This window comes from Eutrema salsugineum, unplaced genomic scaffold (assembly GCF_000478725.1).
Source record: "Eutrema salsugineum unplaced genomic scaffold, Eutsalg1_0 scaffold_2, whole genome shotgun sequence".
NCBI lineage: Eukaryota > Viridiplantae > Streptophyta > Magnoliopsida > Brassicales > Brassicaceae > Eutrema > Eutrema salsugineum.
Genome location: NW_006256829.1, coordinates 5221652 through 5286343, shown reverse-complemented (window position 1 = coordinate 5286343; position 64692 = coordinate 5221652). Strand labels below are relative to the sequence as shown.

General features: G+C 35.2%; 17 protein-coding genes and 2 non-coding genes across 23 annotated transcripts in view; 9 read left to right on the top strand and 10 right to left on the bottom strand.

Annotated features, from left to right (window-relative positions):
• The window catches only part of LOC18018866 (probable endo-1,3(4)-beta-glucanase ARB_01444), a 2778-nt gene extending 1788 nt beyond the window's left edge, over positions 1 to 990 (top strand). Inside the window, exons 1-2 of the mRNA XM_006400050.2 lie at positions 1 to 167; positions 356 to 990. The exon at positions 1 to 167 is cut by the window's left edge and continues 1788 nt beyond it. Of these exons, the coding sequence (XP_006400113.1) occupies positions 1 to 167; positions 356 to 832 (644 nt within the window). The 3' untranslated portion in view covers positions 833 to 990. The remainder of the gene's footprint in view (positions 168 to 355) is intronic.
• A 2122-nt stretch (positions 991 to 3112) lies between these two features.
• Positions 3113 to 6116, top strand: LOC18018865 (isoprenylcysteine alpha-carbonyl methylesterase ICME). Its single transcript, XM_006400049.2, has 11 exons — positions 3113 to 3535; positions 3923 to 3999; positions 4137 to 4206; positions 4344 to 4424; positions 4725 to 4799; positions 4979 to 5080; positions 5168 to 5305; positions 5393 to 5458; positions 5527 to 5670; positions 5747 to 5837; positions 5938 to 6116. The coding sequence occupies exons 1-11, from the start codon at positions 3243 to 3245 to the stop codon at positions 6097 to 6099; spliced, it is 1299 nt and encodes a 432-aa protein (XP_006400112.1). The 5' UTR covers positions 3113 to 3242; the 3' UTR covers positions 6100 to 6116.
• Positions 6117 to 6616: 500 nt separating this feature from the next.
• On the bottom strand, positions 6617 to 7118 carry LOC112086776 (the record flags this gene model as incomplete). The annotated part of the gene is given in 3 exon segments (XM_024156524.1): positions 6617 to 6662; positions 6664 to 6749; positions 7029 to 7118. Coding segments are annotated over 3 exon segments (222 nt in total), but the record flags the coding sequence as incomplete, so codon positions are not given.
• Positions 7119 to 7424: 306 nt separating this feature from the next.
• LOC18018864 (zinc finger protein CONSTANS-LIKE 1) lies at positions 7425 to 8711 on the top strand. Its single transcript, XM_006400048.2, has one exon. It carries the CDS (start codon positions 7485 to 7487, stop codon positions 8580 to 8582), a length of 1098 nt encoding a protein of 365 aa, XP_006400111.1. The 5' UTR covers positions 7425 to 7484; the 3' UTR covers positions 8583 to 8711.
• A 2572-nt stretch (positions 8712 to 11283) lies between these two features.
• Positions 11284 to 12500, top strand: LOC18018863 (zinc finger protein CONSTANS). Its single transcript, XM_006400047.1, has 2 exons — positions 11284 to 12015; positions 12168 to 12500. The coding sequence occupies exons 1-2, from the start codon at positions 11284 to 11286 to the stop codon at positions 12498 to 12500; spliced, it is 1065 nt and encodes a 354-aa protein (XP_006400110.1).
• Positions 12501 to 13466: 966 nt separating this feature from the next.
• Positions 13467 to 14473, bottom strand: LOC18018862 (basic leucine zipper 43). Its single transcript, XM_006400046.2, has one exon. The coding sequence runs from the start codon at positions 14353 to 14355 to the stop codon at positions 13783 to 13785; it is 573 nt and encodes a 190-aa protein (XP_006400109.1). The 5' UTR covers positions 14356 to 14473; the 3' UTR covers positions 13467 to 13782.
• A 5560-nt stretch (positions 14474 to 20033) lies between these two features.
• LOC18018861 (E3 ubiquitin-protein ligase Praja-2) lies at positions 20034 to 21598 on the bottom strand. Its single transcript, XM_006400045.2, has one exon. The coding sequence runs from the start codon at positions 21520 to 21522 to the stop codon at positions 20290 to 20292; it is 1233 nt and encodes a 410-aa protein (XP_006400108.1). The 5' UTR covers positions 21523 to 21598; the 3' UTR covers positions 20034 to 20289.
• Positions 21599 to 21740: 142 nt separating this feature from the next.
• On the bottom strand, positions 21741 to 21812 carry TRNAD-GUC. Its single transcript has one exon. It is a non-coding gene; the product is annotated as a tRNA-Asp (tRNA).
• Positions 21813 to 22040: 228 nt separating this feature from the next.
• On the bottom strand, positions 22041 to 25647 carry LOC18018262 (probable tRNA (guanine(26)-N(2))-dimethyltransferase 1). The gene is made up of 12 exons (XM_006400044.2): positions 25302 to 25647; positions 24666 to 24947; positions 24467 to 24554; positions 24237 to 24358; positions 23994 to 24133; positions 23831 to 23903; positions 23601 to 23689; positions 23421 to 23526; positions 23123 to 23335; positions 22807 to 23001; positions 22604 to 22681; positions 22041 to 22483 (listed from the first exon to the last, which is right to left on the bottom strand). Exons 1-12 carry the CDS (start codon positions 25395 to 25397, stop codon positions 22178 to 22180), a joined length of 1788 nt encoding a protein of 595 aa, XP_006400107.1. The 5' UTR covers positions 25398 to 25647; the 3' UTR covers positions 22041 to 22177.
• A 144-nt stretch (positions 25648 to 25791) lies between these two features.
• On the bottom strand, positions 25792 to 25865 carry TRNAI-AAU. The gene has a single exon. It is a non-coding gene; the product is annotated as a tRNA-Ile (tRNA).
• Positions 25866 to 25966: 101 nt separating this feature from the next.
• On the top strand, positions 25967 to 27217 carry LOC18018261. Its single transcript, XM_006400043.2, has 2 exons — positions 25967 to 26098; positions 26890 to 27217. The coding sequence occupies exons 1-2, from the start codon at positions 25986 to 25988 to the stop codon at positions 27077 to 27079; spliced, it is 303 nt and encodes a 100-aa protein (XP_006400106.1). The 5' UTR covers positions 25967 to 25985; the 3' UTR covers positions 27080 to 27217.
• A 7293-nt stretch (positions 27218 to 34510) lies between these two features.
• LOC18018260 (developmental protein SEPALLATA 1) lies at positions 34511 to 37281 on the top strand. The gene is made up of 7 exons (XM_006400041.2): positions 34511 to 35085; positions 36103 to 36184; positions 36281 to 36342; positions 36446 to 36545; positions 36660 to 36743; positions 36884 to 37029; positions 37151 to 37281. The coding sequence occupies exons 1-7, from the start codon at positions 34901 to 34903 to the stop codon at positions 37242 to 37244; spliced, it is 753 nt and encodes a 250-aa protein (XP_006400104.1). The 5' UTR covers positions 34511 to 34900; the 3' UTR covers positions 37245 to 37281.
• Positions 37282 to 37432: 151 nt separating this feature from the next.
• On the bottom strand, positions 37433 to 39900 carry LOC18018259 (E3 ubiquitin-protein ligase At3g02290). 2 transcript variants are annotated; one of them, XM_024156917.1, is made up of 5 exons: positions 39583 to 39900; positions 38843 to 39213; positions 38305 to 38746; positions 38099 to 38208; positions 37433 to 37891 (listed from the first exon to the last, which is right to left on the bottom strand). In XM_024156917.1, the coding sequence occupies exons 2-5, from the start codon at positions 38960 to 38962 to the stop codon at positions 37865 to 37867; spliced, it is 699 nt and encodes a 232-aa protein (XP_024012685.1). In that variant the 5' UTR covers positions 38963 to 39213; positions 39583 to 39900; the 3' UTR covers positions 37433 to 37864. The 2 variants fall into 2 exon arrangements, with proteins under 2 accessions (XP_024012685.1, XP_006400103.1); XM_006400040.2 differs by having other exon boundaries at positions 38843 to 39152.
• A 2621-nt stretch (positions 39901 to 42521) lies between these two features.
• On the top strand, positions 42522 to 44065 carry LOC18018258 (extensin). Its single transcript, XM_006400039.2, has 2 exons — positions 42522 to 42777; positions 42930 to 44065. Exons 1-2 carry the CDS (start codon positions 42582 to 42584, stop codon positions 43901 to 43903), a joined length of 1170 nt encoding a protein of 389 aa, XP_006400102.1. The 5' UTR covers positions 42522 to 42581; the 3' UTR covers positions 43904 to 44065.
• A 179-nt stretch (positions 44066 to 44244) lies between these two features.
• LOC18018257 (glucosamine 6-phosphate N-acetyltransferase) lies at positions 44245 to 44897 on the top strand. Its single transcript, XM_006400038.2, has one exon. The coding sequence runs from the start codon at positions 44305 to 44307 to the stop codon at positions 44785 to 44787; it is 483 nt and encodes a 160-aa protein (XP_006400101.1). The 5' UTR covers positions 44245 to 44304; the 3' UTR covers positions 44788 to 44897.
• A 47-nt stretch (positions 44898 to 44944) lies between these two features.
• On the bottom strand, positions 44945 to 46222 carry LOC18018256 (30S ribosomal protein 3-2, chloroplastic). The gene is made up of 2 exons (XM_006400037.2): positions 45877 to 46222; positions 44945 to 45342 (listed from the first exon to the last, which is right to left on the bottom strand). Exons 1-2 carry the CDS (start codon positions 46147 to 46149, stop codon positions 45058 to 45060), a joined length of 558 nt encoding a protein of 185 aa, XP_006400100.1. The 5' UTR covers positions 46150 to 46222; the 3' UTR covers positions 44945 to 45057.
• A 227-nt stretch (positions 46223 to 46449) lies between these two features.
• LOC18018255 (U3 small nucleolar ribonucleoprotein protein IMP3) lies at positions 46450 to 48181 on the bottom strand. 2 transcript variants are annotated; one of them, XM_006400035.2, is made up of 5 exons: positions 48044 to 48181; positions 47774 to 47918; positions 47541 to 47648; positions 46917 to 46991; positions 46450 to 46816 (listed from the first exon to the last, which is right to left on the bottom strand). In XM_006400035.2, exons 2-5 carry the CDS (start codon positions 47905 to 47907, stop codon positions 46585 to 46587), a joined length of 549 nt encoding a protein of 182 aa, XP_006400098.1. In that variant the 5' UTR covers positions 47908 to 47918; positions 48044 to 48181; the 3' UTR covers positions 46450 to 46584. The 2 variants fall into 2 exon arrangements, with proteins under 2 accessions (XP_006400098.1, XP_006400097.1); XM_006400034.2 differs by having other exon boundaries at positions 47774 to 47933; positions 48044 to 48168.
• A 3337-nt stretch (positions 48182 to 51518) lies between these two features.
• Positions 51519 to 56114, top strand: LOC18018254 (O-fucosyltransferase 34). 2 transcript variants are annotated; one of them, XM_006400032.2, is made up of 9 exons: positions 51519 to 51715; positions 53292 to 54210; positions 54300 to 54367; positions 54459 to 54547; positions 54642 to 54807; positions 54914 to 55203; positions 55289 to 55493; positions 55573 to 55730; positions 55808 to 56114. In XM_006400032.2, the coding sequence occupies exons 2-9, from the start codon at positions 53895 to 53897 to the stop codon at positions 56052 to 56054; spliced, it is 1539 nt and encodes a 512-aa protein (XP_006400095.1). In that variant the 5' UTR covers positions 51519 to 51715; positions 53292 to 53894; the 3' UTR covers positions 56055 to 56114. The 2 variants fall into 2 exon arrangements, with proteins under 2 accessions (XP_006400095.1, XP_024011974.1); XM_024156206.1 differs by having other exon boundaries at positions 51530 to 51715; positions 53936 to 54210.
• Positions 56115 to 58310: 2196 nt separating this feature from the next.
• On the bottom strand, positions 58311 to 62149 carry LOC18018253 (calcium/calmodulin-regulated receptor-like kinase 2). 2 transcript variants are annotated; one of them, XM_024156859.1, is made up of 8 exons: positions 61961 to 62121; positions 61775 to 61814; positions 60857 to 61236; positions 60624 to 60777; positions 60414 to 60543; positions 60160 to 60317; positions 59874 to 60077; positions 58311 to 58851 (listed from the first exon to the last, which is right to left on the bottom strand). In XM_024156859.1, exons 3-8 carry the CDS (start codon positions 61174 to 61176, stop codon positions 58504 to 58506), a joined length of 1314 nt encoding a protein of 437 aa, XP_024012627.1. In that variant the 5' UTR covers positions 61177 to 61236; positions 61775 to 61814; positions 61961 to 62121; the 3' UTR covers positions 58311 to 58503. The 2 variants fall into 2 exon arrangements, with proteins under 2 accessions (XP_024012627.1, XP_006400094.1); XM_006400031.2 differs by lacking the exon at positions 61775 to 61814 and having other exon boundaries at positions 61961 to 62149.
• Positions 62150 to 64692: the final 2543 nt, after the last annotated feature.

Sequence of the window (64692 nt, the reverse complement as noted above, 5' to 3'; positions counted from 1 at the left end):
GGTTAACGGAGTTCGCCGACGGGAGGAATCAGGAGAGCACAAGCGAGGCCGTAAACGCGTATTACTCCGCCGCCTTGTTAGGGTTAGCTTACGGCGATTCACATCTGGTGGCGGTGGCTTCAACGGTCTTGACGCTCGAGATCCACGCCGCGAAGATGTGGTGGCAGGTAAACCGCCTAAAGTAACAGATTTTAATTGGTTAACTTTGGTTCGATTCGGTATAGTTATAGTTATGTTTTTTTTGGATATATAACCAAATTCAAACCAAACACAAAAATCTCATTAAACCAGAACGGTTCGCGCTACATTTAATGTAGTTTTAAATTGATTTTTTTTTTATTCTTGGTGGTGGCAGGTGAAAGAAGACGACGCAATTTACCCGAAAGACTTCACGGCAGAGAATCGAGTGGTGGGGGTATTATGGTCAACGAAGAGAGACAGTGGATTATGGTTCGCGCCAAAGGAATGGAAAGAGTGTCGCCTTGGGATACAGTTATTACCGTTACTTCCGGTGTCGGAAATTCTCTTCTCCGATGTGAATTTCGTGAAGCAGCTCGTGAGTTGGACTTTGCCGGCGTTGGCGAGAGAAGGCGGCGTCGGAGAAGGCTGGAAAGGATTTGTGTATGCTTTGGAAAGCATTTACGACAAAGAAGGAGCGATGGAGAAGGTTAAGGGCTTAAATGGGTTTGATGACGGAAACTCTCTGAGTAATCTGTTGTGGTGGATTCACAGCAGAAACAGTGATGATAATGATGATGAAGACGATGAAGGTGGATACGGTGGTCATTGCGGTGGCGGGAAGTATTGCTCGTTTGGTCATTATTGTAATTAAGCTTTGCGTTTTGGTTTGTTGAAAATGAAGTTTATTACTATATAACTTTATGTATGAAATAAAACTTGGTTCGCCTCATTGATCTTCCATATCGAGATTTCGATAGTGAACCTTCAAAATTTGAAAAATAAAACAGATGCTGTCAATTTTACAGAGAATATACAAGTGTTTTAAGTTACACATGAAAGAAACAATCAATCATATATGCATGTGTCTAAGAAGATTAACACATAAAAAGTCATGTCTCTCAAGGCTTTGGAGACTAGATAGTGTTATAAGTGAAGAATTCTGTCATTTGTATAAATGTTTTATGTGCCAAATGAATTCCATCTGGGCTTATGCGTCTATCTTGAAACTCTTTCTTGAGAGAAGCTATGACCGCTTCAAAATGGTTGTTGACGTGTTCCTTTGCAAATTCTTTCAGATATTTTAGACATCCCTTGTCGTTATAAGGACATATGATTGATTCTTCTTCTGGTCGTTGAGCTAATGCGAGTGAGATACATAACGATAAGACAAGTGCCACCAAAAGAACGTAAAGAGAAGTACAAGGAAGCACAAATGTAGACACCATGATTCTTTTTAAGCTTTTGAAAAATGCAAAAACAAAATCTGAAGAAAAAAGAAAATGTAGATGTTGACTATTTCTATATATACTGTCGATGACGACAACAAAGTATTTCTTATTTTAAGAGCTTTCTTTGGTTTCTTGTGGATAAGTTAGTGATCTCTTCATGCTTATCAAGTAATTAGTTTTTTCTTCGTTTCAAGTTATCCGAGGTTAACTTCTTCTCCATCTTTTTTTTTTTCTTTCTCTGCGGTGGAGTATTTATAGGAAAAGATAATCAAAATCAAAAACAAGATAAAAAAAAAAGTAGGGCAAACAAAATTTGGATAGAAATAGTAAATAGTATTCAAAACATTTATCTATAAACTCTTTGAAAAAACATTTATCTAAATTCTACTGTATGTCGAAATACATTCGTAACCTATAGTAGTGATTTTACCCAAAGTCTCCATCTCGAATGTTCGAGTTCGTATTGTAATTATTATTTTCTTTCAAAAATTTCTGACGTATTGTAATTATAAAAAGCACACTGGTCTTGTAGATATTTTAGCCCATTTCTTGCGTTGCATGCACTCGATCGACCGAGCTCTAGGGTTCTCAATTTCCATTGTGCGTATGTCTAACTAAGATTTGCAGTTTGAACACTTGGTCATATATATATATATAATATGGAGTTTTAATTTATCTAAGAAAACAAGGTTTTACTCGTTGGTTACATTGTCCATCAATTGCAGCGAGTAAAGGAAGTATTCTGAAAAGAAAAAGAAAAAAAGATAGAGAGTTAGATTTTTGAAAAATTTTGGTTGATGGTTTATTTTTGTAGTGGAAGAAACTGAGTGAGTTGTTTCTTTTTTTTTGTGTCGGTTTTTGTTAAAAACAAATTCATTATCTTTTAAATTTTAAAATGATGGACGTGGAAAAAAAGTTTGGATTAGGTGGCTCCAATTTGTCTTTTTGTTGGTCCAAAAGAAAAAATAGATTAGTTTAATGCAATGATAAAATGGTTAGTTTTCTATTAAAAAAAAAAACGTTTATGATGATGCTTGTTTAGAATTTGCTGTCAATTACCACAAGCTAGAGCTATAACTACTATAAGCTAATGTTATAAAACACGAATTATTTCTTAAAAAATAGAAGATTAACGTGGCATGTTCTAGTGGTTGGAGGGTGTGCCACTGCTACATGATCTTGAGCTTGTGAAAGTGATGGATTTTCTATAACATTCTGAAATATTCGTCAGACTTGGACCCACGAAATTTAGTCGTTTGCGAATGTGAGAAAGAAGATATTTAAGCCCCATGACTTACTACTAGTAATAGCTAGGATGTCGTCAGTATTCTCCAATGCAATCAAAATTAACTAACAAATATGTATTAAAAATAACAAAGAAAATTAACATTTCCGGTGTGTAATCATTTAAGTTTTGAAATTATTAGCATTAATTTAAACATCTTAAAGACACTGAAATTTTGTATCTGGCATTTGACAAAGTTTTATGGGGGTAATAGGATTTTCTCTCTCTTTTCTCCACCTTATTTATACACTCTTTAACTCTAATCACTTTATTATTACATGATTGCCGTTTTTTAAAAAATCTATAATTACATGAAATATAAGGTTTATTAATTAGAGGGGGATGAAACGCCGTCGTTTGAAAGAGCTTCTTTTTATATCTACAGTATTTCCTCCTAGTGAAGGGAACGAAAGGAAAGCGCACAAAAACTGAAAGATACAGAAAGTTTGAATTTCGAGAGAGAGAACTCATACATCACAGCATCACCGAGAAGAACACGAGGAGAGGAAGAATCTCTGAGTCGAGATTCGCTAATTTCACGGCGAAGGATGCATTCGTCTCTGGAGATTCAGCACCCAGAACGGTGCCGTCCCACCACCTCGACGGTATCGGAGATCGAGGAGGTTATACCCGACGACTCCGATAGAACGACTCTTCTTAACGGCTCTTACGGTTTGTCTTCACCCGAACCGGTTCGCCGTCGAGTGCCCGGGAAGCTGCCGGCGGACGGAGGACCTCGTCGGGTTTCCCGGCAGCAGTCGTTCGGCCGCGAGATCGGCCACGCGGCGGCTGAGACGTACCTAATTACTGGACTTAGCTTCAAACTTCTTCGATACCTCGGGTACTAAATCTCTCTAATTTTCCCGGTTTGGGATAGGTTTATTGATGATTACGCTTGATTGGTTGTAGATATTAGCTGGCTTTGAGCATTGTGTGCACGGTATTGTTAAAAATACAATTTTTTTTTATATATCGTAGCTGTTGCTTGTTCTGCAAAGAATCATTGGAACTAATCTGTTTTTTTATTGTGCTAGTTGATTGAGATTTGGGAACTTAGCTCTAATTAGGGAAAGTTACTTCACGTGCTGTTGATTCACTCTTGATCTATTATTGAACATGTGATAGTTTCGTTGCAGAGACGAGCCTGTATCTTGAAATATGGTTTTATAACTTTTGTATGTTTATCCATATCAGCAAGGATTTATTTTAATTGTTTAGTTTTGTTCAGGGTAGGCTATCGGTGGATCACAAAATTACTTGCCCTTACATGTTATGCTATGCTGCTTATGCCTGGCTTTCTTCAAGGTTTGATTTTTTTTTTTTGTTTTCGTCTTTGCTGATGAATAAATACATAGAAAGGACTTCTTCTTTACATCAAGATTCTGTCTTCTGGAAATTTAGTCTTTTGATTTCTCATCCCAAGTTTGTTTCTACGTCTGCAGTTGCATATAGTTATTTTTTCTCATCACAAGTCCGGAGGAGTGTAGTGTATGGAGATCAACCAAGGAACAGGTTTGTGTGTGAACTAAATAGAATCTTACCTTCTCCTTTCACCTCGGCATAAAACCGTATGTTTAATGCCTGCTCTTATCACATCACCTATGTCTGAGACTGTTGATGTGTTTCATGTACGAACGACGATTCGGTAGGCTGGATCTGTACTTGCCAAGCAACAACGATGGCATGAAGCCGGTTGTGGTTTTCGTGACTGGGGGAGCTTGGATTATTGGGTGAGTAGCACATTGGAGTTACGACATTCATAAGATTGAAATTCGTTCGTTTTACAGTATCTGTGCATGTAGTTTAGTGTAGGGTTGATAAGTTATATCTCGTGTCCCAGTTCCCCTGCACAGTGATAGAAGTATTCCTTCCACCTTATCCTTTGTTGGTATTTGGGTTAGAAAGAAACATTAAAGATCCCGATGGGTTCTGTATTCTTATTTCACCCAAGTTTCATCTTCTTTAATCTTGCACTTAATGAAGTCACGTGTTAATAAGTTCATGTTTGCTACTGTTGTGCTGATATTTAGGTACAAAGCTTGGGGCTCGCTCTTGGGAATGCAGCTAGCAGAAAGGGATATCATTGTAGCATGTGTTGACTACAGGTACTAGTGTTCTTTTGAATGTATTACTTACTCTGGATTATACTTAGTTGGTATAACTATAATCCAGACAAAATCGAAAATACTTTAGCTCTGTTTGGAGCTTTTTGGGATTTGAAGATATTTGAAAATCTATATTTTTCTTCATGCATTTACCAAGCAATCCCTTCCTTTTGGTCCAGAAACTTTCCTCAGGGAACAATTAGTGATATGGTGACGGATGTTTCTCAAGGAATCTCATTTGTGTGCAATAACATCTCTGCATTTGGAGGTGACCCCAACAGGTTTCAACTCATTCGCTTTGGTTTTGTTCACCATTTGATCTTCCAAATTTTTCTCGAGTATTGAACTGCGTGTGCTTGTTTCTGTAGGATCTACCTGATGGGGCAATCAGCTGGTGCCCATATAGCCGCTTGTGCTCTGTTGGAACAAGCTACTAAAGAATCAAAAGGAGAGAGCATCTCTTGGAGGGTTAACCAAATAAAAGCTTATTTTGGATTATCTGGAGGGTACAATTTTCTTAACTTTGCTTCTGGATGTCCCGTTTGTTTCTGTGTTAAATCAATTGGTCTGTTCATCGTTTTGAACTTGAACAGGTACAATCTATACAATTTGGTTGATCACTTCCATAATCGGGGCCTGTATCGCTCGATTTTCCTAAGGTAAATTCTCAGTTAATCAAATCCTAAACACAGTCTGATTACTAATGTTCAACTCCGTCTTGTTGTAGCATAATGGAAGGAGAAGAGTCCTTTGAAAAATTCTCTCCGGAAGTAAGATTAAAAGACCCAATTGTCCGAAAAGCGGCGTCTCTATTGCCTCCTATTATGCTTTTCCATGGATCCTCAGACTATTCCATACCAGCCGATGCAAGGTATATATCATCATCCTCTTGAAGTCATACATTGCTAACTAATCCTCTGCTTCTCTAAAACTTCCTTTTTATGCAGTAAAACTTTTACAGAGGCTCTCCAAGCTGCTGGAGCCAAAGCGGAGCTTATTTTATATACCGGTAAAACACATACGGATTTGTTTCTTCAGGTAAGCCACAGAAATACGCTACCTTACATTTGTGTCACACTCACATAGACTTAATTAGCACAGTGTGGGTATAATAAAGGCATGAGATTATTTGTTTTAGGATCCCTTAAGAGGAGGTAAAGACGAACTCTTTGATGACATAGTCTCTGTGATACATGGCGAGGACAATGACGCGCTGACTAAAGACTCATTGGCTCCTCCCAGAAAGCGTCTTGTCCCAGAGTTGTTGTTGAAACTAGCTCGTGAGGTTAGCCCCTTCTGACCGCCAAAACAAAAAAAAACAAAAAGAATCGTGTTTAGTATGTTGATCCTCAGTAATTATCTTTGTTACTTGCTCTGTATTTTTCATTCTCAATTTGTTTCTTAAATATAAATAGAAACTTTCTCACTCACCTGTTATGTTGCTGAAGCTACAAAATATTCACTTTTAACTCAAAGACTCTTTTTAATCAACGAAGTGTCAGCCCGATTAGAATCATTAGAATACGTTGGGGCTTCAAAATCTAAAACTTCATGAATCCCACCAATTTTATTTGACACATGTTGATTTAAATACATACCAGTAAATGATCACTTCCACAAGTTTGAAATCTACTAAAGCTAAAATTGATAAGATCGAGTTTTATCGTATGCTCAAAAGATGATAGAGATCAGATGTGACAACACTTATGGACTCGTGCATGCTTTGTTTCTATTGAAAATGATGGTGATCATATGCAAATTGGATTCGTATAAAACAGACCATAAGAAAATGTTAATCTAACAAACCTTAGGGGACCCACCATTTGCTTCAACTTGTGGCTTATGTTCTTCCTAATCTTTAAGCTCGAAGCGACTTGGCAGATTCCAATTGGCTCCTGGGATCTCCACTGTTTGCTACGTTCACATGACCGACTTGATGTGATAACCATTTTGTTCAAGTTATCTCCTAAAATATCACTAAACCAGACAGCATCATACGAAAGATCACAAATGGTTATCACTTTCTTAACAATGCTAAACACTTTCCATCAGAAGAATTACCATTTAGAATTTTTATTTAAAAATCATTCTAAAAAAGTGCAGCTGCAACCACCTCTGGAACATTGATTGTTAAGTGATGGCTCTGAGACTCTGGAGAGAAACCTGAACCGTTAAAACATTACAAAAGTTAAGAATCCAAAGGCTGATGGTCAAAGCCAAAGAGCTAACCAAGTTTCCAGCTTTACCAAAATAGTAGTGTATCTGTAACATCACGATATTCACGGGGCAGAACCTAGGCAACATGTTGTTGGGTCCCATAGAAGATTACTTAGGAAAAAGAGATTACAATAGAGAGAGAGAGAGAGAGATAGAGTAGAAACTCTTGGTGTGGCTTTCTTCTCCAATGTCAAGATATAAGAAGAAGACTAGCTTAGTAGTAGTTTTCACTTTTTTCATCAGAGTTTGATGATTCCAAAAGCCAAACGTAAGCATCTATGGACTGGACCCCATACACAACCTTTCGCAGAAACTCAGCCAGCCACAAGATGATCAACCAACTTTTCAAGGCCACTAACTTCTCGCCACGTGTCAGCATTCTATCCTTCCTCTGTCTTATTAGCCCCCCCTGCTTTCATATACAATCTCCCTCACCAGCACAAAACCAGTAACTACATCTGAGCTATTATGTTGAAAGAAGAGAGCAATTGGGCACAAGCCTGTGATACATGCAGGTCAGCCGCCTGCACTGTGTACTGCCGAGCTGACTCTGCCTACTTGTGCACGAGCTGTGATGCTCAAGTCCATGCTGCAAATCGTGTTGCTTCCCGCCACGAACGTGTTCGAGTCTGTGAATCATGTGAGCGAGCCCCTGCTGCCTTCTTCTGCAAGGCAGATGCTGCTTCTCTATGCACAGCATGTGACTCACAGATCCATTCCGCAAACCCACTTGCTAGACGACATCAACGAGTTCCGATTCTGCCAGTCTCTGGCGACTCTTACAGTTCCATGGCCACTAACCATTCCAGTGAGACAACACTGACGACAGATCCAGAGAATAGACAGGTGGTGGGTCAAGAAGAGGAGGATGAAGATGAAGCAGAGGCGGCTTCTTGGTTGTTGCCTAATTCAGGGAGAAACAGTGGTAACAACAACAACAACAACAACAACAGCCAGAACAATGGTTTGTCGATTGGTGACGAGTATCTTGACCTTGTCGATTACAACTCCGGTCTGGATAAGCAATTCACAGATGAATCCAATCAGTATCATCAAGAAGACTGCAACGTACCTCAGAGGAGCTATGGGGGAGATGGAGTTGTTCCACTACGAGTGGAAGAATCAAAAGGTCATCACATGCACCAAGAGCAATACAACTTTGAGTTTGGATTCACAAATGTCTCCTCAGGAGCTCATCGAAGCTCCAATGGTTCCCCAAGTCATATGGTGAGTCATATCGGAGCTGTGCCAGAGTCTGCAACTAGTGACACAACAGTATCACACCCAAGATCGCCCAAAGCGGTAGCAGAGCAGCTACCAGACCCTCCAACTCAGATGCTGAGTCCAATGGACAGAGAGGCTAGGGTCATGAGATACAGAGAGAAGAAGAAGATGAGGAAATTTGAGAAGACCATAAGATATGCTTCGAGGAAAGCGTATGCAGAGACAAGACCACGGATCAAAGGCCGGTTTGCAAAGAGGAAAGAAGTCGATGCAGAGGCAGACAAAGCTTTCTCCACAATGATAATGTTCGACACAGGATATGGAATTGTTCCTTCATTCTAAGGATTACACATGCTTAGTTACTACCACTGTAATGCATTATAGGTCTGTAGTTTTTGTCTAACTACTACGAATTAATTAGATATATGTATTCATATATTTTGCTGCTATAGTCAAAACAAATTTTTCCCACCTGTTAGAAATCCTCTTAAAGAGATATGCATTACTTTATCTAGCTAGACCAAGAGCAGTTAACACGGAACTAGTGATTTCTTTCTTGGTGACACTTTCCACATCACTTGAACACGTCGAAGATAATTGATTCCATTTGTGCCGCCCTGAGGAAAGAAGATTTTACACTCTATGATTTTTCCCGATCAAAGTAGATTACAGAGTCTAATTTTTGTAAAAAGAAACATGTAAAAAATCCAGTAAAAAACAAACATCACACATTGTAAAGTCATTTTCAGTAACATACTCAGATAAGTGGAAGTTAGATAGCAAAAACAGAGCACCCTGAGTGAACAATACTTGCTACGTATAATCACATCAAAGCATATTCTTGTTCTTGTTTAGCATTGGAGCATATGGCTGCGGTATCAAACCCATTCCTACGTGGCTTTCTCAGATAACAATATTCGAACACATTTTGTCCCTCACAACCAAGTACTAGCAGAATATATCAAATGCCTATATGGACCATCCAAGTAAGCAAATAAAAACTCAGTATCGAGAAACCTATTTATTGCTCTATCTTTTAGAATATAGGCCTATAATAGGTCACTTTTCCAGGGTATATGCTGGCATTAAAGAATAACGAGGCACCGTAACTAGGCCTTTAGCTTTTTGCCACTTGGAAAGGGCTTTATAGGTCAACTTATTCATTTCCAAGGTTAAGCTGATGAACTTCTAACCAATCAAAAGATTCGTTTTAGACATAACTGAGTAAGTGTTTATTATTCATATGACTCTAGGCAGCTAGCCACCACCATAGTGTCGTAAAACATAGGTGAAGCCAGAAATGTTCACTGCAGCAAAGTTCTCAGACCACCAGAAGAATCTAGTCAGTGATCTGGTTTGATCACAAATCAAAGATATCCCCTGTTGCATACAATACTAGCATATCATCAACAAGGAAGCTTGAAGTAGCAGAGTTTGTACTAGAAGAATTAAGTAGTAAAGAATTAAAGAAGCAAATGAATGTTAATAGTTTAGTGATGGATTCGAGATACCACGTGAAAATGCATAAAAGTGATTAACTTTTGCCGAAGGTCACTGCATTTTGGCACTTTTCTTCAGATAGTTTCTCACAGCCATGGAAAGTGGAGAATCCGCAGTACAGTTACAAGCTTTTATATGGTCCCTGGACTCTTGTTCTCCTCTCAGTCTTTTCAAGAAAAGAAGCTTTCCCTTAAATCTGAAAGAAGGAAAGTATTCGCAACAAGAGAAACTGAGAAACACTGGAAACAAATACGCGATATAGCTTTATTCCCTATATCTCTGAAATTGAGTCAGTCACGGTAGATAAAAAAAAAAAATGCATTTTCCTCCACATAGCAAATTTCATGTAGGCTGGAGGTCCGGTCTACAAAACTGAGAGAAGTTCAAAACATAAATTTGGCAAAGAGCAATAATATGGGAAACACTTCTCCATATGCCTTTACAATCCTCCTAAAACCAATAATGACAAGAATTTTACAAGTTTAAAAATTTTCCCTTATTGGAAAGAAAAGCGTGGTGCAAGCAGATATGAAAGAGGAAGAGATGCGAATAGTGTATCCTAGGACCAGCCCTTTTATACAAGCAAACTCATTTTCCAGCTATAGAGCTCAAGGACCACAAAATGAGTATCATACATCCACTGAACCCAAAAGCATATCATATCTCTAGCTTCCACATAATAAATATCATTAGCATATCACCAACAAGGCCACTAGTTCAAGTACGTACTGGTGGTTACTAGTCCAAGCAAACCCCAAGTTGCTGCATAGACGAATGGGTCACCAATAGCTTGCCAATATCTGCTAACAAAGAAACTAGTAAACAAATGTGCTCTTCTATACCAAAACTTTACAATTCCTTCTGCAATCCTAAAGACAAGTTCTGAAACTTTTTTCATCTCTTACGCGAGACACAGTATACAATATGGAAATAGAAATGGGCGCGTAACAGCTCTCATAAATGACATGCCACGCTTTAGTATGTATTCCACAGGTTGAAATCTATAAAACTACAATAAACAATATAGAGGAAGACCATATTCTCAAAATGTTAGAGAGACTCAAGAGCCATATATAGTGCTTTGTTAACATGATGGTGATCAAGCGATATATAACTAACCTTGCTCCTTTGGAATCCAAAATACCTATCAACTTGTGGCTCAGCAGGCAAAATGCTAATCTTTAGTCTCAAGACTTCCGATTGAGTCCCTAGAAAATCCATATGAAAATAGTAAAAGGTGATACACAAAATAGTAAGAATCAGCAAGTGGCAAAACCGAAGCAACTTGTGAACGGGTCCCATCGAAGAAGAGGACAAAAGAGGAGATGTTTACACTCTACTCTTTACACATAAGCCTTCCAAAAAGCTCAGCCAGCCGCATGATGATCCAATAACATTTCAAGGGGCCACGTGTAGGCACTCAGGATTCGATCTCTCCTCTGCTTATTCTCTGACAACAGATATACCTTTATTAGCACCTTCTTTCAGACACAATCTCACACACCAATCAAAGCAAAAGCTACGACATACTGAGTTACTCACTATGTTGAAAGAAGAGAGTAAAGACATTGGTATTGGAGAGTACAACATGGCACGAGCCTGTGACACATGCCGGTCAACACCCTGCACCGTGTACTGCCGTGCTGACTCTGCCTACTTGTGCACGAGCTGTGATGCTCAAGTTCACTCTGCCAATCGTGTTGCTTCCCGCCACAAACGAGTCCAGGTGTGCGAGTCATGTGAGCGTGCCCCGGCTGCTTTCCTGTGTGAGGCAGATGATGCGTCTCTATGCATAGCCTGTGATTCAGAGGTTCATTCCGCAAACCCACTTGCTAGACGCCATCACCGAGTTCCAATTCTCCCAATATCTGGAATCTCGTACACCTCCATGGCCACTGATCCAGAGAAGACAGTGATGGTGGTGGATCCAAAGGGAGGTGAAGAGGATGCCAAAGAGGACGCTTCGTGGTTGTTCCCACATTCAGATATATATAATGACAGTCACAAGAACCATGACCAGAACAATGGTTTCTTGTTTAGTGATGAGTATCTAGAACTTACGGATTACAACTCGAGGATGGACTACAAATTCACAGGTCAATACACACAGCATCAACAAGACTGCAGTGTACCACAGACAAGCCACGGGGGAGATAGAGTTGTTCCGCTTCAGCTTGACGAATCAAGGAGCCATTTGCAACACAATCAACACAATTTTCAGTTCGATATCTCCTCAGGAAGTCACTACAGCTACAATGGTTCCATAAACCATAACGTAAGGCTTCTTTTTTTTTTTTTTTTTGTACATATTCTTGGCCCTTCATCTTTAAGAAAAAAGAAACAGAGTGCTTTCTTTCGTCATACACAAAGATTGACTGCCAACACTTAGTCTATATATAACAAGAATGTCTTTGTTTTTGTGATTAGGCATGTACGGAAACAGACTTTGTCCCGGAGTCAATAGCAAGTGACGCAAGAACGCCCAAAGTGACGATGGACCAACCACTACCTGACCCTCCAACCCAACTTAGTCCAATGGACAGAGAAGCCAGAGTCCTGAGATACAGAGAGAAGAAGAAGACTAGGAGATTTGAGAAGATAATAAGGTATGCTTCAAGGAAGGCATATGCAGAGAGAAGACCAAGGATCAATGGCCGTTTTGTAAAGAGCAGAGAAATCGAAATCGAAGCTGAGGAGGACCAATGCTTCAACACAATGCTAATGTACGACACTGGATATGGCATTGTTCCTTCCTTCTGATACTCGAATGTTGCTAAAGAACAAAATAATTATAATAAAATAAAGACTAGATTGCAAGCTGTAAATCATATTTTGGTCTGTATTTTTTTGGCTAACTAGTACAAATTAGCATTCCTCTTTCTCAGCATTAGTTAAATTGAAAACCTGTCTACTTGGTACAAATCATCATTTGTGAAATTATAATACTTTTCCAAGGTATATGCTAACTTATAGGAGCAAAAAGAAAAAGAAGTGACACTGTTGTAATAACTTAGGATTCCGTTCTTCACAGTATTCCGTTTCAAGCCAATTTCAATTGGCTGGCTACTTAGAAAGAAGACAGCGACAAAAAAATTTCAATCTAAAAAAAATTTAAAATTCCAAATAGGCCTACTAATTCCATATTCAATCGAGTGGTCAATAACCATCATCAACTTCGCATCCTTTTTCTTCTGCTCAATGTTCCGAAAAGAGAACGAACCATCAATAGAGTTGCACAAAAAAAAGAAAAGAAAAAAAAGAACGAACGAATCATGACGTGTCAACATAAATGGGCCTGCTAAGCCGAAGTAAAAAAGCTTAATAAAGCCCATAAGATATTGACTAAAGCCCAATTATTAGTCTTTTTTTAAAAAAATTTCTCATCAAACATGCTTTCCAATGGATAAATTTTAGGGATTTTTCCTTGTCTCGATCCATGCATCCATATTTACATTTTTAAACGTTTCATTTTTTTCTAACAAGCTTAATATAAAAGGATTAGAGAGGGGCTAGAGTTTTCATAAAAAAACAAAATAGCTGTCATAATCGATAAAAAATGAGTGATGATAAACAATAACCAAAGGAGTGAACGAATTGTCCGAAATAGCGCTGAATATATCGCAGATATCCTCATGGATCAATGAATTGTCTTTTAGCTCCTTGTTTTTACAGCTTTAAATTTATATCATCATCTCCAAGCAGCAAATAAAAGAAGAAATATTCATCATCTCCCAAATTATCTTCTTTTCTGTTTATACAAATCAAAACAGAGAAGAAAACTTCCAATATCCATCACAAACAGCTGAGAAGGGAAAACTCAAAATTTGGTACGTAGTGAAACTGTTAAATAGTAATGTTTTTCAGCAGTGCTAGATCCAAGTCTAGCTCAGAGAAAAAAATACATAAAAATCCGCTTTTGTACCCGCCCCAAAAACATATATAAGGGGCGGAATTTCGCGGACACCAAAAAAAAAAAGAAAAGAAAAGAAAGTAGATAGATTAGAGGCCGAAACTTAGAGTTCGATCAGAACAAATTAACAAGTCATGATGGATGATGAGTTCTTGGATCATCTGAAATAGAAGAAATTAAGTCTTGATCCAAGTCATGATCCAAGGAAGAAGAACAAGATCTTCCATGGATGTTTGTGCTTCCTCCTCCTGCTCCTCTAAGCTTCTTCATAGATGTGATAACTTGACGAAGCTCCAAGTTTTCCTCTTTAAGAATCAAGTTCTCTCGAAGAACGAGATCGTTGCTGTCCGAGGCTTGGTTAAGCTTATCTAAAAGCTGGTGGTTCTCGCTTCGAAGCCAAGCAACCTGTGAGAGAAGCTCATCTAAGTGTCTTTGCTTTCTCATTCTTGACCTTCTTGCTGACTCTCTGTTAGATACCATACGTCTTTGCTTTCTCTCGTTTATGATGAAGATTTCTTCAGTTGCTTCATCAGAAGTCGTAGAGTTGTTGCTTGCCGGAGATTGTAGATTCAGTTCTTGAATCTGAGGGTAATGGATAAGATTGACACCGGTTGTAGGGTTTAAGTTGTTGTAGTAGTGGTTTAACTGGAAGTAGTCTTGTTGCTGCATGTTGCTAAGACTTGAGCTATTATTAATTGGCTGCATGGTCAATTTCTCTCTCCCTCTATGTCTCGCTCTCTCTCTCTCTTTAGAGCTCAAAGAGGGTGAGTTAATGGTGGAGATTGGATGAGAAGGTGTGTTTATACAGCAGAAAACGGCATAAAAGTGGACCACACCTTTAATTTTTGCAAATTGGTGGCTTTCGTGACACTTAAGGGTTTTGCTTTTGAAAAACAATTTAGATTATGTCTTCTACATGACCCATTGGCATGTTTGTTTTTTCCTTTAATTTAAATTATTGGGAAGAAGATTTTTTTAAAAAGAAATTCCAGGTGGGCATATAAAGGTACACATAAATTAGATTTTGGGGGGGGGGGGGGGTGGGGGCAATAGATACATATAATTTTTTTGTAAAAAATATTAATGATATCGATAAACAGGTTGAATCAGAATAAGTTTGGTCCCATTGACATTTGTATGTTTATTCACCGATCGGTTGATGCATGAGGATATATTGATACTAGGGAAAGTATGCCTTATACGTCGATCATGATGGTAACCAAGTGGCAAGTAATGTAATGTAGGTATAGGAGAGAGTGCCATGGCCATCATGATGATGTTCATGCATGACTGAACTGAAAAGGTTTATGCATCATGGCCCATGCATTGATGATAATGATCCACGAGGACTTGGATACAATATATATAACCTGTGGATAAAATAAAGTTTGGGATCAGTGTTAATGTGCTTACATCAGAGAGAAAATTTGTAGTTTCTATTTTTTGGGTTTCAAAATAAATAGGTTTAGAAACAATGCTTTTATTAGCCAACATATAAAGTGGTGATGATGCCAAATAAGTCAATTTATAAAGCTTCTATAATCCTAACATCTACACAATTCACCAATTTCTCTTATTTTTTTTTCTATAGAAAAATAAGCAGATTATATCTTGTACCTTTGAGATTTGCCTCTCTTCTTTCATTAGCATCGATTATTATATGGTTTTCTGCGTAGAATTTTAGAGGAGTAAAATATAAAAGAATGTGGTGTTTTCTACTCAATAAATATATATAGTAGACCACACTATCAACAAAACCCAAACCAAATAAATTCCTTCGCTGCACTAGAAAAGCAAGATGTGTTAGGCAGGCTTGGCTTGTCGTTTTATGATTTCGTTACGTACAAAGGCTAAGGCAAAGTCTATAACACAATTGAGGAGCTGATGACACAACAACCACTTAAAACCACTCACTTGCAAAATGATTACAATTCAAGACAAATATTTTTCCTTAATTTAACTAAGTTATGCTAATTAGATATGAGTGTTATCCCTTTTGCTGGTCAAAATTAAATATGAAGATCGACTATTTCGTTGTAGAACTGTTTGACTTAATATACAACGTCATTAAACTCTAGGAAATCGTTTGGGTTGACCAATAGTTTCCAGCCTTAGATTCATTAAACTGGAAAAAAAAAATAAAAACAATAGACGCAATAGATAATCATTGGCAAAACTGTTTAATAATTGTAGAAGTTGAACAAATCGTCTTTGGTTCCTTATTTTCTTTCTTGTCACTATTATAATTTTAGAACGTATCTTTCTTTAAATAATCAAAAACTTAGGCATGCATGGGTTTATTATAATCCAATTTGAAAAAAGGCAGTTAACTACAATATGTGCAAATTGATATTGGTCCTCTTGGTAGACTTTTTGGGTGTTCACAGAAAGTTATATAACACAGTAAAAATTAAAGCTTTATTTTCAAAAGTTTATTGCAGGTTACTGTTGTGGTAATGCCATACCTTACCATTTGAGGAAATCCCATTTTCAAGAGACCACTAGCTTCTTTTGAACAGATGTAGGGTAGTTCTTGGATTTTGGATCAAATATTCATATGAGATTAATAAGTTCTGATGTTATATATTTTCATCTCAAACCGACTGATAATGAATTAAAAATTAATTAGTTTATAATCCTTCTATACTCTTTTTAATGCGATATTCACAACACCTTAAACTTTTTGACTGACTAAAACCATCAAATTGCATAATTTGGCAAATTTAATGACTATTGAATGAAAGAGAGTGTGACTGTGTTGGTCAAACAAAAGGCAAATACACACCATCAAGTCATATCATTCAGACAAAGTCTATTTCTTCTTTATTTCAGTCTCATGTCCTTTGCACGGTTTGTTCTTCTTCCACAGCCTTAAACTTTTTTTTTGTATTTCATATCTTCTTTATTTTTTATAACTTTTTCAATTTGCTTTTTCTTAGTGTTTCCTTTATCTCATATTATTTTAATAATATTTTTATCGAACCATAAACTGTAAAAGTATTTTTAATGTTTCATTGCTTTGCTCATAATAGTAACACTACCACCTGATACTGGCCTACCTTGATTTTTAATGTTTTTACGAAAAGTTTTCCTTAAGATCTTGTAGTTTGTATAGAAAATCAAAATTTTCAAACTGAAATCTAATGTAATTAGTAATTAACATGTGAATTTTGTGGTATCGAAAAATGCTCATATAGCTAAAAACAAAACTGTAGAACTACTACGTTTTTTCCAACTAAAACTGGATTTTTTTTACTCAGAGATTCATTAACCCCTTAAATACCATATGAGAGTTGGAAATCCCATTGATCTTCTTCGTTAAGCAATCATCACCATATTAATTTATTGAAACAGTTAAAAGGGATGATTCCATGATGGTCCAACTGATTGGAGGATTAAGGATAAGCCAATCACCAAAGCGAAGTCTATTGGTATCATTTACACCTTTTACGATAATTTTTATAGTTCCACAGATATTCTTTTATTTTTATGAAATTTTTATTAGTATATTATATATATACCCATTTTATACTTTTTATTTTTCGTTCGTATACCTTTAAATCATTCTATCCAATTTGCCAAATGGATAATACTAACAAATATATTTTAAGCATCTATGGCTAATTTTTTTATTAATCTCTGCATGCGTACGTTCAGTTGCTCTGTAAAAGTAATCTCATGTTTAAATAAGAGAACTAATATCTTAACATATAGTGGAAAACAGAAAACTATACATAAAATAGAACACGGATACGTAGTCCACTTTCCTTCTAGTTAAATTTTAATGGTATATGGATGGAGGCCAACATAATGTGCTGAGGTACTTAGCTTGTAGATTTTATTAAGGGTTTGCCCCACTATCACTGCCAAATTGTATCATTATCGTCAATCATAATCATAAAAGTTATGATTGTGTTATTAATTTTACCATGACCAGCAAAAAAGTTTGAAATTTTAAAAATAACCCAACTTGTCATTGCCTAATTATTTTGTCCTAAGATATTTCTTGTTTTTGTCAAAATTAGTCTATTATTCTAAGTTATTATAGGTTTTGGACGAAACCAGATAAATTAATATTTGAGTATGAAGGAAAACTAAGGTAACAACTTTTCCCCCATGAAAATTTAATACCTAACACAGTCGCAAGAACTTGGTATCCGATAAGCAAGTGCATGCATATATACATGCAGTTCACAACTTCACATACACATCATACAGACATGATGACACTGATACATGTATGCATATGCATATATGTTATCTATTATTATTGGTGATGAATACTTTTCAACTTGATGCTACATCTTGGTTATTACGTATTCTCAGTCTGCTGGATTTTAGTGTAAGTTGTATCCTTCACAATATTGAAGTCTTTGTTTTGCTCTTACATGTATCAATTAGTACGAGTTTCAGTCTAAGTAGGTTGTATTTCTTGACTGTTATTACACTCATATGATCCTTTTTCTCTTAGTAGTGATTAGCTTGTATGAACTTCATTTAGGTTATGTTTTTTTTTTTATTGGAATACTGTTTACATATGTGTTCCAGTCTAGCATTCACTTTAAGTTTTATTTACCCTATTATTATACTCTTAATTGTCTGGTTATTGCTTGAGAGTAGTTGATGTGCATTTTGGTCTAGAAAGCTTAATGTCCCTTAAGGAGAAGGTATAGAGAATCCTAAGAGACAAGAAGACAAAGTGGGAGAACGTCACGGAAAAACTTGAGCTCAAATTTCAATCCCAAAATGATTGAGGTAATAATTACCAAATGAAACATTTTCAAATGGTGTGATGAAAATTATTTTTGATGTGATGTTATTCATCCATCCCAACTACATACGTTTTATACTCCCTCCGTTTCACAAAGAGTGTCATTTTAAAATTTTATTTTTGTTTCACAAAAAATATTGTTTTATATTTTTAATGTAAAATTTTAAACAATATTCCAGTTTTAACCATATTAATTTAATGTATTTATTAGATAAAAACAAATTATTTAATGTATTAATAAGGAACAAAATTGTATTTTTAATAATTTTTTTAATATATGTGAAAAATGTCAGAATGATACTTTTTATGAAACGGAGGAAATATTAATTTTCTTCATCTTCGTGCAATTACTTATTTAATGCACCTCTTTAGATCGTTTTTAATAAATCGAAAAAGATCCACACAAATGTAGTTTCAAATGTCAATATAGAAACGGATAATCTCATTAGCGAAGTTAGAAATCGGTTCGAAACAGAGAAGTGTCGTTTCAGTACCAAGATTCTCACCGGCATCTACATAGATAATTGTTTTTTTGTCTTTTAATGTATTTAAAGTTTTCTTTATGATTTCTTCTCATGTCTTTTACTTGGTTTTACGTCTAGTTTTTGTTCTTCGTACATAACTATTTTCTTTGTTAAACAGTAAATTTATATAGAAGAAAAATAAATAAACACGGTTAAAACTTTAGATTTCGTAGAGGAGCTTATATTTTTTCAAATATGTGGAGTATTCGTTACATGGAACGAAAGAAGAGACATAATTATTGCATATGAGGATAGCAAATAGTGTTGAGCTAATTGGGTATCCAAGAGCCATCAAATGGATTTTTCCATGATCATAAAAAAGAAAATCGACACTCAATGTTTTAAGTTTGGCTCTTTAGATATGTAGAGTCACTATAGAGGAAAGGAACCAGCCACTCCCATGTGAAAATGACTATTAACTTTTGTTTTTTTTTTAACAATCTTATCCGTAGTGGCCGGCTTCGGTTTATATTGAAGTAGTTAACTGAAAGAAACATGGAAATATTTTTAATACGCAACTAAAAGTCTAGATTAATCTAATGTCATTATGAAAAAACCGTCTTCTAGTTACCGTAGAATTTCTAGGCATTTTATAGCTTCCGCATGAATCTAGTTTTCAGCCAACACAAATTAGGCATGGACAGGGCTAAAAGCCCGCATGTTGAACCCGAATTAAGACAAAGTTAAACCCGATAAAATCCATCATTTTTAATTTTGTATTTGGTTAACCACAAGCTGGCCACAGAGTCGCATGACCGGACCAGGACCTACATTCTTTCCACATCTGACACTTAGAGACATGGATCGGGTTAGCCCATCGCAACACCTCTAATGAAAGTAGGATGGACAATTCCACTAAAAAGAACTGTGATTGCGATTCTCAATAAAGTTAATGAACCTAAACAACTTACACAAGATATAGCTCCAAAAGTCTTTTTCTTTTTCCCTATGACATTCCTAAATTTGGACTCGCCTAAAGTTTTAACGTTTACAATATAATCTTGCAGAGGTAATCTTGATCGAGAAATTCTAAAAAGACTATTGAAGAAGCATCAAATCACATCGCAAAAATCATATTTAGATCTAATGAAAGTAGGATAAACAATTCCACCATAAAGAAACTGGGGCTGCAACTGTCATCAAAGCCTAAAAGATTAATGAACCTAAATAACTAGCACAAGATAAAGCTCCAAAAGTATATTTTTTTTTCTTTTTTTAATCTGCCTAAAACCAAGATAATATGTACACCATATCAATCAGGAACAGATCGTTACTGATAAGAGAGAGAGAGAGAGAGAGAGAGAGAGAGAGATTACACCGAAGATAAAGCACAATTACTTCAATCTACTCGGACATCAAATCCCTTGCCAAAACGCTGCTACCATGCCTTTGTGATCTCCTATTCCTTTCATACTCAACATCATCAGTTGGTAGCTCATACCTACAAACAGGGCATGTATTCCTTATCCCTAGCCAAGGTATGATACACTCTCCATGATAGTAATGCTTACAAGGAAGCCTCTTTACTTTCTCCTCCACCACAACTTCATCTTTGCAGATTGCGCAAACAATGTCCCCTTTGCTCAATTCTTCAGTGGTAATTTCCACAACTGGGAGATCATCTACAACCCTTTTGGATGCCGGTGGACTCCCGTTTATTCCAGCCTCTTGATCGAATGATTGTGCGAATATGGCATCGTAATCTCCATGATCATCATCATATTCATCTATACTAGCTAGAAAAACGCCGTAATGAAAATCCATAAGAGCAGAGTCGTCTACCATATCCATAACATCTTCAGCTTCTTCCAAAAAACCAACATTGTTAACAGGTAACGAAACCTCCCAATGTACATCATGATGATCTTGATCCTCATCCCTCGATGCTACAAGCAACTCTTCTTCTCCTTCTACTACTTCTTCTGCTTCTTCCAGACTGAAAATACTAACTTGGACGGGTTCTTCAACCCAGGTGATCGCGTTCTGCAAATCCTCCCATTCAAGTTCCTCACCACCCACCATGGTTGTATCGCCAAAGAATTCATCCCAAACAGGAGTAACATCCATAGCAGCTTCCTCCAGAAAGAGATCATCCCCAACAGAAGTTAGAGCCGTACAGACTTCGACCCGACCCGAATCAATTTCCCTATTCCGGGTAGCTTGAAGCCCTAACCCACCTGAATCACCGCGCAGCTGGCTTGACCCTGACCCTGAACCTGACCCGATTCCGAGTCCTAAATCTATCTTCTCCTCCGTGTCGAGAAATCCCCAATCGCGGACGGTCTCGACCTCGTACGACTCTCGATCAAAGAAATCGATGAAACAGCTATGCAGATCGGATTCTGAATCCATAGAAGCCGATCCAGAATCTGAATTCGAATCTAAGAAACGGAAATATGGATTAATTCCCCTCTGATTGGGCGGAGGGAAACAGGCGGACAAAATCGCAGCTTCGCCATCCGGTTGGACACCAGATCGAGGAATTTCCCCGGCGATTGAGCTACCACTACCACCACCACCTTCTTCTTCCTCTGGTTCAACGTTAATTGCACAACCGAAAAGTTTCGCCGACGCCATTGCTGAGTTTCTGAGAGAAGATGTCAAAAAACTGGGAGAAAATTTATAACAAAAAAATTGTCGAGGAAAATAAAAAAGATTCGTATTTATACACATAAGATATAATATTATGGCGGTGTATCTATCTACTTACACTCGTGGGCCAAGATTGTGCCACGTAATAGCTAAAACCTTTTATAAAAAATGGAAAATAATCTGTATGATATTAAAAAATTAATCGCCGTTGCCGGGGATCGAACCCGGGTCACCCGCGTGACAGGCGGGAATACTTACCACTATACTACAACGACTTTTTTAATAGTCCAAAGTCTGTGTTAAAATTAATACTTAACATTAGTTTACTCAATTTCCAAGAATAGTCCACACTAGGTTGTCCCAAGTCTGCCGAAAATGTAGTGTGTGCTTCTTTAGTTCTTCGACAAATGCCGTTGAGAGACTTTGTGTCTGCTTCTGATTCGATACTTAAAAGTTGTATGAAACTAATAAAGAGAACCAATACACGAGAATACGAGATATAGTTGAAAACTAAAAAATTTCACTCTGCTTGGATCAAAAACACAAAATTCTGATGACGAGAGTTGAAAACAAAGAAAAGGTGACACAATCTTTCGCAAACAAAATATAAATATTTTTTTTTGTGTAAACATTAGCCCCCTTATGATGTGGAGGCAATATCATCTGTTGTCTTCTGGCGTTTCAGGTCTGGCTCATCCTTAATGATATCTTCTTGCTGCTCTTCTTTTTCTTCCTCTTCTTCTTCTTCTTCTTCTGCTCCTGCTTCCTTGTGGCCATTGAGATGACCGTTAACTGCTTCATGACCAATAAGCGAGACGTGTTTGCTCGTGATTTGACGACCAGCCCTTATCTTTGGACCCCAATGCTTCTCTGGGTTTGGCAGAAACCGGGCTACTTTCTTCACCTGTGCTTTGCTAAGTGAACCAACGTGGCGCGAAAAGTCAGCCTGTCCGAGAGAAAAAAAAAAAACAGTAATTCAAGGTTAAAGCTTGGAACTTTATTCAGCTTCCACCAAATCAAATCAACGAATAAAGCATAGAAACAATGGCAAGCTAGAATTAGGGACCTGATGAGATGGTTCTTTAGATAGAATCACACTTCCAGGATGTTCAGGTGGTTGCGCTTTCACTGGATGATTTTTCACCTACAACCAAAATAGTTCATTCATTAGCACCAAGAGGAGAAAAAGAAAAGAAAAGATGAACACAGTTAAAGCTTCTGCCTTTAGGCTTAGTTGAGGGAAATGAAGGAAAAAAGCAGATGGTTTACCCAGCAACGCATGATGTCCCAGATAATCTCCATTGGAGCATCAGTTTTAATCCCAAGCGGGTTCACATGGGACCCCGAGACACGGTACTTTGCATTGATTACCGCTGATCGGAACAAAGCAGCTGACGGTGAAGTACATTTTAGCGTTGCAGAGAGACTATGAAGGCTCAAAAAGAGCGGAACATCTGGCAATTCCTGGAGACAAGGCAAACAAATAGGGGTTTTAGAGAAATTGATCCTTTGACGAAAAAAACAAAAAGAGAAATTGATCCAAACCAAAAACTGAAACTTTCAAAGTTTGGGAGAAGAGTTTTGCCTCTGAGATCGTGGTGAGAATAGCGCAGATTTTGTCGTAAGCAGGGTATCTGTCTTTCATGGATTTAACACCATTTAGTATCGAAGTCACCCATTCTTGATCGTGCATTGGAGCAGACCATATCGGTCCACCCATGTTGTATTTCTTTCCACAATGAGTGCATTCCTGAGGAACAACGGGACCAACTCCTGCCTGATACCTCACACTGTTATTCTGCCAAAAACAAATATTTAAGAAGAAGATTTTCAAAAAGGCGGTTTCCAGAAACTAACTATGCAAAGAGACAGAGAAAAGATACCTTAGGGAGAGATCTTCCAACAGACTGAAGATGAAAGGAATCACAACCAATACATTGATAAACATATGAGAGCTTTAGCGGAGTGTTCTTCATTGCACTCGCCGAACTGCATTTCCATAAAGCTTCAATCTTTACTTGTCTCTAGCTGAGGGAAGTGTTTGAAAAGAAAGGAAAACTTACGTGTAAACGCGGACAAAAACACGGACGTAGAAATCCATTTGGACTGATAGAACAGGAACAATATACCGCTTGTAGCGATTTGCATGGCTCTGCAAATCAACAATATGACCAAAGTCAATTGATTAAGGAAAAATAAGATTTTAGAGAATAATAGAGCATCTTAACAAACAATCAAAGCCTGGAAGATTTAGCGGAAGTGAATTAATTCCACGCAGTAGCAAAAAATTTACCTCGATGCTGGCGAGGAGGATCCTCAAAGCCATCTCATGACAATATTTCCCTTTCAGTGGATAGGAGCCATATCTAACAATAGACGGATTTAAGACATTCAGACAAAAATCATAGATATTTGTTTTCAGAATAAGGTAATGGAGGGGTAAAAAAAAATCTCACTTGGAATAGCAAACCTCGCCGTTAGCACCACATAACACTGCCATGTCAGTTGCTGTACACATCAGCAACCCACCATCGGCAACTGATTGAACAGCTGAATCAAGGAAAATAGACGGCGAACCATATGGATCAAGATCAACCTAAGACATCAATCAACCAAATTAGTTAACAGACTAAGAAAGTCGATAAAATGAAATTTTCTGACTAAATGAGCATAAGATTTTGGGAATATTGGACACATACCACATTAAATTCTTTTGGGTGGGTGAGCATATGGACACGAGCATCAGTAAGATGTGACTCCACTTTTGAAGTAGACATCAAGCCATTGAACTTTATGTTTCTCTGGCAAGCTTCAACAGATGCTTTAACAGGAAAAAGGAAAATATTATATTATTCTGGGAACTTAGGATAGAAGAAAAGTCGAATTCTGATATCTTTTCACAAGCACAAATGTTGGGAAAAACAAATACCTGGGTCATTATCTAAAGCCACAACCTGACCAATTCCTTCAACTTCACGAGCATATCTCAAAGCCCGTAACCCAGAAGCTGACAGGGCCTACAATTAATAACACAAGAAAGAGTTATCTAACAGAAAAGCACACTAGACAACAAAATAAGATAACAACGAATAGTTACTACAGTCATAAAGGAAAGAAGATAGGTAGACCTCAAGAACTCTTGGTGGCTTGAGTTCCCTTCGTGCAGGCTCATAAGCGGTCTTGGTAGCTTCCTTTGGCCCATCCTGAGATGTTACTTCATGTTCTCCGTTGGTTTTACCATTATCCTCACCGTTTTCAGTGGGAGTTTCTTCCTTGAAATTCTTAGAGGCATCCTTCTCAGTCACTTTCCCAGATGATCTAGCTCTTTTGGATAACATTGCCTCATGCTCTTGCTTGCATTTGGATATGTATGCCCTTAGGACAGCAATGGACATGTCCCTATTGTTGACCTAACCATAAAACAATAAGCAGTTCGTTTAGCTCACAAAAGAAAATATTATCATAAAAACATAAGTGTGTGTTAGAATTCCTAAAAAGGATTTGTCTTCAAATTTCTACTAATTTCTCACAAAACACCAAATGAGACTCTGCCATAACAACTAACGAGTAATCATTAGAAGCAAAATCATTTGTGTGTTAATGGCTGAAAAGCACTGAACTTGATATCTGAAACGAAAATTAAAATGCCCCAAACTAATACTTGATCAGTCCTAAGATTGCCCTTGATGAAATTAAATCAATTCTTAGCTAAAAGGAAGAACCTTTGCAGCAAAACAAATCAAATAGCAACAAAAGAAGGAAACCTGAGCTTTGTTGAAGAAGACTTGATTCTTCTTGTGCATTAGGATCTCAGCTTCACCTTCCTTAATAATGGTGTAATCAGTTAGATCTGTCTCCATTGCTGATCTGAGATTCTTCTCTTTAGGGGCAGAAGATTCACAAATTGAATTAACAACACGAATCTGTAACCAGAACGGCAAAACACAAAGCTTGAAGCTACAAAGGTGTCGACGACACTTAACCACTTGCTTGAGTGAAGACAGAAGAAACCCTATCGCTTATCCTTTGGTTGCAGTTTCAGAGAGAAGGTAAGGTGTAAGAGGCCGTACGTTGGAACTTGGAAGCGAATAGACAGACCCAGAAAAGGAGTACTCAGTTAAACCCTACAAATTACAAACAATACGAGAAATTTAACAAAATTTTATTGGTCTGAAATTGGTTATTATCAAAACATACAGGGTCGAACTATAAATATTCCAAAAAGGAGGGAAAACAAAACAAATGAAAAAAAAATGGCCTATACAGGTTTCGAACCTGTGACCTTCGCGTTATTAGCACGACGCTCTAACCAACTGAGCTAATAGGCCAATTTGTTGATATGAAGATGCTAATACTATTTATATCAAGTCAAGTCCGTATCTGAGTGCAGGATATCATTTATCAAGCTAAAGAGGAGCCAGAGAAGTACTGAGAAAGGGAAGAAGACGATGCAGAGCTTAACATCAAACGAAGTAGCGGGTTTCGCAGTTGGGGCTCTGCTTCTCGGTGCCACCATCGCTGCTCCAAAAGTTGACGCTTTCATTGCCGCTGCTCAGAGAAGGTAAACAACCTTAGAAGCCATTTCATCATCTCACCACACAGATTTCTGAAAAAAAAAAACACAAAACCAAACTTTTTGCCCCATTTTTCATGTCCTGATTAAAAATCCAGGTCATATGATATCCGATTTTGGATGAACATGCTTGGATTTTGGATGAACCCATGAGAATTGTTTTGTTGATTATGTGTTAATGGCGTATGAGATGATGATGATTGTAGTAGCTGCGTAGAATTGTGATAAGCTATTCGATTCCTGAGTAAAAATGAATTTTTGAATCGGAAAATCTGAAAATGATAAGACTTTAGGAGTTTATGTGTGATATACTGATATGTTGTATGAAGTCTTAACCAAAGAATAGATTCTGAATTCAAGAATCAGTGTTGGGTTATGTCTTTAGCCTCTCACTCTCCAATGGAAACATGGTTTTCTCTTAGTTCTCGCCATGTGAACTAATGGTTCCAGAAAATCTGCAGCTCACTGCAAAGTCTTTTGATTCTCGCATTTACGAATTGAAATATTCAGGTGTTGAATCATTTGCTCGTGTTCAAAGAATTGTAATGTTTTAAAAGTCTTTCACAATGTTGAAATTCTTGATTATGATTATGAGTTCTGAATATCTTACCTTTTTGTAATGAGAGACACTGTGTAGGCATGGTTTTAAGACAGTTTACTGAACCGCTGATATCTCCAAGAACTGTTCTAAGAGTGTTTCTGTCTATGTCCTAATGAAATTAGACTTGTTCTTGAATCTATATTTTACCATCGTGTGTTTCTAATCACAACTTTTGCAGATCTCTTGGGATGTGCAGGAAATGTGGAGATCTAAAGAGTATAGCATGTGGCCGCTGCAAAGGGACGGGATCGATCAAATCAGGAGAGGGGATCTTTGGATTCGGTGACTCGTCAAACGCAAGATCAGTCACCTGTGATAATTGCCAAGCCAAAGGTTGTTTCCCTTGTCCCGAGTGCTCAAAATCTTGAGCCTGTTTCGGTATTTTATAGATGATGCCTCAAGACTAAAAACTATTTGTTTCATCTTCCTGACCTTATGATATACGTAATCAGTCCAATTTGTAATGTTACAGTTGAAGCATGTCTAGTCTAATTTGTTTGATAAGACTTATTCCAATTCTTGATCAGGTGCTAGTTTAACCAGATTGGCAATTTGATTAGCTAAACCGGATGTTGGTGATTGAGTTGATTTGTGTTAACTGAGTATTGTCGTCTTTTAACCGGAAAAATCTACTTAGTAACCAAAAGCTCTTCTTGTCCATTCTTTCTGTATAATAGGCGGGTTTTGGCACTTACATAATCAGACCTTTAATTATCACAGGTTTTAAAAGGATTTTGCTAATATAAATCAAGTGAGTTCATTTTATTGTTGTTTGCATTTGATATAAAGAAAATCAACCATTATTGATGGTAAGTGGATGTGTTTTTTTTTTTGGAAAGAAGTGGATGTGTTTTATTTTGAACAAAGAAAGTTAATTGGCAGAAAATAATTGTCTATACTATATTTACTGTGTCATTTCCCACTAAAAAACTAGAGATATTTAACAATTAATAAACTCGAATTTTAACCAAAATAAATAGATAAACGTGTGAAATGAAACAATGATTTTTGTCAAAAATAAGTGTATTTAAAAAGAAATCAAAGGGTAGAAATGTAAATAAATAACGTAGAAAAGTCACTGTTAAAAAGGAGGCTTTGGCTGAGCGAACACGCTTCCGACAGAAGTCTAATTCAATCATAACTCGACACGTGTCCGTCAGACCACATCACCCATCATGTTGTGTAATTTCACTGGGGAGGAAAGATTTTTTTACTTTTCAACATCGTTACTTTACCTTCTGTAAATCCGTACGGACATCCCACGTCACCTGAAGGTTTTTTGGCTTGGTAGATTCTCTGCCCAAAAAGCTCTTTACACATTTCAGTTGCTTAATGTTGTAGACTTATTTCTTTATTGAACAAAACCATGAGTCCGTTTATATTTTATGCAAGTCGCATTTGCAACCCAAATATATATATTCCACTCTTTGGAATAAATTTTTAACTAAAAAGGCTTCAATTTATGTAATCGATTTTTTTCGCACTCGAATAGCGATTATATCATTTAAGAAATATCATCTATGTTTTTGTCCTCTTCTTAGAAATGTCGCAATATATATATATATAGTTTAAGAAATATCATCTATGTTTTTGTCCTCTTCTAGAGATTTAATTCTTTAACCCAGATTATTATTACAGAAAACATTAATTTATAGGATGAATTGATGAGAGGTTCAAACCTTATAACTAGACTAAGAATTTATCAGGGAATTACATCAAAATCTAAGAATTTTCAGCTATATATACAAACCACATATAAAGGATAACCGGACTTGAATCTAACTAAAGTGGAGACTAGTTTCCGGAACCAACTGATTTACAAAAGTTTTATGATAAATGTGCATTAGCTTAGCATAAGCGGTGGTGTATATATAACAGATTTCGTAATATGAAGTAAGATAAGTAATATTTTTACGTGGACACATAATTTTCACACAAAAATTTGATATGCATAAGTTATTTGTTGCAAGATGGGATAAATAATAGTATTCTATATTATAGTTTATTTCCAAAGCCCACATTTCCAAAAAGCTTCCAATATATGGCCAAAATTATATAGATTCTAAAATAAAAAGAACAAAAATCATATTTCAAGCTCAACAGTTAAATCTTAGTTCGTTTTAGTGAAAATTGTGTCGTTGATCAATCGATTGATTACTATGAATATCGCTGGCGGGATCTAGGCGATGCTATCGTATAGTAACAATATTCAGGCCAAACGCCTTATTTCGTATAATGGTGGCACATTAATTTGATTGGTGGATGTTGTAAGAAAAATTAGAATATGCATTAGGGCGTTTGTTATAGGAGTCAATTAATTGAATATACATAAAGACAGCTGAATTTGCAGATCTAACGTTGATGTGACATAACTGATAATTTACTATTTATATGGTTATTACAAATGACCAATATATCATTCTTTATATCTGTCATTTCTTGAGAATAGAAGACACCACTTATGCAAGTTGCATCGAACATCTGATATATATATTATTCTCTCTCTTTTAATCTCTGTTCGAGTTGTGCAACAATTGATACTACTGAGAAATTATTTGTTATCAACTATTAAACATGTTAGCATTTTCTATGTTAAATTTAAAAAAACTGCATCAGATTCAAATAAGTTAGTGATTAACAATTATTGTATTATATATGAACAAGTAGGTTAACGTCTAACATTATTATTTTCACGATAAAAAATATGTTAGTTTGATAACAATAATGAGTCGTATGGATTGTTAAAGGTGTTGATTTGTTTAGCGTGTTACATATAAGTTTACTTATAATTGTTTTGTTGTACCTAGTAAAATACATGTTAGACTGATAACAATACTGAGTTATATAGATTGTTGGAAGGTGGTACATTTTGCTTAGAACGATATAGATAAATATAACACATTATTTGAATATGTTAGCGGTTTAACAATGAATTGAAAGACTAATTCAGTTTCACAGAAACAAAAAAACTTATTTCCTTAACCAGATTTTCAAAGAGAAATGCTTGTCTTCGGATGAGGGAAAGATGGGAGAAAGAAAGAGACAAGGGAGAGAAAGATATAAAAATAAAAAAATGAGATCTATGCATGTGTTAGTATATCTAGGTATAGTTATGAGATGAACCAGACAATAGACTTTGCATTTTCGCATACAAGATAAGATAACAATATAGTTGTATCTCTAACAATTTTTCTACTCAGTCAAATAAACCATTAACATGTTAATATAAAGTATTATAAGTGATTCTAATTGTTACTTCTCTAATAATATTATTGATCAGTCAACTAAATCTGAACCGTGGTAATAAACCACTGCGGCTGCTACAGTAACTCGAGCTTTGCAGCTACGTCGTCTCTCAACCAACATCGACTGTCACCTGGAGGAGAGATTCATCGGAATCTGCCTCTCTTGTCTCTGTGGATGTCGTTTCTCCATGTCGTCTTGTTCTTCGTCGTGGAAATCTCGGACCATTCTCAATGCAGTTTCCAAAGCTTTTTTCAAGTTTTTCGAAAAATTAATTTTATTCTGGAGCTGTGTTAATAAATTGGGTTGAAGATTAATTGACTGTTTCTTTTAATAAATTAGATCTCTTTAGAAAACAATAAGAGATTGAATTTGATTGAGAAGAAAAAGTTCTGAGAGAAACAAGTAAAAGAAACGAAAGAAGGATGAAGAGAGATAAGGGAGAGAGAAAGAGAACAATGATATGGAAGGAGAGAAAGGAAAGAGAAGGAGAAAAAAGGCATAATGAGATTTTAAAAAAATAAACAGTAACCAAATTTTCTATTTATTAATTTTGCAAATACGAGATTAATTTGCGTTAAAGGATGCAAATACTCTTGTTATAGTCCGGGCTAGATCACCATAAACAAAATTCATATAACGAATTACAAAGTCGTGACCTGGAAGTTGCATCTTACAAAATCGTTTGCTCTAAAAAAAATTACAAAGTCGTGTGTCATCTTCTATGGCATCAAACACCCGAGAACATGGATAACTCGATCCATACATATAAATTTGGGTAATTGATTTGGGTAATGCAAAAAAAAAAGCATATAAATAATTTGGGTAATTGATTTAATATGACTTATTATGCCTAATTGACTATTACACAGTTTTAGTGTTTTATGGTATAATTGAACCGAGTAGCTTTTTTGCCTCTACTGTACACCGTTTTTAAAATAAAAAATGTCTTCCAATAATATATCGACACGTGCTAACCCATTTTAAGGTAGGAGATGCTTTTCTGCGGCTTCTGAAAACAACTAGGAAATGGTATGATAAGTTGCTTTCGTTTATTGTATTTACTAAATTTTAATGTTTATTTACAATATCACGCGCTTCATATCTACAACAACTTGCCCACTTCTGTTTACTTTTGTTTCCAAATTATGATTATCAAGTTTCGAGACTCACGTAAAACAACAAATAATCAGTTACCGGACAGAAACTTCGGACTATATGTAAAGCAAAGTTAAAACTTTAAAATCTTCGTAGGTATCCACATGTATTATCATGATATATTCTCATTTATTAAAATATTTTGACATAACATATATATAGTAGATGAGTTTTTTTTTTGGCTAACAGGATATTATATGATTACAAATTTGTAAAATGATCATATTTGTCATAAATAAATTGCCTAAATATTGTAGTTTTATTTGTTTTGTTTATAATATCATAATTCAGGTTTGAATAGGCATTATTAAGTAAAATATGAGGGTTGAACCCAAAAAAGAGTAAAATATGAGTTCTTAATTATTATTTTTATGATTGGGAGGTAGCTCAAATCAATATATTCCGTAAGTCCGAGACCAAAAAATGTAATATAATTCCAGTCCAAGTGATATTTGATCTTGTATTCTCTAACTCTAAGATTCGCCTCCCTTGATGTTTATTAGTTGAACTAGAGAGTTTTGGCAAACATATTTTAACCCATTGAGCCAAATATGTTAAAACCAAATAGTAGTTATTACAGTTATAAAAATGATCATAATGCCTGGTCATTTAATTTGCGGTAGTTTAGTCATTATATATTTATATAAGAAATATTCTATATATATATATATTCAAATTAGTATAATATATATGTTCTTAACCACAACAATTTAATGGACCAATATCTCCTTTATATAAAAGGGATTATTTTGGAGGTCTCTCAGCTATGCCACATAGGCAAAAATAATCAGAAAAATAATCATCCAATCACAGCATTTCAAAGCTACACATCATCAAGATTTTGTCACATGGCATAGATAAAACCTAAATTTTTGTACATTCTACTTCTCTCGACTTCTTCTTCGTAACAACTAACAACAATTTGTTTATTCTTACAAATTTACTGTCGACCTCTTCGTATTCCTAAGTGCCATTGTTCTTCTTTAATTATCACACGAAATTAAATTAATTATCACATAAGCGGTTACTCTTTAAAAATGATTCAAATTCCTTTTCATTAAAAGGGATTACTTTGGAGGCCTCTCAGCTATGCCACATAGGCAAAAATAATCAGAAAAATAATCATCCAATCACAACATTTCAAAGCTACACATCATCAAGATTTTGTCACGTGGCATAGATCAAACCTAAATTTTTGTACATTCTACTTCTCTCGACTTCTTCTTCGTAACAACTAACAACAATTTGTTTATTCTTACATATTTACTGTCGATCTCTTCGTATTCCTAAGTGTCATTGTTCTTCTTTAATTATCACACGAAATTGAATTAATTATCACATAAGCGGTTACTCTTTAAAAATGATTCAAATTCATTCTCATTAAATTATATATTAACATTGATAACATGATATGTAAACGCAAGCGTTTTAAAGAACTTCATCGTTCTTTCTTCCTCTTCCAACGTTCTCTCGGAGTTATAAAAGAGGCTGCCACTCAAAGCACATCCACATTGATAAACACAGAAGACCAAAATAATATTCACATAAAGAAGATTATAATTTCCGTGCAGATTGAAGATTTAAAATCGCGTCGGCCACCGCAAACCCAATTCCATAGCTGAAGACACCAAATATCTGGCCGGATGAAGTAGAAGATGATGACGGAGGCATGGAATGGAAGATTCTAGAGAGAAATTAAGAATATAACAGATGAAACGGGGAAAAGACAAGGACAAGGTTGTAACGGAATCGCTCTCAACATAGGTTGCTAGCTTCCTTCGTCTAAATAATTCATCGACTCCCTCTAATTTCACGTGGGTGGAGTTCCTAATTCTACAGTGATTGTCATGGCTAAGATCTTTCTCTATTCATGGCTTGATGCGTCTACAATACCGAGGTATTTAGTAACTTCTTTAATTAGTTCAGATGCATTATTTTCATTCCTAATAGGTGTCTCACCATGCAGAATTCAGGTTGGAAACAAAGGTTATTCTTGCTGTCGGAACGAGAACGATCGAGAACGAGCCAGAAATTTTGGAAATATTGAAAAATGTGTTAAGAACCTACGAGCCTACTTAGAATCATGGATAAAAGGGTTAGCTAGACTTTAAGAATATTTAAACCATATGAGAAAGTCATAGAATATCTAAAACTACTTCAGCTACAATTTGAAGTTAATTTCTTCGCAAGGTATTAAATTTTCTTTTACAGAAACTTGGATGATTACATCTAATGAATCACTTAATCCCTATAAGATGATATCGTATTCTCTGACTTTATAGGTAAGCCGTACGTGATAGAATTTGCGCTTTTGTTTATAGCTTTTCAGTTGTATCTTAATTTTTATAGCTATGTAAATTAGTATTATAATATTATTCATGAAATATCTGATGTCCATTTCCATTGGTTGAAAAAATAAAAATATAAAGAAGAAAATTAAATGTTATGTATGTGTGAATAGTTGTATGTCACTAATGGTCTTTAAGATGAAGATTGCCACAATCAGTCATATGTGTACTTACTTCTTAATTTTAATTAGTTATGATATACATTATCTTTTTCTGAACTTTAAAGACAAGAATGTACCATTTTCAGTTTTTAAAGAATCTACTAAAGTTTTTCCCGATTATATCTTCCTATGTAATTGAAATAATGAATTTGAAATTGATAGTAAAAATTTAATATATCATTACATTAAGTTAAATTTAAATTAAATATATAATAAATATAAAAGTTTTATTCATTCCCATCCGTCCGTAGGGCGGGGAAATCCCTAGTTATCACAATAAATGTAAAAATACTTTCAGCAAATAATAGTGTTATTTACATCTAGGACGAGTATATATATACATTATGCCATTATACATACTGTTTCGTAATATTTTTGTGAATTGACTTTTAGTTGTGATTATTGATAGATAATATACACAAGTTAACTGATAACCTTTGGGGCGCATGTGTATCGTTACAAGTCAAACATCAAAAGTGATACGTTTTTAACAAGTTGTTGCATTATATATAGCTAAACATAAATCATTTGTTATGATGTTATAAACATAGGATTTTTAAGAAAGCATATGTTTAGATAAATATGTATATTGTCAGGCATATACACCTAAAATAGTAGAGACCATATAATATATATATATAGACATGAATTCTACCTGAAGAGAAAGCACACATATATTTTCTAATAGTTAATTTTCCCTACAAGTTGGAAAATTACGACTTTGGTGATAAATCGATTGGGGTTAAATTGAATGAAGTAAACCATTGAATCACGCGCTTAGTGAGAGCGTGGGGATTTTTTGTTAAAGAGAGCGAAAAAAAAAAGAATAAAGAAGTGGAGAGAGAAAAAGGGATGACTTGAAATGAAAACACACCAAACCCTAACCTCACCTTCACAAAATTCTTATCTTTTGCTCCCAATCTCTAGATTCTGTTCCACAAAATTTTATTTAGATTCACAACCTCCACACACTTCCAAAGCAAAGAGAGAAAAAGACATCAAGAACCCTAAAATAAAAACCAGAAAATCCAAAAGTTTCTTCTTCCTCTTCTTGCTTAGCACTCTTGTTCTTGAAATTAGGGCTAAATTCCTTTTCCACTCAAATCAATTCTCCAGACCCTAGAGAAAAAAACCTCACAAAAGATCAGATCTTTTCTAAGAAAAATAGATACCCAACTCATGTTTTTGTGTGTCTGTATATAGATAAACATTACATACCCATATTTGTGTGTAAAAATACATATAGAGATATAAAAGAGGAAATTTAGGTAACAAAAAAATGGGAAGGGGAAGAGTAGAGCTGAAGAGGATAGAGAACAAAATCAACAGACAAGTGACGTTTGCAAAGCGTAGGAACGGTTTGTTGAAGAAAGCTTATGAATTGTCTGTTCTTTGCGATGCTGAGGTTGCTCTTATCATCTTCTCCAATCGTGGAAAGCTCTATGAGTTTTGCAGCTCCTCAAAGTAACCACTCTCTCTCCCTCTCTCTTCAATTTTCAATTTTTCATTGGTTTTTTGCTAGATCTGAGTATAGATCTTGATCTTGATTGATTTCTATGAACGTGTTGAGTTTATTTAAGTCCTCTTGATTTCATAATCTCTAGGGTTTTTATTGTAGTTTTTAGTTTTGAATTCTTAAAATTTGAGATCTGGTTTCTCTTCTTGTTTTTCTGTCAACTATTAGAGCTGAGAAGTTTGCAATCAATATATGTTTCATCATTTTTTAATATATACATACACATGGTACATGAATTTCAAAGTAAATCCAAATCCAAATATGCAATCTGAAAAGTTTTTTATATAACGAGATATTAATTAATTTGTGTGTGCGATATCGATTGGAAACTTAAAAGTTGGATACACAGATCTCTATGGAAATAAGAACCCAACGTAGAATGATAATATATGGTTCCATGCATTAACCAACTGTTAGTTCATACTTTATGGTTGGTTAAAACTTAAAACGTGTGTGTATCTATGAAGCTCTTGATTCATACTTTATGGTTGGTTAAAACTTAAAACGTGTGTGTATCTATGAAGCTCTTGATTCTTTCTTGTTTTTTTTATTTTTATTTATTTCCTGTCTATATGTGAAAACGTTTTCTTACATTCAAGAAAAATAGATAATTTAATTCTTTTATCAAACAAATTTATTCCATTTGTGAATCTCAAAACCAAACGAAAATTGGAAATAATGCCTTCAAATAATTTTTTTGTAACATGTAAAATACAAATGCCAACTTAGAGCGTTTGAAATAATGAAATCCTAAGAATATATAACTCGTGAGTGACTAACGAGAAGTAATTAACTTCAAATTTGATAGGAAAGAACTTTATTAATACTCGAGGAGCTCAGTTATATAGATAGAGACATGCACACTTACGTGTGTTGTTTATGATGATCGAGTTAGGTTTGTGTCCTATGTCAAGTATGATCTTATTGATAATTTCTTATCCTCTTAATTTGTGGTTTTCTTTCAGCATGATCAAGACACTAGACCGGTACCAGAAGTGCAGTTATGGCTCCATCGAAGTCAACAACAAACCTGCCAAAGAACTTGAGGTGCTCTTTATATTTTAGATTTCATATCATACCAACACCATTTCAAGAAAGATCCTTCATAGAATTAATCTGTTTTTGTTTTTCTTAAAAATTCAGAACAGCTACAGAGAGTATCTGAAGCTTAAGGGTAGATATGAGAACCTTCAGCGTCAACAAAGGTAGATCTCTCTCTCTCTCTCTCTCTCTCTCTATATATATATATATATATATAGTTATATACTCAAATATCATTCATATTTGTGTGTGTTTTTGTCGGTGCAGAAACCTTCTTGGGGAGGATTTAGGACCTCTGAATTCAAAGGAATTAGAGCAGCTTGAGCGTCAACTAGACGGCTCTCTCAAGCAAGTTCGCTCCATCAAGGTTATATCTGAAGCTATATATATAGACATGGAATGATTCAAGTGAGATTAATAATGTGTTAAAATGTTTGTTATTTAATTATGACTACTATGGTGGCATGATGATTGTTTGCAGACACAGTACATGCTTGACCAGCTCTCTGATCTTCAAAGCAAAGAGCAGATGTTGCTTGAAACCAATAGAGCTTTGTCAATGAAGGTATATATATTGATGAAGATCCTTATACTGGGATCAATTTCTTCACATGTTTTGAAGTTTCTAAACATTTTGGGGAAAAAGCCCCCTACTTTTCAAGTTTCTGATAAATAGACTTTTGGTGACAAAATGTAATCGTTTAGCTGGATGATATGATTGGTGTGAGAAGCCATCATATGGGAGGAGGAGGATGGGAAGGAAATGAACAGAACGTTTCCTACGCGCATCATCAAGCTCAGTCTCAGGGACTATACCAGCCTCTTGAATGCAATGCAACTCTGCAGATAGGGTAAATCATTTAAGATAAACCAGCTTGTTTACATACACATCCAAGATTGTATTTGATCATCAATGTGTGTGGACTTTTTAAGTTATTCTTGATGTTATAGTGATGATAATGATGATGGCAGGTATGACAATCCGGTAGGCTCGGAGCAGATAACTGCGACAACACAAGCTCAGGCGCAGCATGGAAACGGTTACATTCCAGGCTGGATGCTCTGAGAGTCATGTGATCATTCTAATGCTGTGATCAAAGTCACCAACAAAAGGCCTTTTTTATATATAAAAAGTATAGACACAAGACTTGGAGTTGTAGGCATAAGTGGCTATATGTATAAGTCCTGAGATTCCTCAGGACATGTGTGTCTTTTGAACCCTTGCTATATTAAGGATTGAAATGTGTGGAACTTGCCATTGAACCTGATAACTTAATTGTCAAATTACTGCACCAGAAGCATGTAATGAGAAACATTTTGGATTACAATGGGGTTCTCTCCTATGCCAAATCTATAAATAACACTTAATAATAAAAGGGCTAAGTAATTCATACAAGATGATGTAAAAAGAGTCAAGCTTTGGACAGAACACAGGACCAGAGGCATATTATGAGAAACATCAGGTTCCTGTGTGTGTTTTTGCTGTTTGTCGTGAGGGTTTCTTCTTAACTCCATAAGCTAACTGTGCAGAGCGACATTTCCTCATTTCTCCATCACATATATACCATACATTGTAAATAAACAGTATTCACAAGTCAAATCAATTTGCACATCTATCTGTTGCCTTGTCGATCTCCCCTGTTTCAGTTTAGGCAGTCCAAGACAGGATCCGTGATAAAATCTCAGTTACGGTGTTTCGTTGAACTCCATTACCTGAAAACGAGACAAAAACTCAGCAGAGCGTAATTATTCCTTAATCAACATGAATGAAACAACAACGCAAATGTTCTGAGTTTCAGGAAGAATGATTTTTCATAGACCAGACATTATTTGCAAAAGATAAAGATTTTGCTTTTCTGAGGACACTATTACGCATAAGTGTTTCTTAGAAATGGCTTGGAAGAACATGATTAATGTTACCTTTCCACAAACAGGACAGTTTTCGCTTCTCTCCATCCATTCGTAAATGCAACTGAGGTGGAAATGGTGAGAACACTTTGTAACAATCTTCGGGTTCTCTGATGTATATTCTGCAAAAAATGTCAAAGAGAGTCTTATACTTAGCTTCCTTCAAACGCATTGATCGAACAATAAAAAAAAAAGAAGATGAAAATGAATATACATACCTTCAAGACACGTTGGACAAACATCTTCATCATCAGACATTATATACATGCCTTCGTTGCCAGCATCCATTGTCTTTGACGTAAGAGTTCTCCGAGTGGATTTAGAGAACTCTTCTTTGGAATCTTCACCAGAGATGATAAGCTTATTAGCCCATTTGCTTCCTTCGACAGAGAAAGACTCAGAATCCACATCAGCATCACTTCTCAAGGGCTCAGCTTCCTCATGAGAATGACTTGAACCCTTATCCCGTCTTGAAACAAGCGAATCACGCCGTGACCGGAAGTATCCTGGATCAGCATCATAAGGCAGAGGCCTTGGAGTAGAGTGGAATGTGTTAGACATAAAGTTATCATATGAAGTAGAGGAAGTTATCGATACAGTAGTAGCTTGTAAGGAAGATGGGAGAGAGCGAGTCTCGCCTCTTCTGAACAAAGAGATATACTGCAAAAAAAGGAGATCAATTTCAGAGCTTCAGTGAGCTCTGCTTTAAAAAAACTAGGAGTTCTAAAGTAGACACTGTGAAGAAGAGAACATTACCAGGTTAAGGAAGTTATTAACAAGACATCTAGGGCATGGGCAGTTTCTATTTACAGAATTACTAGGATTCGCGTAATCCTCGAATTCTTCGACCCGAAAGCAAGAAGAAACACAGCCCATCTCTGTTTCTTCAACTCGAGAACTTGCAGGAAAATTTACCAAACGCTGAGATTAACCAGAATCACAAAACCGGTTTGAATTCTTTTGGAAACTGCTCAAACCGTCACCAAGAATGCAAATCCGAGGTTTCTATTTACAGAAGCTCTCCAGAGATTTCACCAACAATCTGTTTCATTCTTCCAAACTTCACCTGTAAAATGATCTGATCACTGTTGGGACTTTGACACCTCTCTTCAGTTACTATCCAAAACTTATAACAGCACACCAAAAAATCCATATATAATTTTAGCAAGAACTTAGGAGTTTTTACAAAACTGACAATAAGTAACTTTTAAGTTGAGAGATTCCCAGCAAGAGGTATCAAACATTTCACCTAACTAAGCACAAACTTGTGTGTTTGGCCAAAAAGAGAAGTCAAGGTTCAGTAAGGGAAAAGCAAAAATTGGTCAAAGTAAAATGCAAGCAATTAACCGATTGAAAGTTGAAACCTAATTTAGGTAAATCCCTAACAAACGCAATAAAACAGAGAAACATATAATAGAAAATAACCCACACTTGCGATGGTTAACTAACTCAGAGAATTCAATTAAATATCAGTCGAATCGGAGCGAAGACTATACCTTTCATGAAGAATTAAATTGGGTTCGTTTTCGATCGGACTCGACGGAAAAAAAAGGAGGGAGATGGAGAATGGAGAACAGAAAACCGACGAGGGACCCCAAGACCGGTGAAATTATAATTTTGAAAAAAAGAATAGAAACTGAGCTTTATTTGCAGATTCCCAGGAAATTAAACTTGGAGGAATTTTCCATCACTTTATCTTTTTCTCTTTTTAATCAAAATCCGTGAGGGAGAAGAAAGATTGAAGAAAAAGTGAGGGAGGAGTGTGATGAAGTTGTTGTGAAGGTGGGTGGGCGTTGTTGCTGGATGCCATTGGAGTCTCTCTACAGAATGAAAAAACAAAATATGCTTTTCTTTTTTAAATATATAATCGTCAAAAATATTCTGATTTAATCATATAATAATTACTAATAACGTCTCAATCTAGTCTTTGATACTAGTTAACTAATTTCTTGAACAATATTTGCGTAATTAACTAAGGAGTAAGTTGACCAAAAAAAAAAAAACTAAATAGTACTAGTTTAGTAGTAAAAAGTTTTGTTTACAAAAGAGTATAAATATGGCTTAATTTTGGGTTTCATTTCTATTTGAATTTTTTTTGCTTCCCTTTGGATATTCGAAATAATGCTATACTTGATGAATGCATTAGTGGAAGGCTACATTCAATTTGAGAGATTAGTTAGATAATAAAAACCCTGAATCACCCACTGATTATTAAAAATAAAAATAATAAAAATATTAATGATAGAACTCTTTGATTTTATTTATTACGAACTAAATAAATAATTTAGCTGTTCCACTTTCACTGTAGTGTTTGCTATTTGACAACAAAGAATCGGGCTTTTTTGTCTATCAGCCCATATCAAGGAATGAGCAAGATCAAGTTTTTACTACTGTTTGAGTTAATCTTATCTCGGCCCATTTTATCAGTCCTATATTATTATTATTGATATTAATTATTATAATTTTTAATTTCAATGTGTCTCTTTTTAGAATTTAACATTATTTTTCCACTTTGCCCAAAATAAAAAGTTTCCCACTTACTTGAAAATACGGATTGGTTAACTCCTAAAGTTTATCGATTTAACCATCTTAATCGTTACTCAAATATATCAGCAAGCAGATACTATCTATTTTTTTTTCAATAGAAAAATATATATTTAACAGATTAGAAATTTTTGTAGTTATCTACAGAGTTTTGAGATATGTGAACACTTTGATAAATTTATACAATCCCGTGGTCGATCTATAATTGAATACAGTATCTGTTTTTTGTTTTCTTGTGTCGTCGGCTTCTAATAGTATTTGTTCATTCTACTGAATTTGTAAAGCTTTAGCATATATACGGCGTCCTCTGAAAAAAAACTAACTAAACAGATGACAGAAGAAAAAAAAACATCCATATTCTTTGATTCATTTAATTAATTTCTTTTGTCTTTATCAAGAATGATTATATACAAGAAGACAGAAGTAAGAATTGGGTATATATGGTTTGTGTGGACATCCTTAGTGTCTCGTGAATCGACAGAGACTCTCCAACTGTATTCACTTCCTCATCCTCATTCCCATAAGGCTTCACTTTCATAAATTTCATGTTTTGTTTCCTCTTTTAAAGAAACAAAAAAAAAAATTTAATCAAGTCTAAATATCAACTTTAGTCTCATTGGCTATACATAAGCCTATATATTTATCTGAAAAAAAGAACAGGATTTATTATAAACCAAAATCATATGTGAAAAAATCCTTCTCTTCTAAGAGTATTATTTTTAGTGGTTTGTATATGTTGGTACGGATAAGTTTCACAAAGTTTCAACAGAGTGCAACAAGTCATCGTTATCCACCAACATTTAGTTAAAAATCTGCTTGTTAGACTGTTAGTGGTAGTAAAATATCAAAATCCCTGCAGTAAATAATAAGCTACGCGGCTGTAAAACATATGATATCGTAGTACTTGTATTCTTCTACTTTTAAAACACGTAGTTTGGTGGTGTGTATTATTGTTGTTATGGCATTATCATCCAAATTTAAATTCGCTAAAATGCATCTACTTGTTGTTTAAAAATGAGAGTTAAACAACATTTTCATCACCATGACAAACAATTATCTAGAGTTTTTAGTCAAAGAAACTAGTAAAACATATTTAAAATTATATGCTGAGAAGTTATAGCTTTGATAATAATAATAATAATAATAATAATAATAGTAATAATAATAACAATAATAATAATAATAATAGCAATAATATAATAATAATTGACAATCACGATATTGTACAAATAATTGTTTTATATGTTTTCTTTGAAAATAGGGATGTAACAATACTTAGAACATCAAACATGATACACAGTAATTCACAATTTGGAAATGAGAAATCCTGTCAACATGTTTTACTCTCATTCAAAATACAGGACGTAAATACGGGAAAGACGAAAGAAAATATTTAAATTTCAACACGTAAATTCTCAGATGTGTACAACCTTTAACCCGAAATAAAGAAAAAGAAAAAGGAACTGGTCTAAGTGTGTTTTTTTTAATGATGTCTCAAGTGTGTCTTAAGTTAAAAAAACGGCAATTTTAGTTACCCCGCAATTCAAGGAACAATGATAAGAGATATTTTTTCTTTACTTCTGTTTTTACCATGCAGAGCATAGATCAATCTAATCGACACGCGAACGTGAATCCAAATATTTTTGTTGGCTTTTTCTCACCTCTTACTATTTTTTGCAATAATTTAAGCTTTTGAGCTGTAGATAGAGCAGAAATACAAGTCACAAGAAATTATAGTAGCTTTGTATAGTTTGGGAGCTAGACTTGTATTTTTCCCATGATTTACATTAACATAGAATAGAGATAAGCTTTATCTTTTTTTTTTTTTTTAACATCTCTTATTAATTCGTGGCTCACTCATCTTCACACCACAACTCCTATATAAATCCCTCTTTCCTAGATAACCCTCTGTTTCATAGTAAAGAGAAAGAGAGAGACAGAGTCGATAACTATGGAGAGAACAACGACCTTATGGGTTTGGTTTATTCTTACGATTTTCATAGGAATCTCTATTAATGGAGGTTTCTCTGAAGGACAGCAACATCTTACGAAGAAGACACGTTCTTCTGCGGTTGTGGTCGGAACTGTCTACTGTGACACTTGTTTTAATGGCGCCTTTTCCAAATCACCCAACCACTTAATCCCAGGTTTTTTATTCTTTTTTTCTTTTTTCTAAAACAGAGTCCTCTGTTTTAACAAAACATCAGTCATCAGTTTGTTTCGTTGGTTCTTGTTCAAGATTTTGATTGATTAAAATATCAGAAAGAATTATGAACAATTTGCTGGATCTTGTTTTCAGGTGCGTTAGTTGCAGTAGAATGCATAGACGAGAACTCGAAACCGAGTTTCAGACAAGAAGTGAAAACAGACGAGCACGGAGAGTTCAAAGCAAAGCTACCATTCTCTGTAAGCAAACACGTGAAGAGGATCAAGAGATGCTCGGTGAAGTTGCTAGCTAGCTCAAAGCCATACTGTTCAGTAGCTGCTTCCGCGACTTCTTCTTCTCTCAAACGCATTAAAACGAGCAAACAACATGGTGACAACACTCGGGTGTTCTCCGCAGGGTTCTTCACTTTCAAACCCGAAAACCAACCAGAGATCTGTAGCCAAAAACCGATCAATCTCCGTGGAACCAAGCCTCTATTACCGGATCCTGCATTCCCTCCACCAATCCAAGATCCGGTTCCTAACAATCCTTCTCCTCTCCCAAACCTCCCAATCATCCCTCCGCTTCCGGACTTACCTCTTCCTCAACTCCCTCCTCTTCTTCCTCCAGGAACGCCTCAGAAATCAGCTTCCTTGCAAAACAAGAAAGGTGATTCCTTGGAAGACAAGAAAACCGAAGTACTAAAACCAAATTTCTTCTTTCCTCCAAATCCGGTAACGCCTCTCCTCCCTCCAACACCGCTTAACCCGCCTCTTATCCCTCCAAACCCACTAAACCCGCCGTCTCTTATCCCTCCAAACCCGCTAAATCCGCCGTCTCTTATCCCACCAAACCCTTTGATTCCTTCTCCGCCAACTCTTCCTCTTCCACCGCTACCGTTTCAGCCGCCTCCTTCGACGTTGCTTCCTCCTCTGCCGTCGGTTCCGACTCTTCCTCCTGTTCCGGTCATAACTCCGCCTTCACCGACGCCACCTTCTTCTTTCCCTGTTCCTATTCCTCTCCCTCCCCTCATCCCTGGAACCCCTCCCATCATCCCTGGAATCCCTCCCATTATCCCTGGAGTCCCTCCGGCTTCGACTTCCTTTTCTAGTCACCATCAACCCTAAATTTCATTATCCTTTCTCCACACCTTTTTCTCATCATGTAATCTATAATATATGTATCATCTCTGTTTTTTTGTTTTTTTTTTTGGTTTCCTCGGCATTTTCACTTGTTGGCTTGTTGTAATTTCAATAATTATTGTTATTAAGGAGTTTCATTTTCTGATTCTCATTGATTCTCAAATACACATACACACTCAACTACATACAGTCCGAAGAAAAAAAAATAACATAAAAAGTCAAATAAAATGGACTAGTTTGGCTTCGTCTAGAGTATAGGAAACATTTGTAAGAATTAGAAAGCTCGAGTACCTTTACGAAATTATTACTTTCTTTGTACCTCATTGAGTTGGACATTTCCGAATCTCTATCTCTTCAAATCCGAGCGTGAGATTCTTCGATCTGCTATGGCGGAATCGTCTAATTCCGATATGAACGGAGAGAAACGGACGTTAAAGATCCGAAGACTGGAGATCTCCGACAAGAGAAAAGGATTCATGGAGCTTCTTGGTCAGCTCACCGTCATTGGACAAGTCACCGACGAGGAATTCGATCGGCGGTTCGAGGAAATCAGCTCGTACGGAGACGACCACTTGATCTGCGTGATCGAAGAAGAGGCCTCGGGGAGAATCGCGGCGACGGGGAGCGTGATGATAGAGAAGAAGTTCCTGAGGAATTGCGGGAAAGTTGGGCACATCGAAGACGTTGTAGTGGATTCAGGGTTTCGCGGGAAACAGCTGGGGAAGAGAGTGGTTGAGTTTCTCACGGATCATTGCCGATCGATGGGCTGCTACAAGGTGATTCTCGATTGCAGTGTCGAGAAGAAAGTGTTCTACGAGAAATGTGGGTTGATCAATAAAGGGATTCAAATGTCCAAGTACTTCGACTGAGAATTTTTCATTGATTTCTCTTTTGTTTCTTATCTGATTATGCAACTTCTACACAGATTCATATTTGCAATTTTAATGATAAAAATGAAAGAAACTTCCTCATTCTGTGGTTTCAAGTTATCATATTTCTACATTTCTGCAACTTGGCACTGATAAATACTTAATCTCCTCAACATGAAGTACTGAGAAACATAGAAACATGATTTGACATCGAAAGTGACTGATAACCAAAAAAAACACAAAGCTCTATACTTTGAGAGCGAGATTAGATCAAGACAAATCTCCACCGCTTGATTGCCATAGATTGATGATGTCTGTAGCTTGGTTTAGGAGGAAGACGCGATGAAGCTCAGAGATCCAAGGCTTGCTCTCTAACAAAGCTTTGAGCTCTTCCCAAGCATCTTTCCTAGGCCAGAAGTAGTATGGGCTAAGCGGGATTGTTCCAAATCCTGGAATCATTTGGTCTAATGCAACTCCTATGTCCTTTTGCATCCACACAAACTTTAGTACCACCTTTGGTTTCTCCAGCGGCTTCACTAGCACACGCAGCTTCTTCTGCAATTCACACAATAAACTTCCTTTAAATTCATACATTTCAACTTTCTTTCAGATTCAAGCAAGATAAGGAAGGTTTCACTAGCACACACACAGCTTCTTCTGTAACGGGTAAATGAGTGATCAAATGGATGGAGATAAGAAACTTCGATTTGAGTTTGTGGATATTGACGAAGAAGAAGAAACCGGGCTTGAACTAAAACCAACATAAGGGAGGTTATCTAGGTAGGTATGCATCTCAAGACTTAAGACATTGAGATGTCTACATATATACCTAATGGCGATTTGTTGTGTTCAGAGATGGCTTTTCAATGGAACAAATTGTTAGCAACTGTTTGGTAAGGGAATCTCATGGAAACAAAGGAGCATGATAATATATAAGATCCGGTTAGTTAAAGGTTAAACCTTTTTCTCTCCACTTTCCCATATTTTCTCAGGAAAACAGTCGTTCATATTACAAAACACTCTAACTTCGTCTAAATAGCTACAAACCCCAATTTTTGGTTCCAAAAAAATATTTTGACGATGACTGACCTTACTAAGGGGCGGGGAATCAGATTCTGGCGGTTCATAAGAGAAGGTAGGATCAGAAGAAGAGGAAGATGCGAATATTCCGGGGCGGAAACTGGAGAGCCTCGTCGGAATTTGACCTGGATTCCAAGTGGAGCACGAAAGCGACGGTTGTGAAGAGGGTTCGAACTTCGTTGATAGCGAGATACGATGAGCTCTAGGTCTCAGGAACAGTTTCTCGGAAGGTGAAGCTATTCTGATCCCAAAAGATGCATTGTGGTTCGACTGAACCGCCATTTCTGCTGCGTTTGAAGCTTCGAATTCTCGAAGCGAACGAGAGACAGGGAAAGGAAAATTGAGGTTTTTACAATTTTCGCGTCGATTCAGGTCGGGTCGGACCAAAAATGGGTCACCTTTTAATTATATTTTTTGTAAATAACATGGATTTTTTTCCTAATTTAAAATGGATTTAATTCTAATCTCTTATTTAATTCAACTGACAAATATATCGAAAAAGTGAGAGAACACAAATATTGTATTATGGTATTTTCTCTTTCCTTACATTGTAAAAATAAAAAGTGAATAGTATCAGTAACATAGTTAACATTTGCCATATTCCACAAAGAATATAACCAAAATATCCAAACCTTGCATAATAAATAAAGCACTGAAACTTTCTTGGCTTATACAAAACACGAAAGCATCATCACAATAACTTAATCTCCTCAAAAGTTAAGCAATCATGTCATAGTCATCCAATTTGTCATTGTACTGAAGCACCTTTCGTTTGATCTTGGAAGAATCAACCCAAGTGATGAAATCTTCCATGTTCCGAGTCACTAAGAAAGCTGGATCAGTAACTGTATCTGGTCCTATACGAATGTGTCCTTGCTCTATATATGTCACAGCTTCTTTCAAGTGCTCTGCATACTTCAGGTGAACAAGCACAGTCGATAGCCTACGTCTGCAGATTTATAAAAAAAAAAAACGACATGAGGCCATCTAAAATGAGATCATTGGCTCTCAAGGGAAGAAGGAATATAAGCTTCTGCATAAACCCTTACCTGCAGAAGGACGAAACTGATAACCGCTCAGTCAAAGCCAAGCTTTTCCTAGTCGGTATAACGCCCATGTTGTACCTGCCATTGTAATAGACATGGAATAAACATAAGCCAATGATCCATTAAGAAACAAGTTATCTCATTACAGAGTGGAACCATGTGACCAACAAGAATCAGTAGAATGGCCATTTTTTTTTATACATAAGCAGTACGGTTCCTGATAGCTATACAGTAACTTAGCTAGCTCTACATAGAAGCTAATGAAGAAACAGATTTTGTAAGAAACCGGACTCAAACTACTCCTCTAGACTGCTAACCAGAGAAGAATTAGACCAATACCAGGATGACATTCAACCTCTAAGAAATTGCAAAACCACGGTCCTAACATAATCAGCTTATAAAGTATGAAGTCCAAATTCATCCGTCTCTGCAGGTAGTTAAACAGAGAAAACACCAGAGGTCTCTAAGATGACCTCTCGTTGCTATATTATAAGAAACAGATAGGGAAGAGAGATGTAAAAGCTGCAGAAAATTCTCTCTTGTTCAAAGACCTAAAATCTAGAGGAAACCAAAGAGACATTGCTTGTAAAAACTCTAAAGGTGCACACGCTGGTAAGTAAAACTCACAGCTTCTCCAAAAGCGTATCTGTCATCTGAATCCGAAAAGGATCAGCTGGATCCATCTGCTTCAACACATTCGTCAGTTTCTGCACCATCCTACACAAACCTGAATACCTGGCAAAATAGTCCTCAAGAATCAGAAAGCCAATGTTCATCACAAATAAAACTTGAAGCTGGAAGAATAAAAAAAAAGTAAATGAGCATTGAGAGTGTATGAACAAATTAAAAAAAAAACGAACTTTTTGTAATCATCACGCTCTCCCATGTGGTATCGATGGGTAATTAGGTGTTCCCGATGCCCACCTTCTCTTTTCCATACTAAGAAATTTACTTTCTTCAGAAGCTTCTTCTCATGGGGCTTTAACTTCCTCATCACGGACGTTTCTGAGGGTACGCAAACTATGCGAAATTAGGCACAACGATTGATAAAATCCCAATTAATCAATAAAACGAGAACAACCATCAATCTCTGTACTACTGGTCTAAGAGTAAACAACGAAGAAGCCTACCTGGGAGGGATTATTGAGTGAGATTAAGAGAGAATTCGCGGCGGCGCAGAGCAAAGATAATCAACCTAAAAAGGAGGTGAGGTTTTTGAGCAGAACCTAAAGGCAGAGAGGAGATAAATCAGAACCCTAATCGAGGAAGAAGAAGAAAGGTTAAACCCACGGACTGATTAATTGTAAGGCCTCTAAGGCCCATACAAATTGGGCAGAACTAAATCTTATTCATTTGGGCGTCTTGTGCATTTGTTATTTGTTATGTTTTGTTCAAATTATTAATTTATTGGTAATTGGTCCTACAAAATATAGAGTCGACCCTAAAACGGGACTTCAATTTAAAATGGAACCAAATGGTCATTATTATCTTGAGTAAAATTGTTAGGTTTTCCAAATACAGAAATAACTTAAAACCCATACAGTAGGGTCGATGTAGTATGAGCTTATAGTTTCAAGTTTCATTGTTAATTGATTTTCTATCTAAAGCACGTAATATAACATTAAAAAAAAATATTTAATGGTTGTAAGATTTCACTAGGAAACGAACTGAGAGTACTTTGAAAAATTGGAAAGTATTGAACTGTTGTTGTTAGAAAATAATCAAACCACCACCACTACCGTATAAGAAGAAAATAAAGAGAAGAATTAGGTTTTTGAATAATGAGAATCTATAAAAATTGATAATGCGCATTGGACAAAATATAAACTTCTAAACTATCAATGGTGTTTAGATTCTCGTCCGGTGTTTTTTATTATCCAAGATAATCATTTTATTTAGGCTTCTTTTTTGCGGTTTCTTCTATCCTTCGGTCTCTTCCGTTTTCGGTTGTAGATTTTCTCGGCAGCGTCTTCTGAGCTAGCCATGTCTATTGATCTCTTCCGACTTTCCCGATGATTTCTAGCTTTTCACTTTTGACTTTAGTATCTCATCTTATGTCTCTTATGTATTTGGCTTTGACTCCGGGAAATTCTAGTTTTCCGCTGGCTTTGTATTTCAAATCTGTATTCCATCCTTCTATTCCAAAACTGTAATCTGTAATCGTTTATGTTTATAATAAAAAGTTTGTAGTGAAAAAAAAAAAAACTATCAATGATTGAAAAAAAAAATCAGATCAAATCAAATCAAATGCGCGCACACGTTGGCGTGGACATATACACAACACGCACGCCCACGCATAGGCTTGAAAGTTGAGTGAGACTATTGAGCCACCGACAGAGTTTTCGTGGGCATATTGATTGTTAATTCCGTTTTCAACTAAATATTTTTCGTTTTAGTTATCTTTACAGTTATTTGGTTTCCTTACAATACGTGTCTGTTCTATTTCAAGCAAAACATTAAAAAGGGTCTACTTCATTTATTTTGTTGTTCTTTTCTTAGATCTGACTACTTCTGTACGTACTTTAGAATATCGTTAAGAAATTGTTTAAGCATTAACACTTATATAACTTTTCTTTTAGTAACTGGCTTACTATATAGCTTATATATAAACTACCTTTTTAGTTTTTTTTTCTCTCGATTGTGACCTGGGGGAAAAAGATGTCAATAACATGTTACTCAAAATAGTTAATTAACTCTAAATACATAGACTTAAATTAAATAGAAAGGAAGTATTTGATGATACCTACGAATATTACACGTTTTACTCTCTGTTTTCTTGTAAATTTTTGGATATAAATGACATTTACAGCAGTTATTTATAAAAATATGTTAAAGTCTTATATTTCCCATTGGAAAAATGTATTAATTTTTAGCAAAATAAATAATTAAGTCCGACAGCAATGTAATGTCCGATGTCGGTGGAACGTATATGGTCATAGAAGATATATAGCATATATTATTTTCAGGTTTTTAATGATAATTCGTCGATTCTAAACTTTTCAAAGACATCGCATCTAATAATGATGAGAATTCGACGTTAACGACAAACTAAACTCCAACACCTTCTTAAAATTCGCATTCATTCCACAACTACTAGGAAAGATGATCATTCTACCGATATCTGTTAGTAACTGGTAAATATTAGTGTTACACTAACATGCATGCATGATTTAGTTGTCGTTTATGTATCTTGGCCAAAAAAATTGCAACTGGTTGTTCTACAATGTAGCTCACAGCCACCTCACATGCACATGTAAAAAAAGTTAGATGTAGCTCAGTTATAACATCTGTTTATATTTAACTACTAACTTACATGGATCATGTTTACCAAAAAAACTTACATGGATCATCATACCAAAAAAAAAAAAAACTTACATGGAAATATATTATGTAAATAGCTGGATGTCTCTTTTAATGGTTTTTATTGATTATAAGTCATGATTCATTTACCAATTACAACATCAAAATTTAATTACGGATAGAGAATCGACCATATAAAGTAATATATTAATTTAAAAGGCACACCGACGGAACCGATATGCCTCTCCCTATATAGAGAGAAAAAAATTTGACATTAATATTTGTTTTCTTAAGCAATTTATATTGTAATTGAAGTTCTTTCGACTCCAAGTTAAAAGAAATAAAAATTCAGGCAAGAAGATGCTGTTCCAATCATTGCTGGCCTTCGATTCATTTCCAGTATATATATAACACATGCTTACATACATATCAAATGACGTTATACACGATTTGCTATAAATATAAGTATAGTATTTAATTAACAAAACAGTTTCGAATAGCAAACATGAAGGAGATTGATCGATATTTTATAACCGAACGAACAGCATTTATATAGTACTATTATTTATTCGTTGATGTAATCGTGAGGTTTACTTGTATTTATAACCTGATCAATATTCATAACTTCACATCTACACGTGTACACATTTCTCTTTTTTAGAATTGTCTTCACTTTTTTTTTTTAAGTTATAATTACATTTTGATCTTTCACTGTCTTTAAAGTTTAAACCTGACCTGCCGGGAGACCATTGCTTAAAGTCTACTGCCGCTGTAACTCTAGAAATTGTGGTTAGTTCCTTTCTTTGGGGATAAATTTGTGATTCCTCTCACATATGACATATGTTTAATGAGTTCAAATCATAATTTATTGAAAATATATCGTCAAAGTTTTAAATGTCGTTATTATTAGATTGAAAAATATAAAAGCAATTATTTATGTTTTTTGTCTTCTATTTAAGACTAGTTGTTGGATTCTTTTTACAAAAATGGCAATATGTTAAAATATGTAGCTTATTTCAGAACTGATAATGGAATACAACCAAATTTTAATTTTGTATTTTAGAACTATCACTTAAATAGAACATGATTTTTTAACTAAAGATTTACAATCATCCCGAATCAGAAAATTATCAAATTTCAAAACCAAATAAAATATAGCCCGTCCAAAAAACCATCTTAATTTGGTTATATCGATGGTGTACAAAACTTTAAAATGTATCTATTTATATTCGTTACTTTGTTTCAAAACGACACATATTGATTTCTTCTTATGCATTCATCCATTTGTTTTCTATAAGTACTCCTGAATCCCCTCACACACACACACACACATAAAAAAAAGAAACCTTAAACCCTTCTGCTGTAAGAAAACAAAAGCCTGCTTCCTTCTCTCAGATTTACAATATACACACACATTTTCGATATCTCGAATTTATAATGTTGGAAATGATAATTCGTACGGCCCGGGGACAGATTTATACCATGCTTCAACCGAAGTCAAGGTAACAAGCTAGCTAGTTTAAGTTGTTTAATTTGCCAAAAAAAAGGTTGTTATATATTATTTACGGATTTTTAGTCGTTGAACTCTGTAAAAATAATAAACATATCACACATCCTCAAACTTTTTTGATATTTATTTTGGATTGACAAATGACAACTGTGAACAATGAATAGAGTTGGTCCATCTTATTTTGTTTGTGTGTGTGTGCGCAAATAATTGGTCCATCTCGGTGTTTGATTATTATACATACTGTAGAACTACTTTTATTTAGTTTTTTTTTTTTGAACATCTCTTTTATTTAGTATTTATTTGCCAAATATTCAATAGTTCTTCGAATCTCTCTTTGTCCATGGCTGTCACAAAACGAGAGATCCACAAGTCTAGAATATGCCATTTCGAATTGCCGTATATAATACACTGTAAACCGACAAAAAATCAGTTTGCCGTATTTCATGTAAAAAAAATCAAGTTGCCGTATTAGTTTGATTTACGTCGATAGAAAATGAGACAAAATGGAGAATCCAAATAAAGGAAAAAAATATTATTCTAATAAATATGGTTGCACAAAAAATAAATTCACTTGTAGGGTGTATAAATATGGTTGCACAAAAAATAAACTAAGCATATGAAGTTTCGGGATTCTTCAGTTTTTTCTTAGAAAAATATATATCATTTAAACTTGTAGGGTGTATATATTATTAGATCTCTATTTATGATATTTATTTTTAGTTCAAAATATATCTGATCAACATGAAACCGAATATGTACGTACGAATTGTTTTGATAGGATTTAAATGGCTTGAAATTTTTGTTTTCAGTCGAATCTTATTTAGGTTTCAATATATTTTTTTTGAATTTATGAAGGTAAAGTATCTTAAATGAAAGAAAACTCATTTCTATTTTGAAGTGATTGGTTTTGGACAGGATCTAAACATTTCACGATTTACACATTTGATTATTGTATTGTATGACATCAATTCAGATATATTTTTTTCTTAATAGTTTTGACAGTTAACTTGTGGATTAGTTTGCTTAACGACGGAATTAGTTTGGAGGCAAGATTTGCTAATGTGGTTTAGATAACTAGAAAAATATTATTTAATTTCCACCAAATAGTTTACCCCCATTAGAAAAGAAAACTAAAAAATAGATTGAATGTATTTGGTCAACCAAAATTCAGATTAATTTATTCAAAATACATATCAAGGCGTGCATATATGTACGACAAAAAAGATAATCTAATGTAAAGCCGAAAAAGAGAATTTATTTTATTTTTAGTTAATGTAGTTGAAGCTCTACTTTGGCTTTGTTAAAAAATCACAAAAACAATCCCAAACAATATTGCAGGAAATATTTCTCACTATTACGGTTTTTTTTTAAAAAATAAAACACTATAAATCACAGTTTTTGCCGACAAAAATGAAAAAACCTAAAGACCGTTTTTCTTTTCCTTCCCTGGTAGAAATTTTTTTCCTTTTTGCTGATTTGCACATTCTTGTCTCTTTTTATTTTTTTTTGTTTCCCCACACCGATCTACTCCCTATATCTTCTCCGACGTGCTTTATCTTTATTCTCAGGTGAACTTCGACGGAGAATCTCGTCGACCAAATAAGCAAAACATTCTCACGAATTAAACTATTCCTCCTTTTTCCATTTCTATTTTCTCTGCGGCTACATTGAGAGAAGTTTAAAAGGATCAATCGCCATTGCGGAATTTCAAAGACTTCTCTCATTTATCTGTAACTTAAAGCGATTCCTTCACCTGAGATCTTGTTCTCGTGCTGCTGCTGAGAGTTGAAAGTTGTCATTCTTCTCGCTTCTTAATTAAACCTGAGATTCTTCTCATTTTTCTTATATTTAATTGAGCAAGATCTGGGTTTCCGTCAGATTAAGGCGACGATCGTGGCTACTTAAACGAAAAAATCTGGGTTTTTCGAGGTGTGATTAATGCTCACAGTGTGGAGATTATATATCTCTGGGTGTTATTAGGATAAGTAATCTCCAGCAGATATATTCCAAAACTATTACTATATTGTTTTCTTCTCGTCCTTCTTCCGTTTTTTAATATATATTCCCTTTTAATTGAAAAAGAAAGAGTCTAAGTTGAGTGATGATGTGTTCGATGAAATTCCTCTGAGAGAATCTCTGTGAGAAGAAAAAGGGGGTGGTGAGGGTAGGTAATGACAAAAATGTGTAAAATGGAGAAGTTTCTTTACCACAGGAAACTCTGGGAGATGAAGGTTAGGCTTTTAGGAGATAGTAAGGTTGAGAAACTCAAAAGCTCATTTGTTTCGAGGTCTCGTATGAGCCTATGGATGATTCGTGCTGTTACCATTTTGTTGCTCTGGAGCTGCTTTGTTCATTTGATGGCTTTGGGAGAGATGTGGGGACCGAGACTGTTCAAAGGTTGGCCTTCTTGTTTCAATCACAATGATCTGTCCATGGCCGCCGCAGAAATCAAGTCTCTTCCCACCAAAATCGCCCTTCCCCCTAAAAGTAAGTTCTTCCAGAGAAGATTGATTGATTGATAAAATCTTTGTGGTTTAAATCGAATAATGTAGCTAATCTTTTGTTTTTCTTCTCAGGGTTATACCAGAACAATGGTTATCTCATGGTTTCTTGCAATGGTGGACTCAATCAAATGCGAGCTGCAGTAAGATGAGAGCTTAATCGTTCTTTGCAAAGTTTTCAGCTTTTACAGTGTTTTGATTTTCTCACTTTCTTTTTGGTCTGGCTTTCTGCAGATATGCGATATGGTAACTGTTGCAAGATTCATGAATGTCACACTTATTGTTCCTGAGCTTGACAAGACCTCGTTTTGGAACGATCCAAGGTATGTATGTCATCATATCTCACTTGAAGCTTCTTTTGGCTCTGTTTTTTTTCCAATTGGACAATATCTTAATATGTTTTCTTTTCCGGGGCAGTGAGTTTAAAGACATTTTCGATGTGGATCACTTCATAACTTCGTTAAGAGATGAAGTTCGAATACTCAAAGAGTTACCTCCAAGGCTTAAGAAAAGGGTTGAGCTTGGAATGTACCACGAAATGCCTCCTATTAGTTGGTCAAACATGTCTTACTACCAAAATCAGGTTAATTTTCGAAGTTTGCTATATATACTTTTATTATTAATCAAGATTAGTCTACACTTTGCTCTCTGTACCTAACTCTTTTTGTTAACTCTTCAAACCGGAACAGATTCTTCCATTGGTGAAGAAGCATAAGGTTTTACATCTGAACAAAACCGATTCAAGACTCGCTAATAATGGACTGCCTGCGGAGGTTCAGAAGCTCAGGTGCCGAGTGAATTTCAACGGGCTTAAGTTTACTCCTCAAATAGAAGAATTAGGTAGACGAGTAGTCAAGATTCTGAGAGAGAAAGGTCCCTTTCTCGTCCTACATCTCAGATACGAGATGGATATGTTAGCATTTTCCGGTTGCTCACATGGTTGCAACCCCGAGGAAGAAGAAGAACTAACAAGAATGAGGTACAAAAACAACTGAAAATCTTCTTTATTTTTGTTCCAGCGTTGATGGATATTGAATGATTTGTGTTATATCTTTATTTGGTAGATATGCTTATCCATGGTGGAAAGAGAAAGTCATAAACTCTGAGCTGAAGAGGAAAGAAGGCCTTTGCCCTTTAACTCCTGAGGAAACCGCTCTCACGCTGACTGCGTTGGGTATTGACCGCAATGTTCAAATTTACATAGCTGCTGGAGAAATCTACGGTGGTCAAAGGCGGATGAAGGCTTTAACAGACGCTTTCCCAAATGTGGTAAGTTAGTCAATTTCATGGTCTAAAATTTTGTCAACCTTATATCTTCCATTGACTCCATTATCTTAACTTAACTCAGGTCCGGAAAGAAACCCTACTAGAACCCTCTGATCTGGATTTTTGTCGGAACCATTCATCTCAAATGGCCGCACTTGATTACCTAGTGGCTCTAGAGAGCGATATCTTTGTTCCAACCAATGATGGGAACATGGCAAGAGTCGTTGAAGGTCATCGCAGGTGAAATATCGTTACCGTTGTTCTTCTGTCTTCCCGTATTCATCATCCTGAGGCTAACAACATTTTTGTTTTTCCAGATTCTTGGGGTTCAAGAAGACAATTCAGCTGAATAGGAGGTTCCTAGTTAAGCTGATAGATGAATATACTGAAGGATTGTTGACTTGGGATGTGTTCTCATCCACGGTGAAGGCGTTTCACTATACTCGAATGGGAAGCCCAAAGAGACGGTTAGTGATTCCCAATAAACCCAAGGAAGAAGACTACTTCTACTCCAACCCGCAAGAATGTCTCCAGCTGTTAGATGAACCATTGAGAGTCTTTTGAAGATGTTTACCTCGCTATTGGCGAGAGAACGGCTGAGATTTTGGGTTAAAAGCTCTAATATACTGTCTGAAAAATGAAGTTACAGTGAGTTTTACAGATTGAAGTTATTTAGGGCTCTTGGTGAATAGATTTCTGAAAACGCTTTCATGGATGGAGAGAAAAGTTGATTGAAGCTTACATTGTAAAGTTTGGCATCCATGGCCTTGCCAGTTTTGTTAGCTAAATAATAAGTGCCATTTTATGTAATTAACGCTTGGTTACATTTGTATACATACAATATTTCAGATAATTATTTCCCCTCATCATAAACATAGTCCCAATTTTCAACATTAGTACTTTCTATTGATAGCAAATGTTGTCTGTATAAAGAGAACCATTTTTTTTTTTTTAATGGAAATTCAGATAAATTGAGTAACTAGTAACAAATGACAGTTTTCAGATTGCACAAGTTACATTGTTCTAAGAAACTGTTTAAACAATTAGTTGCCTAAATTTAATACTTCCTCTGTTTCATAAAGAGTCTTTTTAAATACATTTCACACATATTAAAAAAAGTAATATAACACATATTTAAAAAGTAATATGTTTATATTACCCCTAATTAATATACTAAATTATTTTATCTTTCTAATTAATACATTGAATCAATAAATTAACTTTGGAATTTTGTTTGAATTTTTGCATTGAAAGTATAAAGTGACACTCTTTATGAATTTTTTTTTTTAATGACACTCTTTGTGAAACAGATGGAATAATTGATAATATGTTCAAAGAATCTTATGGGGGTATAGAAAATTGAAATGACCAAAAAAAGAAGATATACTAACCCAAAATCATAATTATAGATGATCAAATAAAAATTCAAAATTTTCGTAGTCGACTATATAAAATACAACTCATGTTTTTTTTCTTTTTCTTGTCAACAAATAATTCATGTTTTAGGCTATGAAATTCATGTCTAATCATATTGGTTAGTACAAGAACACTAATTTTACCTACTCATTTAATATGATCCACTACCTAAACACCTAAAAAGTGGAGTCCGCTCCACCATTACTCGAAACACTAATTCTCACCTATTTTATGTGTTGAAAAGTACTTTTGAGTTCCAAAGTTCAAAGCCAACCAAAACACCTTTCGCATTATTTTGTTTAGAACCAACCAAGTCATTTCAATTTTCGCAATCATTTGGAGAGAAAAATGGAGACTGGCTAACCCATTATGTTCGTTTTAAAACCATTTACAAAATATTACTAGTCTAAATTATTTCAAGAAAATCAAATCAGAATTTTATATCTCGAGAAAAATATAGATTTGAATAGATTGATAGCAGTAGTACATAGTTTTCAAGTGTATTCGAATGATCCAAGAAAAATAAAATATTCTAATAATTATACAAGTGATCCAAGAAATATTTAATAGCTTTATTTTATACTCCTATCAACGGGTGATCCAAGAAATTTCAATTCATGTACCACTCATCAAATTTCTTAGAGGTTCCTGATCTTATCATACCAAACTCATTCTCTTATCTCCACACGATCTTTTTTTGCTTTCTCTCATCTGTACAACTTCTTTGACACTGTAAACATATTTCCCTTCATTGCAAATTAAGATCTACAAAGATATTTCAACAGAATGATTATACTGGTTTCTTCAAATGAATTTTATATCACTAGCCGTTTCGATGTGTCTCACTAGCTTCTTTTTATTTGTCAACAGCTCCCTTAAATTTCTTATTAATTGGAATTTAATAGTGTTGGATCCACCGAGACACATAGCTTTCGCAGCACAACAAGTACACAAAAAGTTGATCAAGATATCATTATTTATTGACGGGTTCAAATAGTAGGTGGCTGTTGTTAGTGGGGTTTCAATTGTTTGTGAAGATGATAATTTACAGATTAAATTTTCGTTTTTATAATCTATTGATGTGATTCTAATTTTAGTTGGTTAGTTCCTCTTATTTTTTTTTTTATGGCTCCTATGTCACATAGTTTTTTAGATTTTGTAATAGACAGTATATCTTTTTGGCTCCTATTTCATATCCACTGAGATAAAAACTAAACCCTTATTTTGAAAAATCTAATAAAATGGTAAGAGTCCAAATGTCAAATATAGTATTTTACGTAAATTACACGTAAAACTTGTGTGGTAGCTATGATATATAATTCTGTCACGTGAAATATGCGACAATCATTCAAGATTACTTATTTTCTTTGGTAACGAGTTTTCAGATAGAAAATTACACACAAGAAAGCTAACTCAAAATGAATTAAGAATATATATATTTAGTTGAGAGTTTTTTTGAAACAGAACCTCTCATTGTTTGTTTGTTTGTTTTTTTTTTTGGGTCAGCAAGCAAAAACTCTCTTTTTGCAGAAAAGGTAGAAAGAGACTCATGTGGTAATATATGTACAAAAAGACGTCCTCCTAAAAGAGTAGAGAGTTACAGTGTTGTTGTATTCCTCCTCTCTTGATGATCCTCTTCTTTAACACCAGCCAATAACCCTAACTCAACATGCTGATCCTTAATCCTGCTTATAACCCTTGACATATCTTCTCCATCTATAACACCAAACGATGAAGACATTGTGTCCTGTCTTCTTCCTCGAGACCGACCTTGTTTGATCTTTAGTATGAACTGTGTGACTTCACCAATGGATGGTCTTTTTCTTGGTGTCTTATGCACACACCTGTTTGCAATCTTTGCCATTAACCTCACTTCTTCAATGCTTGCATTGCCTTCTAGTTTCTGATCGACTATCTCGTCGATACCATCTGGACTCATCGAAGCCTAATCATCAAGAAAACAGAAGCAATGATCACACAGTCACTCACTGAATTTTGGAGCGTTTTTAGTCTCCGGTTTGTTTGGTTTAATGGGGTTGGAAAGTTCTATACCAAATCAAAACGGGAAAATTGTCATAAAAAGCATCAACTTTCAAATTATGGCCAATCAAAGCATAAGCATGAACTTCATAGTTGCCATTATAAATCATCAACTTTACTTGACTTTTCTTTTAAATCTTGAACTTGTGTTGACCAAGCCATTTGAGGCATGTTGTTAAATGCACTAACAGTCACAGTAAACGGAGTCTTTCATCTGCTAATAACTATCTTTTAACCTTAAATGACGTTATTCACTGTTTGGTAAAAAATCCCTAATTCGATTTTACAATCTCTAAAGCTATTTCTCTCTCAATTTCACGAAATTGAAATCGATTTCACAAACCCTCTCTTAGTTTACTCGATTTCTTATTTCTCCCAACTTGATTTCTCCTCTAATTTGCCTTCTTTTCTGTGCCAGATGAATTCCAGGACTGAGAATTTTGCTTGCGAAGTCGTGAGTCGAGGGTTTACTTCGAATTATCATTGTGGATTAAATGTAACCATCTTTACATCTAAAACACAAGAGAATTCTGGAAGGCTTTTTATCAATCGAAATCGAAAGAAGATGAGAGAATCGAATTGGGGATATATCGATTTAGGGATTGTAAAGTCAATTTGGGATTTTTTTATCAAACAGCAAATGACGTCGTTTTAAAGTTGATGATTTAACGGATGAAAGACTCCGTTTACTGTGACTGTTAGTGCACTTAACGACATGTCTCAAATGGCTTGATCAACACAAGTTCAAGATTTAAAAGAAAAATCAATTAAAGTTGATGATTTAAAATGGCAACTACGAAGTTCATGCTTTGATTGGCCATAATTTAAAAGTTGATGCTTTTCATGACAATTTTCCCAAATCAAAACCCAAATTTTGGCGCAGAAAACAATGTTTTGGGTTGATTCAGTTTACTAATTTTAACTTACCAGGTTAATGTATTCCATCAGATTCTGTTGAGGGTGGATTGCAGTGATGAGCTCAAGGATGATGACACCAAAACTGTAAATGTCACTCTTCATCGTGTATTTGTTAGTCGAAATGTATGTTGGATCCATGTATCCGTGAGTGCCTTTCAATCCTGAATTCATTCTATCAAAAACCATCTCTTTGGACAACCCGAAATCAGCAACCTACCAAAAGTATAAAAAAACAACTTTAAAGATTTAACCAAACAGTGTTGAGTAAGCGTATTCAACATTTTTGCTCTCTTACTTTAGCTCTCATGGAGTGATCTAACAATATGTTTGCTGACTTAAGATCACGGTGAATAACCGGAGGCACGGCCCCTTCGTGAAGGTATTCAATGCCGTGGGAGATGTCAAGAGCAATTTGAAGCCGCTCTTCCCAGTTCAAGACTTGCGTTTCTTCACCTGAAAAGCAAAGTAGAAAATCTTGTGAAACACTTAAAGAGTAATCATTCTCCTGCTGCGACTAATACCGGTTTAGGGAATCAGAGGATGACTCACCGCCATACAAACGATTCTCCAAGCTTCCATTACTCATGAACTCATAGATTAACATCCGGTGACTTTTGTCGACACAGTATCCTACCAAGTTCACAAGATTCCGGTGATGCAGCCTCCCAAGTAAGGATACCTGGAAACAAATAAAACCAACACTGCTCTGTTATCTTCATTATGCATGGAGCATGGAATTGAGCTTATCGATACACTTACCTCGGTTTGAAACTCTCTATCCCCTTGACTTGAATTAGAGGCATGAACCTTTGCCGCAGCTAAACCTCCATTGGGCATTATCGCTTTGTACACAGGTCCAAAAGATCCTTGTCCAAGAATGGTTGTGAAATTTTGTGTTGCCTTCTGAATATCCCTAAAGAACTTTACACCATAAGCTACTACAAACACAATAAAAGATTCATGCAAAGCCAAGCTTTGGACAGAATACTCACTTGTAGTGGTATTTAGGTATGCCGGATGCAGATACAGTGAGATCTTTGTTATGGTTGTTCCACCATGGCTGATGTTGAGTTGGTGCTTCACTCTCAGGTGGCTGCAACGATGCTGTGTTTGAGCTATCATCAGGGATTACTACGCCTCTTTTAGGAGTGTGAACGGGTAGAGTCGGGATGTTCTGCTCATTAGCGCATCGCCTTAGGTGAGAGCGATCATTGTACCATTTTATGGCGAAGAATAAAAGAAGAGCTAGCAAGAGACCAAGTGCAAGCCCAACCGAAATGCCAATCACTACCAAATCACTTCTATTCACCATTTTGATATCATTTCGCAAACCATAATTGAGTTGAATCCAAAGAATGGCTCTTTTTTTTCCCTGCAAAAAGTTTACAATCAAGATTCTGCATCATGAAGCCTGACCAAGTGACCATCATACACATTAATACTGGACATTTAATATGAAACCAATCTGTAACAAGATAATCATCTAGACATTTGTATATGAACTCCATGTTTGGTAAACTAGCTAAAGAAGGTTACAAACATCGGTGATTTATGCAACAAGAGAAGAACTTCAACAAAATCTCCTTCACACATCAAAGATCCATTAACAAGCATAGGAAAATCACAGGATTGGCATCAATCAACTCAATAATAAAATCTTCCCAGTGATTCTCATAAACTAATTGTTAGCTATTTCCAAAAGTGGGAATGAGCAAAAAAGATTCAATTTTTGCTTCAAATTGTATCTGTTATATAACAACATTGGATAGAGATCAAAGATCCCACCTTTTTTCTTTACTAGACGAAAACCTAGCGTTAAGACGCAACCTTAGTCGCAGGGAAATAAGTGATTGTTTCGGTTTCACAGATTCAAAGCCCAAGATCACAAATTGTTCTCTAACATTACTGACCTCGAATTTTCTTTTAAGGAAGATTATATTTTCCTCCCAGCTAAGCAAAATAAAAATGGGTTCGATCAGAAATCTCGACATAAGAAAAAGAAGAAAAGAAAAATACCAACCCAGAAGCCTACTTTACCTTCCAAGAATCGAAAAAATGAAATCCTAGAAAAGCCAATGAACACTCTTATTACTTACCTAGCCAGGAGAAAGCGAAAGCAAAGATCTGCGTGTTTGATCTGTGCAAGATTGTAGTGTTCTCTTCTTCTTCTTCTTCTTCCGGTTTTAAACAAAGTCAAAATCTATCTACATGAGGACCTCGTCCATAAAAGTAAACTGATGAAGGGAACAGAGAGAGCAAAACTGCAGCATTTAATTGTTTGTTAGTATTCTTTTTCCTTTTTTTCACAGAGAATACTTGTTGACTTTAAAACGCGTTTATTAAAACATTCTTACTTTGAAAATGAGATTAAAACATTTTTTGGTATACTTTATGTATAGCATTAAAAATTAATGTTTCTTATCAATTTTTTTGTTGCTAATAAAAACTCCGGAAGAATTAGAGATCCCATGATAAAATGTTAAACTCAAAAGAGCCAATTGGATTCAGCACCGAATTGTTTACATAAGAAGATATCAAATTTTGAACTCTATAGCAAGACAATCTTACATTTGATCAATTACAAGAACTGTCAGAAAAATCATGTAAAACCATATACCGAGAAAATCAGAAAACCAACAACACTACAAGGAAAAAAAAACTCAAAAAGACCACTATTGCTTAACCTCTCTTAAGGAAAAAAAAATGTTTCTCAAGAATTACAATCAAATTTGAATCGAGACTCTACCCAATAAAAAATATATCATTTTTTCAACAAGCAAAAAATATATTATCATACTATGAATAAGCTATGTTCATGTATATATTGTATATTTTCTGTAAAATCGTGTATATACTAGTTATTTGACAGTCACGTTCTATCCTTTAAGCTCCTGTATTTGTTATATGATTTTTTTTTTGTTACAGTCATTTTATTTACTTATTCAAATGTGATATGCTAAGCTCTTGCTTCTATCATTGTTGTGTTAACTCAAAAGTGTTATTTACAATACAATAAGAGTTCTTGCTTAACATCTTAGACCAAAAAAAATAAGAATCAGTAAAACATTTGACTTTGCATTTGATTACTGTATACTTCCTCCGTTTCACAAAGAGTGTCGTTTTGACATTCTTCACACAAATTAAGAAATAAGATAAAAAGTCTTTTATACCCTTATTAATTTGCAGAAAATGACTCTTGAGGTTAAAAATGGTATTTTATGTTAAAAATTACATTGGAATTCTAAAACGACATTTTTTTGAAAAAAAAAATAATGTCAGAAACAATCTTTGTGAAACTGAGTATTACTTTTTTTTAATTCACGTACGGGGGTGAATGATTTTAACTTTTGAAGCATGACCCAAATGCCTAATATAAAAATAAAAATTGTACTTCAAGTTGGTGGTGCAAAATCATATTATATAATTGATATTGCTCAGTCAAAGGTTCAGAATTGATGACTTGACTAAATCCAGCTTGGTCTGCTTTTGAACATATATACCAATATTTCCACATTTTATTTCCTAATAAAGTTTGAGAAATGTCACAATATTTCATATGTATAATATGTATGTTCATATGTTGTCGTATCAAAGTATTGCCAATTACAAGATACTTTTATTTCTTTTCAATCCAGTAGATAAAATAAAGTTTATATAAAATAAACAAGTCACATATACTAATTTGAACATTTAAGTATCTCCGAAACTATGATATAACGAAATAAAAACTCCAAAGCAACAAAACACTAAACCATCAAATAACCCCTTTATAAGTAAAAACCCTTAATAAGTAATATACTTATATTCAGCATTACATGATACATCCATTTTAACAAACTTATTAAACTAATATTTTTTCTGAAATTAAACTAAGAATTAAAGGAGCAGTAAAACAAAAGTTAATCAATGACCATTAAGAGGCATGCCATTGTGAACTGGAGTTCTTTTCTTCGGCTTCACCGGTGAAGGATATTCATGCCTCATTAGATTATCAACCTCTCTTTCTATGTCTCTCGACATTGAATCTTTCAACGATCGAGTTGCTACATTTTTGGATTCGATTCCTTGTAGATATTTTAACTGTGAAAGTGTGAATGTTATACAAAAACCACATAACAATAAGATAAATATATATGAATTGTTAGGCGTGTTAATACAGATAATTAAATTGAATTGACTTGATACGAAAAAAAAACTAAAATTGATTTAAAAAAAATGAAATTGATCCGAGAACCGAAATGAAACTCTATCTAGTTTAAATAGTTTAATTTTAAATGATATTTGGAAACTGCAATTGAACAAAAAAAGGAGGAAATTAAGATATCTGTTATTTAACCGGACTTGAAACAAGTTTAAATGGATTGAACGACATGATATTTGTCTACTTTTAGTTGTTATTGATAAATGAAAATCATTCACCTTTTATGGATATAAAACCAAAAGTTACTTCAATTCAAACTTTGTTAATTACCTTCCGTTCCATCAAGAGATCTTCAGCAAGATATCCACCTACATGTATTAAAAAATGTCAAGATGTATTTTACAGTAGAGATTCTAGTACATTTACAAAGTAAAAGAAATACGTAAATTTAGAATCATGGATATTGTACGAGATTGTGAAACTGATTTATTCAAAAATAGAGATTTTACGTCATTTACATATTAAAATTAGTACATAAGTTTTGAATCATGGATATTGTGCGAAATGTAAAACTTTCATACTTGTAACTATCGATAGGTTTGGTTCGCTGTATATATGTTTATGAAGAGAAGAAGCATGTTTACCAGGACAGAATATGCGTACATTATATGTATGTAAATACATCGT

Excerpts from the sequence above, each read along its gene's own strand:
- LOC18018865 (XM_006400049.2), top strand. The coding sequence starts at position 3,243 with ATGCATTCGTCTCTGGAGATTCAGCACCCAGAACGGTGCCGTCCCACC. Across the intron at positions 4,000-4,136 it reads TATGCCTGGCTTTCTTCAAG|TTGCATATAGTTATTTTTTC; the intron begins GTTTGATTTTTT and ends CTACGTCTGCAG. Across the intron at positions 5,306-5,392 it reads TATTTTGGATTATCTGGAGG|GTACAATCTATACAATTTGG; the intron begins GTACAATTTTCT and ends GAACTTGAACAG.
- LOC18018864 (XM_006400048.2), top strand. The coding sequence starts at position 7,485 with ATGTTGAAAGAAGAGAGCAATTGGGCACAAGCCTGTGATACATGCAGG.
- LOC18018863 (XM_006400047.1), top strand. The coding sequence starts at position 11,284 with ATGTTGAAAGAAGAGAGTAAAGACATTGGTATTGGAGAGTACAACATG. Across the intron at positions 12,016-12,167 it reads ATGGTTCCATAAACCATAAC|GCATGTACGGAAACAGACTT; the intron begins GTAAGGCTTCTT and ends TTTTGTGATTAG.
- LOC18018862 (XM_006400046.2), bottom strand. The coding sequence starts at position 14,355 with ATGCAGCCAATTAATAATAGCTCAAGTCTTAGCAACATGCAGCAACAA.
- LOC18018861 (XM_006400045.2), bottom strand. The coding sequence starts at position 21,522 with ATGGCGTCGGCGAAACTTTTCGGTTGTGCAATTAACGTTGAACCAGAG.
- LOC18018262 (XM_006400044.2), bottom strand. The coding sequence starts at position 25,397 with ATGGAGACAGATCTAACTGATTACACCATTATTAAGGAAGGTGAAGCT. Across the intron at positions 24,359-24,466 it reads GGCTTTAGATAATGACCCAG|CATCTGTTGAAGCTTGCCAG; the intron begins GTATTTGTTTTT and ends TTCCTGTTAAAG. Across the intron at positions 23,336-23,420 it reads TTGGAAGATCTCTCCCTAAG|AATAACAGTGTGAGGTATCA; the intron begins GTATCTTTTCTC and ends TGTTTTTGGCAG.
- LOC18018261 (XM_006400043.2), top strand. The coding sequence starts at position 25,986 with ATGCAGAGCTTAACATCAAACGAAGTAGCGGGTTTCGCAGTTGGGGCT. Across the intron at positions 26,099-26,889 it reads ATTGCCGCTGCTCAGAGAAG|ATCTCTTGGGATGTGCAGGA; the intron begins GTAAACAACCTT and ends CAACTTTTGCAG.
- LOC18018260 (XM_006400041.2), top strand. The coding sequence starts at position 34,901 with ATGGGAAGGGGAAGAGTAGAGCTGAAGAGGATAGAGAACAAAATCAAC. Across the intron at positions 35,086-36,102 it reads GAGTTTTGCAGCTCCTCAAA|CATGATCAAGACACTAGACC; the intron begins GTAACCACTCTC and ends GTTTTCTTTCAG. Across the intron at positions 36,546-36,659 it reads AGCAAGTTCGCTCCATCAAG|ACACAGTACATGCTTGACCA; the intron begins GTTATATCTGAA and ends GATTGTTTGCAG.
- LOC18018259 (XM_024156917.1), bottom strand. The coding sequence starts at position 38,962 with ATGGGCTGTGTTTCTTCTTGCTTTCGGGTCGAAGAATTCGAGGATTAC. Across the intron at positions 38,209-38,304 it reads TTGTCCAACGTGTCTTGAAG|AATATACATCAGAGAACCCG; the intron begins GTATGTATATTC and ends CATTTTTTGCAG. Across the intron at positions 37,892-38,098 it reads ACTGTCCTGTTTGTGGAAAG|GTAATGGAGTTCAACGAAAC; the intron begins GTAACATTAATC and ends TCTCGTTTTCAG.
- LOC18018258 (XM_006400039.2), top strand. The coding sequence starts at position 42,582 with ATGGAGAGAACAACGACCTTATGGGTTTGGTTTATTCTTACGATTTTC. Across the intron at positions 42,778-42,929 it reads ACCCAACCACTTAATCCCAG|GTGCGTTAGTTGCAGTAGAA; the intron begins GTTTTTTATTCT and ends TCTTGTTTTCAG.
- LOC18018257 (XM_006400038.2), top strand. The coding sequence starts at position 44,305 with ATGGCGGAATCGTCTAATTCCGATATGAACGGAGAGAAACGGACGTTA.
- LOC18018256 (XM_006400037.2), bottom strand. The coding sequence starts at position 46,149 with ATGGCGGTTCAGTCGAACCACAATGCATCTTTTGGGATCAGAATAGCT. Across the intron at positions 45,343-45,876 it reads ATTCCCCGCCCCTTAGTAAG|AAGAAGCTGCGTGTGCTAGT; the intron begins GTCAGTCATCGT and ends TGTGAATTGCAG.
- LOC18018255 (XM_006400035.2), bottom strand. The coding sequence starts at position 47,907 with ATGAGGAAGTTAAAGCCCCATGAGAAGAAGCTTCTGAAGAAAGTAAAT. Across the intron at positions 46,992-47,540 it reads GATACGCTTTTGGAGAAGCT|GTACAACATGGGCGTTATAC; the intron begins GTGAGTTTTACT and ends TTACAATGGCAG. Across the intron at positions 46,817-46,916 it reads TCAGTTTCGTCCTTCTGCAG|ACGTAGGCTATCGACTGTGC; the intron begins GTAAGGGTTTAT and ends ATAAATCTGCAG.
- LOC18018254 (XM_024156206.1), top strand. The coding sequence starts at position 51,651 with ATGTTGGAAATGATAATTCGTACGGCCCGGGGACAGATTTATACCATG. Across the intron at positions 54,368-54,458 it reads TCAATCAAATGCGAGCTGCA|ATATGCGATATGGTAACTGT; the intron begins GTAAGATGAGAG and ends GGCTTTCTGCAG. Across the intron at positions 55,731-55,807 it reads GTCGTTGAAGGTCATCGCAG|ATTCTTGGGGTTCAAGAAGA; the intron begins GTGAAATATCGT and ends TTGTTTTTCCAG.
- LOC18018253 (XM_006400031.2), bottom strand. The coding sequence starts at position 61,176 with ATGGTGAATAGAAGTGATTTGGTAGTGATTGGCATTTCGGTTGGGCTT. Across the intron at positions 60,778-60,856 it reads ATACCTAAATACCACTACAA|GGATATTCAGAAGGCAACAC; the intron begins GTGAGTATTCTG and ends AAAGTTCTTTAG. Across the intron at positions 58,852-59,873 it reads TGATGGAATACATTAACCTG|GCTTCGATGAGTCCAGATGG; the intron begins GTAAGTTAAAAT and ends CTTGATGATTAG.